The sequence below is a fragment of the Coptis chinensis genome, chromosome 1 (genome assembly GCF_015680905.1).
Source record: "Coptis chinensis isolate HL-2020 chromosome 1, ASM1568090v1, whole genome shotgun sequence".
NCBI lineage: Eukaryota > Viridiplantae > Streptophyta > Magnoliopsida > Ranunculales > Ranunculaceae > Coptis > Coptis chinensis.
In genome coordinates this window covers 80,004,535-80,076,623 of record NC_141456.1, presented here as the reverse complement: position 1 = coordinate 80,076,623, position 72,089 = coordinate 80,004,535, and the positions used below count along the sequence as shown (strand labels likewise).

The following is a 72,089-nucleotide window of genomic DNA, read 5'->3' as shown; positions in this document are numbered from 1 at the left end:
AAATTCCCACCCCTATAATGTAGTATGAATTTTATATTTAAACTAAATAATATAATTTTATTTATATGGGTGGGTTCCTTGCATAGTACTACACAAAAAAATAATAAAATAAATAAAAAATGATATACATAATCGGGTATGTGGGTTTTAAGCTATCTATCTGAACCTGAACCCAATCGGGTTAGTAAAATTACACTGAACCCAAAATCCGAATTCAAAATTTAAATATCCGACCCGAGTCACTCCATTATATGTAAAAGGGTCTCATTGGAAATTTATTTGTAGTGGATATAAAAGTAAATATGTTAAATTTGTAAAGTAAAAAAAACATAAATTTTGAATTTTAGAATATATCAAAATTTCATCTGGAATTTCGGTTTCGAATTGTTGAAATTTCGGATTGATTTATAAAGGACAAAACAGTAAATATGTAAATTAATTGGTAGAATTATTTATTTATCCTCACCTTAATTTCAAATTAATTAGGGCATCTCCAATGGGTGTGTAAACAGTATAAAGTGTAAAATTTACACTTTAAATGCTAAAAAACTCCTTCCAATGGGGGTTGTATATCGTAGGTAATAATAAGTTATTAGTCAATAGATGGGGTGGGGAATTTCCCATTCCGCTATTAGCTAATAAAAAAACCCGGACGTCACTTATAGTAACGTCTGTTGAACTTTTAAAAACTCGGACGTCACTTCAACTCACGTTTGAAGCTTTTTTTTTCTGTTTGCGGCGGTCTACATCCATCGCTCAGTGATTTACAACTATTACAAAACAGGGACGTTACTTTGAACAACGTATGAAAGTGGACTACTATTTGTTTTAAGCTTTTGCGACGGAGCAAACCCATCATTTTTCATTATTTTGAATGGGCTGTGACAGTTTAAGTCCGTTGTTATCTATTTTTACAAATTTGCCTCCACCTACCATTGGAATAGCCACAAATAGTAAATATACACTTTATGTATTTTGGATTTAGATAGAGTGTATAATCCTAATGGCACCTATGTAGAGGTGGATTTTTACACTCTCCATTGGAGATGCCCTTAGTAGGTTGACTTTGAGTGGATAAATGAATAGGGGTACAATTGGAAAACATAATAGTAGAAAAGAAATTTTTTTATGTTACTTTTCCAACACGTGGGCCACATGTCGGGACGTGTTTATAGAAAAATAAATTGGAATCAAATGACATTTTTACCCTTTTTGTTAATTCAAATTTATTGATATCATATATTGACATAATTTAGATGTTATAATTATGATACACTTGGAAAAAAAAAAAAAAATTATCCAACTTGGTAATATGGGCATTTGAATAGAGATGTTAAGAAGTAAAAAAATACAATTACATATACACCCTTATATCAATTTTAATTTACTTGAATTTTGTTTTTTGTCTATTGTAATTTATTGGAAAGCAAGAGGGTAAAATTGGAAAACTGAAATGTCCATTGAGTTGAAGTGGCGATTGTAGGTCACCCAATTTTGTTTATCACTGTTAAATAGATTCGTTCATAAATGGGTAAATTTTAGTAATGGAAAGGAAAAGAAATAAAATGGGTAGTCCACTATGGAATGGAAAAGAAATAATTTTAAAATGGTGTTTGGTAAACTGGGGAAAGAAAAGTAAAGTAAAAACTTAGGAAATGAATAATCATGTTTGTTTGCAAAAGCTATGGAAATGAATAATTGTATTATTAGGCGTGCTAGTATAGAGTCCCTAGCTATCCATTTCTTTTCCTTTCCTCAAAATTTTCAGGGATTAGCTAAGGACACAAAACCTTTTCCATTTCCATGATTTTGTTTCCTTATAGAAAAGCCCATTTCCTTTCGAAGGATAAACAAACACCTTAAAAACTATCTATAAACTATCTATGGAAAAAATAGACCACTCTTATTTTCCTTTCCTTTCCTTCTGATAGTGTTGCCATCGTAACAAACACAGCCTTAAAGCAGCCCCTCCTCTATGGTAGATTGTAGAACTCACTTTGGGCCGCTTTATAACTTAAAAGTGACCAGTGTCCAGTGTGCTTGCTCTATATAACTCAATCATGCTAGTTTGATTAGCAGCAATAATAACGTTTTGCATTAATTCATGATTGCACGTGCAATAGACAATCTCTTATCAATAAAACGAAACAGAAAACAGTGGAAAAAGAAAGCCAAAAAAAAGAGAACCAATCAAAACTTATCCGTAAAAATTGAAGAGAGTGAACTGAACTGACCAGTAAGACCGGCAAAAGAGAGAGACTGTTCGATCATACGAATCTGAGCAGATCGATGGTCAGAAATCGAAGCTGGCACATCGGGATCATAAAAACCATGGTGCATATGGTCACCCCATATGTCTTCCCATATCCCCGAGGATTCGTCGTAAAACTCTGCTATCCCCTTCTGAAGACTCCCTTTGCCCACTGTGGTCGACATCGCACGTGTGACGATTCGACGATGTTGGTGATACCCCTTGACGCTTCTGCTTCTGCTGCTTTTGTGTCCTGGGTTAAGCAGAAACCGCTTGCTGCTATTAAGTTGTTGTAGTTGAAGACATGGGGTGCTGCTGATGGTGTGGGAGTGAAGAGTGTTCATCATCATCATGTGATAATATGCCAGTGCTGTCTATTTTTTTAAATATTTTACTACTAATGGTAATCTAATCATGGATGGTGCCACAACCAAGAAAGTACAGTAATTAGAATAATGTTTCCACAAAAAACAAAGTACCATAAAAAATAATTGGTAGGTGGAGGAATTAGGAGAATAATAGGTCAAATCGAACAAAATTGGATATTTTTGTTCACTAAAGGTATGTATTAAATATGGGGCGCTTTTTGTTCACTAAAAGTATGTATTAAATATGGGGATTGTCACTCATTTTCAAAAAAATAAAACAATAATAGTTATTCTTTATATTTCATTTAAACTCAATATATCCGATAATTCTACGGCATCCAGTTGGTACGAAATTTCATATTCCACGGCAATCAACAGCATTAGGTTGCCGTGAGATCCCATATCCCACGGCAGATCTCACGGCAGGCAGTTGTCGCAGATCATTTTTTTTGTGTTTTTTGTTTTTTTTCACTTTAAATTTTGCATATTGAACACACACGACATATAGATACCTTATTTTCTTCTTTAAAACTTATTTATACACTCCAAAAGCAACACCAAAACCATAACAAAAAAAATGTGCAATCAAAGCGTAATTTTGCTATCTCACGGCAAATATTTTCAAATGTTATAAGAAAAATTTGTGATCAAATTAATGAAGAAGAGTTTTAATAATTAACACAATCAAAGACTCTATTTTAGTGAACACAACTATCTCGCGGCAACTAATTTTTTTACGGTGGCTATTAAAAAAAAATAAAGAAAAAAAGACCTACGGCAACTACTTTCCGTGGGATATGAGATCTCACGACAGCTTCTTGCCATGGATTGGGCGATTTCGCGGCAGATTCTTGTCGTGAATGTTTTTTATGTAATTAATGGAGAGGTGTCAGTACCTTTGAATTGGTCAAAGAGGTGTCAATTCTAAAAAGTGGGTGTCAATACCATGACCCTTAAATATTAACATTAAGTTACCAAAAAAAGGTATTGACAATGGTTTGCTCAATTTAGGGTGTTTTGGTCCACTTCATATTAGGACTCCCCACGTCGGCAGTATCATATTGTAGTCGTGTAACTTTTACTTTGGATACAAATATGCAATATAGTTGGTAAGGATGTTGCATCCCTGTAGTCGGAAATTTTTTTTTGAACGGTTAGTCGGAAAATTTGGCATGCTTTACGTTTTGTGTTTAGAGTTCCTATGGACTATGGTTTGTCCAAGGTGGGTGGGGAGCTTGCTTGGTTCCTGAGGACTTTGGAACTTTCACTTAGGCTGTGTTTGTTTAGTGGCAAATCTCTAGTGGGAAAATATTAGATTTGCCAGCATTTTCCCACTAGAGTTTTGCCAGGCTAATTTGTAGTGGGAAAATTTTAGTTTGCCAGTGTTTGTTTGCAAAAATTCATAGTGAGAAATTATAAGATTTTTGCCGGTTTGCGGCGTTTGTTTACATGGTTTTATTTTTTTTCCGTGGCAAATGATTTTTTAACTTTTAGAAATATTATTTTTTGGTTTCCAAACTCAATGAAGTATAAAAATAGAAAGAACATTGAATTCCAACTTCATTGAACTTTCCAAGTATGGCGGGTGAACAAACACCTCCATTGGAGAAACAAAATCAAATTCAATATCCCGACCTGCTCAATAAACATCATCACACCACTAACATACTACAATATTTCTACAACACCATTTCATTAACTCATCATCTTGATACATCACCAAGGATCATCAACTATTGCAAAGATGGAACTACCAAATTAAGCAAGTAAATTGGACAATTCAAAACCTAGTCCAACATAAGAATTTTAAAACCAAACATCCCATTAAATTAAATGCTTGAAACCTCTACTCACATATATGCAAAACATGGAATACCAAACTGAAAAAGAGTTCCTCGCAGCAAAGACGTAACACCCAACGCCTTTGCGGCAAGACCAAATAGCGGCAAAGAATAAAGACCAGCACCCAAACCACCACACAACAAAGACTTCACCACCCAAAGATAGAAAGACATGGTAGAGTACACACCCCAATACAGCATAATAATAGCAGCGAAGCACTCCCAAAGACGCAAAGACAAAGAAGCGGCAGCAAGTAGCACCCAAAGACGTTAAAGACTCCAAAGAAAGCAGAAGACGCTAAAGACCCAACACACATCAACCAAGCGGCCCGTAATAATAACACCCCAAAGACCCGCCATAACACCCCAACACCTTGCGAAAGCAACAACAACACCCGGCACCTTCCACTAGCACCCCAAAGACGCAAAAGAACCCCCAAAGACCTTTTGTCACACACTCACACACACCACACTCGCACACACTCACCACACTCACACGCGCACTCACCACACACACACACACTCACACACACAAACACACTCGACACTCAAGAACTTTATCGGTTGCATCAACTCACAACACACAACACCAATTCCAAACCTCACAACATTCGGTGTAGAGATGATACTTCTAATGAATCGCCATGGAGAATGTTCCTTCTCTTGTCATGGCGGACATTGACATTGAGTCCATAGACGAGTTAAGTACTGGGGGTTATTACGGATGTTTGGAGAGCTTCACAATGTGACCGTGTCGTTAAAGTTATCTGCTCGGCTCGTTGAGGTATGTTCCGATGCTCATGTTTTACAATGATGGAATTGGCAATTACTTTTCCCGGTTAAGGCTTATTGTTGTGATCGATAGTCCGATCTTTCTTTTATAGTAAGTTGAATTCATGTCTTCGTTTTAGTTCATTCCGTAGAAGACACGTAAAATAGATCTTCCCTTCTTGTTTTGCTTAAGCTTAAAATTTTGCTTTGCATCCGGGGCAAATGCAAAATTTCCTTCTTGGAAGTATGAGACGACAAGCAAAATATAGGCTCTGTTACATATGGCGACTTCCAACCGTGATTTAACACATATAGTCCGCCATCCCCTATCTATTGCAAGAAGTTAAACAATGAGGTCTGCTTTTTGTGTGCACCAATTGATTACACGAAGCCATGGTGCTTGTTTTGCGATCCACATAATTAGAGTGGGCTTATATATATATATATGCATATTAATTTTGCCTATTGAGTGCATAGCTCTTTTAAATTGGTTTGAAGGAGAAATCTTATAGACTGTGTGGATGTTACAATGTTTTGGTTGGTAAACCGACACTTTGCTTTTCTGAAGTCATGCACGGGTGGTGACTAACAAGTCAAATGCAATAGACTCCCATTTCAAAAAACGGATGTCAAATGGCGAGCCAAGATGCCCGAGAACTATCACTTTTCATATCCATTGTTAGAGATCTCACTTCAAAGACTATAATATTAAATGGGAAGAACAAAACTTCACCTTGACCTTATGCTAAAAATCTTCAATACTTGGCCCTACACATACTTGGGTATTGTCCTGCTTTGTAAAGAGGGGAATATACAATGTGGGTTACATCGAAACCAACGGGGTAGTGTTTATATAATAGACTTTCCGCAAAATATTGAAGAAAAATAGCACACTTTTCATCCATCCGCGGAACCTATAGTAGGTTATATCGGTACTTCCCATCTATTCACCCATGAAGGTCTCCCTAGATCACCTAACTCATTGTTTTTCATTGTCGCCCGGACTTAGCGGCTTAATTTGTGCGCAACAATATTTTTATGCACACAACACACACTCACCACCCAAAGACACACACACACACACACCACACTCGCAAGACACATAACACCACACTCACACGACACTCACCACACACACGAGACACTTTCACACTCGACACAACACCACGGTCACACACACACACACACACGCACGGCCAAAGACACAACACCACAGTCCACACACACACACTCACCACCCAAAGACTCACCACCACCCAAAGACCAAAGACACAACACCACACACACACACACATCCACCACACAAACACTCACCACCCAAAGACTCCAAAGACACAACACCACCCACCACACACACACACTCACCACCCAAAGACACACACACACACACCACCACACTCGCACACACACACTCTCACAACACCACGATCACACACACACACACACACACACCACCACCACCACCACCACCACACACACTCACCACACTCATCATCACACTACCACCACCACCAAAGACAACACACACTCATTACACACACACACACACACTCATCGTCATAATATCGAATAGTTCAACCAAATCTACAAGCCTTGTTCAACATACACTATTTTGAGTAAAATCAAAATCAAAACCAAACCAAACCAAACCAAATAATACCAATTATAGTGAGAACGAAATCAAAACCCCAAAAGAAATCAAACCCAAAATCATACCCGATGTAGAGCTAGAGAGAGATTACATTAAGAGCGACCAAAATTTTGAGAAAATGAGAGAGAGATGCGAGAATGTAAAATTTACAACAAAACATGTCAAATTTTAAACTGTTGGTCGATTCAAAACAGATTGAATTGATTAAAGAGATTGTTGTTTGAGTTATTTGAGTTAGAAATTGAGTGAAGTGAGAGATGAGAGAGATTACTTGTCGAGAAGATGCAAGCGAGAGAAGGAGATGAGTCGCGATAGATTGATGGTGGCAAATATTTTGGTCATAGTGGGAAAATTTGAGTGATTTTCATCTCCGGCAAAAGAGTTTGGGGAGGTGGATTCTATTTTCCCACTTCTAGTGGGAAAATTTTGTTTGGACAAATAGAGAATAGTGTTTGTCCAAACAGCGGCTAATGGTGCATCTAGTGGGAAAATAAAATTTGCCACCCCTATTTGCCACTAAACAAACACAGCCTTAGTGTTATGGAGTCTCCTGCCTTTAACGATTTCGCGGAGTTTAAGGCTCAAGTGTATATAGCTAGATACCAAGCACATGATGGTATGATACTTCTTAGTTCAATAGTTCATACAAAAGCCATCACCACTTGACCACACCCTTACTGCCTTACATAGTTAAGTAGATTTAGAAATGGGTTTCTTACTGTAGCAACAGTTTCAAGTACGTATTTAAAGTGACATTATTATTTTATTTTATTTTTTGTAAATTAAGCACAATGCGTTGGTTTTTCCTTTTGGAACAGGAAAACATCGCTACAAAACTTGGAAGTGTCTCCAACTTACAAAGTTACAATGAGTTATAAGTTTTAATATGATTCGTTGCCCACTTCATATAATCTCGTAATGCATACGGCCTTGATTGCATTTAGAATTTTAATGAGAAGCCCACTCTGATTAGACAGAGCTAAAAAAACCCGTAATCTGTGAGGCCCGGCCCAATTTCCATTCCCAAATCACTGTTACAAACTTACAATACGTATCCTTTCCTTCCCAAGTTCCCAGTAGTTTTATGTCGGTTCAGATTCAATTGGCATAATATCTAATATCTCTTGATTTCACAAGCCATTCTAGTTGTCTTTGATTTCTTGAATTCATGTATTTTTTTGAACCAGTTCATTTGTTTGGCATATATATGATTTATGCGTGCTAGGTTACTAGTTGTTGTATTTAGTAGTTAGTACTCCCTTAGCTACTTTTAGAGACTAAGTTCAAACTGGTCATTTACAATAGCAAAATGTTAAAAATCATAATGATATCTCGCACTTCCATTTTATTGATACAACACACGTGGCTATTGGCTTAAGCAAAGCCATCGTAGCCATTATTACACACATTAGAGCATCTCTAGGTGGTGGTAGCATACTCTTCAAATTTGAAGAATGCGACCCTGTAGGCGACATTATTATTAAATCTTAGATGTAGCAAGATCACATTTGTCGTAGCGATATTACCATAAGCCCCAAATTCAAAAAACTCACGCGACATTCCCACATTAAACCAAATTGAAAAAAAAAAAAAAAACTTGTGCGACATTAGTAGTGGCGCGCGCCAATACTACTGGCGCGTGGTGTTGGTCAAAATCAAAAAAAAAAACTTGGGGCGACATTAGTACTGGCGCGCGACATTACTATTGTCGCTCCACATCCGCATCCAAATCTCTAGATTTGCGAACAAGAATGCGAACAGACAGGTTATGCGACTATGAATGAGGCCACCTAGAGATGGAATTCCGAGAAATTCCGAATTTTTTCTTCAAATATGAAGGATTTGACAGGTTATACTACCACCTAGAGATGCTCTTATTACATATTTACAGAGAAAGAGAAAGCAAAAAAGACCTGCTTAAACAAAGAAGATGTGAGAAATCTACACTGATCATACTTCAAGCATCAAGTATCATTGCTGCATCTATTCAATGCCTTGCAAGAAGGCTACTGACTACATAGACTCATGGGATGCAGGTGGAAACAACGCATGCAATTCCTTCGAGAAGGCAACCAACGAAGCAGGTAAGAAAAGTAATGAGGCTACCGGTTTTACACACGGTTATACATCTCCCCATAGTTGTTTCGCATTTACCAACACAAACCAAGAGCTCTGGAACTTGTGCATAAGTAGTAGTAATACTGCCTGATGCTAAAACAACCAGAAAAATCATCAAAAGTGCCAGAGTTCTGGACTTGATGATAGCCATTGCTTGACAGTACACTTGGTTATATTTGGAAAGAAGTGCTAGCTAGAAGCGAATGATGAAGAAATTTCCAACTTAATTGGCCGAGTGATGAGGAAGCATTGGAGATGTGGTGTTTATATTTAGGGGAAAAGAGAAGTGTTTATATATGCAGGTTATTCAATCCATGATCATTAGATAATGCTGCTGTGACAAGCTGTGGGAAAAACTTTTTAACTCCACCTTATCCAGCAATGATAAATCACCCTTGGGGGGAGAGGGTATAGATCGATTTCACTTTCACACCAAGAAATTACTCATGAGGGCGTGCATAAACTTTCTTACCAGGTGCATGCATGCCACTTCATGTGTTGCCAGCTGCTCCAAGCTGCTAATACACCACACAAGAGCCAAGGACTTGCCCAAAAGTAAAGTGGAGGTTGCACTGAATCCTTAAGGAGCTCGCACTGCGCGTATATAAATGACTTGGAGTTCACTTTCAAATGATGGAGATCAAGAAAAGATTTAGTTGATCGATAAACTTTTACCTTTTCGGTTTGCATAAACTGGAGTAATCTGCTGTATGTATTAGTAATTACATTCTAAATAATACTAAGTACTCTGTACAATTATAATTACCTAAACTAATTAGTTCAAAGCTCGATCACACACCAAGTGGTTTCTTATGTCGATGAGCATGATCTTCTCACGGTGTACAAGTTGCTATATATAACAGGAAAATGGGATAAAGTCTACTACCCTGCCCAAAATGACAAAAAAAAACAGGGGATGTTAGAACTTAGAAGTTGATGAATGATGATAGACTTCCATTTCCTTGAATTTTTTTTAATATTTAAAGCTGAAAAAGATAAATGAGATGATAAAACTAAAGTTTTATATTTGCACTAAATAGGCATAATATACAATGTACTATACTTTTTTTTTGCACTTTGGCTACTACATTGTACTATCAAATAGTTTTCAGGTTGCGACCATAGCCAATTTTTCCGACCAAAATGTGTTGACGCGGCCAAATTTGGTCATGCCTTATGCTTGCATGGAGACATAATATTTTTCAAGAAAAAAAAAAAAAAAAACAATCTTTACCTCACATCTTCGAATTGCATAATCTAGAAATTGTATTTCTTCAAAATTATAATGATGACTTCCTTATTCTTTTCTTAATTTTCGACATTAAACATTTATTTGACAACTGTTGAATTTTATCTTAGTGGTGATGCTAGGAGAGTTGTGACATTGATATATTAAAGAAACCAAGAAGAAGAACAGAGAAGACTAGAGATTGATTAGAGTTAGAGAGTTCTTATATTTGAGATTGCGTTCTCTACCCAGAGTTACATACTTATACTAAAACTAAAACATGATAATAGAAACTACTAGATATGGATATCCACACTTATAGAAACATTGGACTTTCCATATTGGACATATTCTAATACTGACATATTCTAACACTCCCTCTCAAGCTGTAATTACGCAAACTATGCAAATTACAGCGTGGATTACAAAAAAACAAAAGATAAGAATACTGCTCTCCCTTTCGCATAGAACTGTCTTTAGTTGAAGAACTTGAACAATTGTTGAGACGTTCTGGAAGTGAAACTGTCGGTGTAGGCAATGACCTAACCTGAATACTGAAGGTGTACCTCAGTCACAAACTGAAATCATAATACTAGTTTAGTGGCGTGCTGCTTGGCTACTACTCACTCCATTCACTGTTATGGCTGTCATAATATAAATTGAAAACAATAACACTGACTTGATGTGCGCTTCTTGGCTGCTACTATCAATATCACTGTTAATGTTAACAAAATACTATTATGGGTACTCCTGAATACTGGTGCAGTTATAACTTGACTGCTACCTTAATCCTGATAAGTACAGTTAGGCTTGACTGCTACCTGAAACATACTTGCATTTTAGGCTGGACTACTACCTGAAACATACTTGCAGTTAATTAGGATTGACTGCTACCTGAAACATACTTGCAGTTTAGGCGTAACTGCTACCTCTAACATACTTGCAGTTTAGGCTTGATTGCTACCTGAATACTAAATACTGCAGTTTAGGCTTGACTGCTACCTGAATACTGAAGAATGAATAATGGATATGCCTTGTCATGAAGAGTTCGTCAATGCATGCCAGAATATGGAGACATGAGTACTCTTTCTCATACGTCTCCATATTCTCCTTCCCTTATATAGTACTGAATGTCTTCATATCTCCCTATTCTCCCTCTCAAGTTGGAATATACAAGGCTGAGTAGGAACATACAAAGACTTGTCTATTTCGACTTGAACTTGAAACAGAGAAAACCAAATACTAACTTATACAACCAACCAATGCCCACTTCAAAAAACAATATTTCATACTCCAATACACAAAAAAAATTCTAACAGAACATGCATCAAACACTACTCGCTATAGAGGGTGGAGGGTCGCGCCTTTTTATGACTGCGAACTTCTGGAACAGTAGAAGATGGAAAGAATAATTCCTTGTGAGATAGAGATCATGTGCCCCTATAATACTTCAAACAAACAACTTGATCATGTTCTAGAAACTAAGACAGAAGACGACATCAATACCAACTGTGCGGAAGCTAAAAACTCAAACATCCATAACGACATACAAACAATACTACCCCTCCAATCCTAGATGAGAGTGCAAACTACCTTCCAAAGGCTTGATACTTCAAAAATCTCGAAAACTGATGTGTAGAGGTATGGGCGTGGGGGTGCTCTTGGCAAGACAAATTTCGAGCACACGCGCGCCCTTAGTACTGTTATTTCCCGAAAGTTTTTTTTTTCTTCCTTTCACGGCATGGGCTCGTGCGCCCTTTAGGCCTGGCTATACTTGAGCACGTGCGTGTCCTCTTCACTAGAAAAACGAATCAGTACATCGAAAACTTACTTCTTTTTCACGGCATGGGCGCATAGCAGAAGGCTTAGACTTCGCGTGTGTGCATCTCGTCCAATACTAACTTCAGAGACTGCGAGATACAGAGAGGTTGTGCCCTTTTTACAATCCTAAGACAGAGAGATTCTGGAATAAGGAGACTGCGGAAGCGAAACAATACTAAGAAACCAATACTGAGAAACTTCGGATCTCTCTCTTAGCTTTATTCAAACAAACTTTAAACACCAGCGGAATCTTGAAAACTTACTTCGAACCATAGAGAATAATGAGATGAGAGATTTTGAAACTTAGAATACTTAAACATGTCGATGAACAGTACTGTGAACAGTGTCAATGAACAGTACCTATGAATAGTACTGGTGAATAGTGTCGGTGAACAGTAAATCCTTCCAGAGAAAGATTGAAACTTGAATTGAGATATAAGAACTTTTTCTTGTAAGAAATCCTTATTCTTCTTGAAACTTGACTTGAATACTATACTTAAAAACTTAAATAAACTTGATTTTTTTTTCTTAGTGAGGCATTCCTCTCCTAGCATACCACTGAACCTCGCTCTGATACCATGTTGAATTCTATGTTAGTGGTGATGCTAGGAGAGTTGTGACATTGATATATTAGAGAAACCAAGAAGATGAACAGAGAAAACTAGAGATTGATTAGGGTTAGAGAGTTCTTGTATTTGAGATTGTGTTCTCTACCCAGAGTTACATACTTATACTAAAACTAAAACATGATAATAGAAACTACTAGATATGGATGTCCACACTTATAGAAACATTGGACTTTCCATATTGGACATATTCTAATACTAACATATTCTAACAACAACCTATTTCAAGAATCTAGTTTCAGACAGCCCAAAATTGATTTATTTAATTTCCCTTCTAATCCATTTCAACAATCCATCTTCTCATGATTCTTGAACCCAAAAATAGCAAACACAAACGAACTCAAACCACCATTATTAGGCTATTTCCAAAACTCTTTATCTTCTTCAATTGAATTTCTTCATCAGCTAACACAAATGACATGTCTGATCTCCAAACTTTAAATCATACATAACGTCAATTTAATCAATATATTTTCCAACCAATCCTTCTTATTATTTCAAGATCGATAAAGAATCTTTAATCCACCTTAAAACCCAATTAAAGAAATCCAACCAAGAAAATGTAATATTGTGTCACTTACACACTCTGTGTCCTTTTCCAGTTAGTGAATAACTTTTTAGCCATGAAAGAGCCCATCGTTGCTACCTCTGCCGGTACAGCCACTGATGCTATGGCTACCGGTGAGCTAATATGGGCACAAGATGCTATTGAGAAGATAACTGAGGAGCTGCAGATCCAGGTTGACCAGCTCTTGGCGAAGAGAAAAAATCTGATACTAGCTTCAAGAATATGAGAGACACTATCTCCAACCTCCGTAGCTCTCTAGAAAAAGCCCAAAAAAGAGATGTTGATGCTGCCACTTGGGAAGTGAAGTTCTTGGAACTGCGCTCCCACTTCACCACCCTGTAAGCAAAGCATGACCAGGTCCAAGGGGAACTTCACCATAGGAACACCGAGATGAGAACCCTTGGCCAGGCCATTGCCCATGCAAATGAGGTCATGTCAGGCTATGAGAGGGCTCTAAAAGAAAAATGTCTTCGCTCTGATAAGAAGGCTGGTGACCTCTGAGTTCTATTCTTAAGTGGTGAAGGAGGTGAAGAAGAGGTCAGCTAAAAATGTCATTCGCTTTGCTCTGAGAGTGCTTGATATTTCTGAAGAGTCCTTCAATGCAACCAAACAAGTTAAGTTTGAGGAGGCTATTGAGGCTACTGGGTATGTTTCTCAGTTGGATGATCAGGGGTGCATGACCAACCCTTTCGTCTTGTTTCCTAATCTAGACACCAGTATCTCAGCTATCCAGGATGAACTTATGCCTGATGCCTCCTCATCTTTTGAAGAAGACACCAATGACGACATGCCTCCCGTTCAGCTTCCTTTTTTGCCAGTTCCAGCTTCAGGTCAGTGTTCTATCCAGCCTTCAACCATTCCAGCTAATCTAACCACACAGTCTGTTCTTGAGAATGAAACAAGAGTTCTTGACGATGGTGCAGCAGCAAGCACTGATGGTGAACCAAAGTTTGATTCTACCCCTGCTTCATAAGCCTTTCAATTGATGATTCACATAAACAATTATTTTTAGACAATTATTCTATGGGTCTATAATATTGAGCTATGTAGCTTACATACTATTTACTTACTGAGCTCTGTAACTCTTCTAGTTTATGCATGCATACTACTTACTTACTGAACTCTGCAGCTCTTCTAGTTTATGCATACATTTAAAGCATTTTATGTTATATGACATGTATTACTCTGCATACTATACCCCTGATGCCCCCAAAGTTCATTTGGAACAACAATAGGTGACCCTAGCAGGCTAAACAGATTAAAATGAGGCATAACCAGAATTTGATCAGGATATCATGGAAGCCATTCAAGTTAACTATAACTGAGAGTTTGATCGTAATAGAGACATATGTCTTTGCGAAAGTAACACAACACTATGTTTAATAACGACAGGTCCTATTTATTTAAAAAATGAATAGGTTATCGCCAGAACAACAATGGGGGAGTCTTCCTCAGCACTATCATGTCGATATAGTTCCATGCCAATGATTGCGTACTAAGATCTGGATCCAACCCAGATCTTCCCAACAACCCCTAGGTTTGATGTTTTGAGAGCTCCAGGAACTAGCATATAGTTTAGGCTTTCAAGAACACTATCTCTGTTCTAAGTCAAACTAGCATACATTTTACTGAATAGTTAGTGTGGTCCAATTCCCTAAAGGCTTACCTCATCGAGGATAATCGCAGTTTGGAAGAACTAGCGTACAGTTCTAGCTGCATGGGAATGAGAAAGGATCTGGGATACAGTTCAACTTTCCCATACTCAATATCACTGGTTCTAAAGCAAATTGGCATACAATATTCTTGAACAGATAGTGAGAAGATAATTCCCTAAAGACTTAGTCCATTATGAATCATAAATAAAGAACTGATGTAAAGAATAAATTCGATGGCAATGTGGAGAACTTTATTGATGACTTGGAAAGGAGTGAACAATGCATAAAGAAGCATAGAATAACAATTTACTAATAGTATTTATGAAGGTGTTGTGCATTACATGGTTTGACAAGAACGTCCCCTTCAACAATGCGTAGGTAGTAAAAACCAGTTCGACCAACCTTGTCGACGATGTATGGTCATTCCCAGTTGGGCCCAAGCTTGCCGTTGGGCTCTAGGATCTTGCACAGAACCAGATCTCAAGATTTGAAAGATCGAATCCGGACTCTCTTGTCGTATGATCTCTTCAGAATATGCTAGTTAGCGGCTAAGCGAAGTGCGGCACCTTCTTGTTTTTCATCTAGGAGATCCATTTCTCTACATAACAATTCCTTATTGTCCAGAGTTTGCACAATGTCTGACTTCTGAGTGGGAGCTACCAGTTCAGGAGGTACGACAGCCTCAGTTCCGTATGTCAGTGAGAATGGGGACTTACTAGTTGATCGTCTGGGTGTTGTTCGGTATGCCCATAGGACCTTAGGTAGTTCCTTGACCCATAATCCTTTTGCGTCATCTAATTTACACTTCATGTTATCCAAAATGACCTTATTAGAGGCTTCAGCCTGGCCATTGCCTTGTGGATACTTTGGAGTTGAAAATAGATAGGTAATGTGAAACTCCTCACAGAGTTCAGCGACCATTCCTCCAGCGAACTGTTGCCTATTATCTAAGATGATAACCTTGGGTATGCCAAACCTACAGACAATGTTGTTCCAAATGAACTTTCTGGCGTCCTGTTCTCGAATGAAGACAAGGGGAACTGCTTCTATCCACTTAGTGAAGTAATCCGTTACGACCAGTAAGAATATGATATTGCCAGGAGCGGGTGGTAGAGGTCCTACAGTGTCAGTTCCCCACTGTGCAAATGGCCATGGGCTGGCCAATGGGTGCAGCTCTGTTGCTGGAGCATGGATAAGCGGCGCATATCTTTGATACTTTTCACATTTGTGGGCAAAAACCTCTGCATCGCTTTACATGTAAGGCCAAAAGTATCCTTGCCTTAAGATCTTGAGAGCTAGTGTTCTGCCCCCAGCGTGGTTGCCACAAATTCCTTCATGAATCTCTCGCATAACCTGTTCATTAAGGTCTGGGGAGAGACATCTGAGATGAGGTCCCAAAAATGACTTCTTGTACATATCATCTTCAAGGAGGGTGAATCTGTGTATCTTTGCAAGCAGACGCCTGACTATATTCTTATCCTTAGGGAGTGTCCCATCTTTGAGGTAGGACTTGTATGGATCCATCCAACTTGGAGTGGTGGCTGGAATAACACAAATTATTGTAATTGTGAGTGCTTGGATACTAGATTTCTCTTGGAACTCTATAGGGATGGAGCGAGACTCGCTGTTGCCAAACATCGAGGCAACATACGCCAAAGCGTCCACATGTCGATTTTCGGATCGAGGCAGCTGATAAAATTGAATGTTCTAAAACTTGCCCTGAAGACCCCTCACCAGTTCTAGATATTTGGCCATTCATTCGTCCCTGGCCTCATATCCTCCATCAAATTGGAACACAACCAGCTGTGAGTCACTAAAAACTATGAGGTGTGTTAGGCCTAAGTCGAGAGCCATTGTGAGGCCAGCAAGTGTCGCCTCATACTCTGCCTCATTATTAGAGGCGTTCCAACCTAATCGGATGGACTTCTCCAGTCGCATGTTGTCAGGAGTAACTAACACAACTCCCACTTCAGCGCCTCTGTCTTTTGAAGATCCATCCACAAACAACCGCCACCTGGAACTCGACTCCCATGGGTCTGGACGGGTATTTGGAGATTCAGGCAGGATGCCATCATCTGAACCGGGGGTGGTTAAGTCGTACCCAGTGTAGGTCATTGGGAAATCTCCCAAGAATTTTGCTAGTGCCTGACCCTTCTCTGAGATTCGTGGGACGTAGATAATGTCATATTCTGATAGTTGCTCGGACCATTTAACTAACCTCCCTGACCTATTCGGCCTTTCCAGAACTGATTATAACTGGTATTCCGTGATTACCCGAATAGTGTGGGACTGGAAGTATGGTCGTAACTTCTCTGCTGCAAAAACAAGGGCTAAAGCGACTATTTCGAGTTTAGGATATCTTGTTTCTGCAGGGAGGAGCATTCGGCTCAAGAAATAGACAGGTTTTTCAACCTTCTTTTCATCCACACATATCAATACAGAATTAATACCGTAGTCAGATGAACAAAGATAAAGACCCAAAACTTCTCCCTCAACTGGTTTGGAAAGGATTGGTGGTGCCCCCAGGTATGTTTTGAGTTGATCGAATGCTTTTTGGCATTCTTCTGTCCATAAAAATGAGGTATATATTCTTTTGTAGTAACTTAAACAGAGGTTTGCACTTATCTGAACTCTTAGAGATGAACCTATTTAGGGCTGCTAGCATGCCTGTGACTTTTTGAACCTCTTTCATGTTTTTAGGTGAAGGCATTTCTATGAGCGCCCGGATCTGATATGGGTTTGGCTCGATTCCTCCCTTAGTAACTAGATACCCTAAAAACTTCCCTGATGAGACCGCGAAATCACATTTCGCAGGGTTGAGTTTCATGTGATACCCTCGGAGAACGTCAAATGCACGTTTCAAGTGGGAGAGATGATCTCCCCGTTTCAGGCTCTTGATCAAGAGATCATCTACATACACCTCCACAATGCCACCTATCAATCTTTCAAACATTTTGTTCACCAAACGCTAGTACATGGCCCCCGTATTTTTCAGTCCGAACAGCATGACCTGATAACAATACAGGCCATCCTCGGTTGTGAAACTTTCTTGCTTGTGGTCTTTCTTATGCAATGGGATCTGGTTGTAGCCAAATGATCCATCTGTGAAAGATAACAGTTCATGTCCAGCCGTTACATCTACCAATTTGTCAATCCGCGGTAGAGGGTAATTGTCTTTTGGACATGCGCGGTTTAGATCCGTGAAGTCAATACATATTCTCCATAACCCATTCTTTTTATGTACTGGGACAATATTAGAAATCCAGGTGGAGAAATTGATCTCCCTGACAAAGATAGTTGCCTTTAGTTTTTCAACTTTGGCTTTTACTGCTTTGGATATGTCAGCACCTATCCTTTTGGATTTCTGCTTGACCACTACTACATCACTGCAGACATTGAGCCGGTGACATGCCACATGGGGGTCAATCTCTGGCATTTCTTTGAACGACCAAGCAAACACGCCTTTGTGTTCTCGAAAGAAGTGTATTAGAGCCTGACGCTCTTTAGAACTTAACAAGGTGCCGATGAAAGTGGTTTTTGACGAGCTGCCTCCCACAATTTCCACTTCCTCTAACGGCTCTAGTGAGGGGGGACCCTCCTTCTCTCTTGGAACCAAGTCTGGGAGAGGGGGATCTAACTATAATTGCTATTTGGCGGGTTGCCCCACCTCCATTGGTTCAAAAGGAAGTGGGGACTGCTTTGTCGCTAGTGCGTAGCCTGGTTTGGCAGCCACCTTATCCCCTTTGATTGTCTCAATTGTTCTGTTATATGAGAACTTCAGATATTAGTGATAGGTGTTGGAAATAGCTCGGAGTCTATGCAGCCAGGTCCTGCCCAAGATCATGTGATAGGGTGTGTTAGCTTTTATCACAACAAAATTTATGATGAGAGTTACCGGACCAGTAGCAACGGGTAGTTGGATCTCCCCAACTATTAGAGCTTTGTCCCTGTTGAATCCATATAGGTTGGAGTTTGTGGCGATCATCTCAGAATAAGGAATCTGTAACTTTTTGAATGCGTCGTAGTATAACACATCTGCTGAGCTACCTAGATCAACCAATATACGATGCAAATCATAACCTCCAAAAGGAAGTGTTAGAACAAGTGCATCCTCATGTGAGCTCTGGATGCTACGATAGTCAGTCTCAGTGAAGGGGATAAGCAAATCTTTGTAGGGTACCGCGTTGACCTGTGCGTTTGTAGTCAGTTCGCTATTTATGATCCTCATTTGCTTGGTGATGCGCATCTGATATATCGCACCCTTTTCAATGATCTTCCCACTTCGTTTGCTTGCCTTTCCGAAAATCATATTTATCTAGAGGCGGCCATTGAGCATTCCAGTTCTTGGGGATCTTGAACTGACGTGCTGATCTCCTCAGGTTGTACTGTGTTTGCCTGTTCATGTGCTACAAACTATTTCAAATACCCCCTTTCAATCAGATCCTGTAGTTTATTTTTCAGAGTCATGCAAGCTCTGGTGCTGTGACCCTTACTCTTATGGAACTTGCAGTAGGTCCTTTGGTCTCTGGTACCCAGGGGAGCTGGCCATTTGAGGCAACTCTGATTCTTGATCAAGTCCAGAACCTCATCTGGCATTTTGTTCAAAGGGGCGAATTTTCTATCCATCGAGGGAAGAGCTTCTTCAGCTCCTTCCACACGTGGTTTCTTTTATGGTTTTCCATCTGCACTACTGGTTACATTCTGGTACTGTCCTCTGGGCATCCGTCCCTTTGATGGGGATTCAACCTTTTGGCGGCCACAATGATGGTCTCTCTTCGATTTTTTAGGGGAAGAGTTCCCTTCTCGAGAGGCCACAGGAGCTGTCCGACTAGCCTTTTTTGCTTTCTGACGTCTATTCAGGACATCCTCCTCCCACCCAACATGAGTCTCAACCCTGTCTAGGAGTTCCTCTAAATCACGGGGTGGTTTCCTGGAGAGGGATCCGAATAAGGCGTTGTTTTCATCCAACCCTTGTTTGAAAGCTATTATAGTAGTCTGTTCGTCGCAAGACTCTATCTGGATTGAAATTTCCATGAATCGTTGCATGTAGGACCTCAATGCTTCTCCGTCCTTTTTCTTGATGTTGAACAATGCGTCGATCCGCTTTGATTGGTGCTTGTTGTATGAATACCTGTCTATGAAGGTCCTAAACATTTCTTCTGGGGACCTAATCTGCCGCTCAGGTAACCTGTGGTACCACTGGAGCGTAATCCAGACAGGAAAGCTTTGAACTCTTGACACATGATGTGGTCATGACTTTCATATTGTCCCATGGTTGCTCGATATCGGAACAAGTGATCCACTGGATCTGACTTGCCATTGAAGACACTAAACTTCAGTTGTCGGTAACCTCGGGGGTAAGGCTTTCTCATTATTTGAGATGCGAAAGGAGATCTCCCCCATTATGGCTGATTGAACAAGGGAGTCTTGCATTTTTCTCCCCTTGCCTGTCATCCAATGCATCTGACGGATCAGGTCATTCTTATCAGTTTCTCATGTAGTTTCTTTGGTAGAATGCTTCTTGGTCTGAGTTCTTTTCCTATGTCGAGGGTCGACGTCATGATCCTAGTCAGTTGACTCTGGTTCGGATGCTGTATCCGAGTCCTCATCTGAGTTGCTATATTCCGACTCAGATGTCTCGCATTGAGTTGGACATGCCTTGGGTTCCTTGCACGACCACCTTCTGGAAGGTCGTCATCATCGAGATCAATGAGTGAATGAGTGGCTCCTTCCCTGTGTTAGATTGATACAAATGCCTCAACAACTATACTTCTTGTTCAAGATTGTTTCTTTGCTGTTCTAGAGCCTGTACTGCCTGACTTGCCTGAACAGACTCTGGGTTGGTGAGGACAACATTCTCACCATCTTGTCGCTCCTCTTGAGCGTTATTCCTGAGGCCTGCACCGGGATCTGCTAGTCCATCGGTGCTGGTCATAGGTCTTTAGAGGGGATTACTCGCATCATGGTGACCGACAATCTCCCCCCGTATATCTCGAGCTTTTTTTCTTCTTCTCTCACAAATCACGTGGTTCGCCACCCTTTGCTTTTTTTGCTCCTGCTATCACAATTGATGTAGGAGTAATGTAGTGTTAGCTCTCAAACAATCTGAATACCTCTCCTTTAACCAAGAAAATATAGTAAATAATCACTCCTTAACCAAGAGTTTATTGGACAAAGATTAATAATCCAAAAAATGACTCCCAAAACCCTACAATTAGCCTTATATAGGCAACCTAAACTGACGCGAAGTAAGGCCCAAACAAAGGCCCAAAACTAATTAAAGAAATAACACGTAACAAAACCAACTAGAGGGCACTCGCCCCTTATGGGAACTGAGAATGAGGGCGCACGCCCCTTCTCCCTTTATTCCCTATCATTCTCCCCGTCTTGGAGGACATTTGTCCTCGAATGTTACTAGCGCAAAGACAGATTATGAACAACAAAACAGGCGGAAGTCGTCCTCGAACTTTGCCACGATATGGACTAACGTGCATAGCTTGACGAAAAAAACTCGTGGTCACAACAATGCACACAGACAAATATCTTCTGAAAAGAGAGAAATGATTCTTCCCCGTTAATAAATCTTCATAGTCTTCGAGGAACAAATCTGTGAAACCTTCAAACAACCGCGCAAAACCAACACAACTAGAGCTTTCCTCCAAATTAGACAAACTCGGATCCACAAAAGACAAAATAGACAATTCTTCATTGTCAGGATAAACATCATAAACTGGTGGTAAATCCCAGTCGATAAACTCCTTGTTATCACCAACTTGATAACATAGCCTCTCGTCCATAGACTCCTCATCAAACACAGGGGTTAAATCCCAATCAACAATATGCAATTTTTCCTCAACCTCAAAATTAAAAATTAAATTGAATTTTTTTCAACCACATCAACAAAGTTCAAAGTTTTAGAACTTTTTACCTTCAATGCGTCTTCCATTGCTGGTGTTTGACGCTCATAAGATAGGTCAAGCTGCCGAGTAAAGGCAGTGGCCTGGCGGGATAGCAATGCTACCTGCCTAGAAAGTTCGGCCATGCGCTCTGTATCATACATATCCAGTTCGTAGCTGATTCTGATACCAACTGATGTAGGAGTAATGCAGCGTTAGCTCTCAAACAATCTGAATACCTCTCCTTTAACCAAGAAAAGATAGTAAATAATCACTCCTTAACCAAGAGTTGATTGAAAAAAGATAAATAATCCAAAAACTGACTCCCAAAACCCTACAATTAGCCTTCTATAGACAACCTAAACTGACGCGAAGCTAAGGCCCAAAACTAATTAATTAAAGAAATAACACGTAACAAAACCAACTAGAGGGCGCTCACCCATTATGGGAACTGAGAATGAGGGCGCACGCCCCTTCTCCCTTTAGTCCCTATCAACAATGGTAAGAGTTTTTAAACTAAATCAGTCGTTTGGAACGAATGTTTACCTAATTTAGTCCCCACAGACGGCGCCAAAGATGTAGGGGAGTTTTCGAGTATCCCCTGATCTTCCTCTGTGCCTTGTGATCTAGAAGCTTTTATTGAGTAGAGAAAAGATGAGATGATTGTGAGTTCAGGGTTGAACCGCCTGGCAGCTGCCTACGTATCTCCTTGTTTATTTAGAATAATCAAACTCTATTTTGCGTAGTTCCTAAGAACGAATCCCTCTAGTTTATATAGGAAGAACTATGAGAGTCCTAGGGTTAGGACTGTCCTCACCGCTTGTGAGTTCCCTTTCATCTTTAAACTCTGCCTTCCTATTAGGATTCCTCTCCTTATGGAAGTCTGAATCTAGACCATATCTTATGAGAGGTAAGTTTCCTTGTTGATCATAATGTCCCATCGTGTATGAGAAGATTATATCTAAAAGATAACTCTTAAGATATGTCATCACGATTCCTTTCTTATCATCAGAGATCGCCATCTTCAGTTTTCTTTTGTTCAGGAACTATCTATATCAGTTCCTAACGACTTGGAGGGCTGTCATACTTAGAGGCGGTCAGCCACGTGCCTAGCACATGTCCACTAAACACTCATGCTAAGCACAAGATCACTTATTCACAGAACTGATCCGATGGTCCTCGTCTCATTCTGGACATCTATAGTCTTAGGTTATTTCCCATACACGTGTCATCTGTTCAATGACAGGAAATCCCCCTTATAGTTTAAAAGAAAGTTTTTTTTTTGTTTAAGGCTAAGTCCAATGGTTTGGTGTAGCAAAACACCAAACCACAATAGCACAGTGGATACCGTTAGTGGGATAGCGAAATCAAACCCAATGGTTTATTTTTTCACCCGCCCGGTGTCGGGGGCGTGTTCTAAAATATTTAATATAATATCGACTTTTGTTACCCGCCATCGCCAGATGGCGGCCAAGAGATAGTTTGACCCCAAGGAAAGCTTTGAACGGGATACTGTTGTGGTTGGCGGTTGGCTCATTGATCATAAAAGTTAGATAAAGCATGATTTCTAGGTTCACTTCATGGCCTCTTGACACGTAAAGCGTATAAGTCCAATTTGATACCCTTGTATGTAAAATTGATGCCTTCATAGTTCGTACATACAAAATAAGATTGAACTACGTGATGATCTGTAATATCGACTTTTGTTACCCGCCATCAAATATGGCGGCCAAGAGATTAAAAAAAAAAACAAATTTTTTTGTACGCCACTCCCACAGGCGTGTAGCTAATTATCTCCCCATTTTACCCTTTCAGTAAAAAAAACACCCAAAAAAAAAAAAAAAAAAAAAAGTATGATAGAATGGTAATTGCATAAATTAAGTTATTAAAAAAACAAAAAAATATAGAATTCAATGCTAACCGCCAGTGGGAGTGGCGGGTGGAAATATTGATTGAATGGTAACCGCCAGTGGGAGTGGCGTGCAGAGTTATTTGAAAATGAAAATAAATTTCTAACCGCCACTCGCTATGGCGTGTAGAGTTATTTCTCTTTTTTTTGGCTGGCCGCCACTGGCTCTGGCGTACAGAGCATACGCTATCGCGTTAAAAGTGACTGAATAAATAGAGAAGTTTATAAAGATAGCGTTGGCGGTATAACGTTTTAACGTACCATTGGATCACATTTTACGTGAAATTTAGTGTTTTGCCGCACCATTGGACTTAGCCTAATGGTGTTGGAAGTCTTATGACAGAGAGTAGGGTTTATACATTGATAAAGAATCTGTAAGAGTGTTAGAATTTTTCTAACTTGGAATCTTGATAGTTTTTACTTTGGAAGTACAGTTGGTTTTCATATCTGCAAGTGATATTTAACTCCATAATAGGAAGGGAAATAACAAATATAGCCACATACCTAATCCGTTATGTTAAATTTGTTTACTTACTTGCCCCTGCTAAGTCTGTATTCTTGTATAACATTGTTGCAAAGTTCTCTAAAGCTGCCAAGTTCTCTGTAGTGATGGCTGTTTCAGCATCCTTCCTGTTTGGTATTATTTTCTCAGGTTCAGTATTAGCCACCAAGAGTCAATTTCCTAAAATTTCCACAGAGAATCCCGAAGTTGTTAGAGAAACTTCGGAGCTTGGATATGTGTTAGTGGCTACTGTTTTCCTTGGGGTTCAGGTAAGATCCTTAAATAACTTCCATTTCCAGATATTTTCATCAAAAACTCAAAATAGATAGCCTGATTAAACTCCAAACGTGTACAGGGGATCTGATCAGGAATGTTAACAGGTGTCCTGATGCAAACAATCATTCTGTTGGTGAGCTTGTATCGAACTAACTGGCGAAAAGAGGTAGCGTAAATAATCATTCGTTCCAGACTTAATAAATGCTATTTTTATGTGTATGTTGTATTGGTGTTATGTTCCATGTGTAAGCTTTCCTTCACCTTAGGATGTAAGTGAGAATTGAGAATGGCATTGGTATTTTCATGTGTCTAGCATAAGATTATTACCACCCAGTTTTCAGTTCCCTTTAATGTAAACATTGAACGCTCCAGTTTTCAGTTCCTTTCTTTATGATTGTGAGAATGGTTATCGGGATTTTATGGAGAGGGGGGTTGTTGAGAATGTGGAAATAAATGGATTTAAGGGGAAAGAGTTGAATGACTTTGAGAAAAGGGATACTCCTATGCGGGTTGTTAAGACAGTAGAGGAATTTAAAGACAGAGTCGAACAACATTGAGAAAGGGGATACTTGTAATGACATGGAATCTGATGGAAATGGCAAGTTGTTCGAGGCATATACTGGGCTTGAAACTACTCCTATCCACGAGAAAATTAAGGATTGCTTTGTTGGGGAAGTAGATGCTGAGCTTGCTAATGCTTCAACCTCTCACCAGAATCCAAGTGGCAACAAGTCAATCCTGGTAGAAAGCTTGTTATTTTTGTTTTTCTGTTTGGTTGAAATGTATGTTTCTTTTATCTCCTTTACATTGTTGAATATGGTTTTCTATGTGATAACTTCCCTTATGTCTTACTTAGGGATTTCCATTCTGCCCCAAACCCGAAACCCGCCTGAAACCCGAAATAAAAACCCGCACCGAATTCTGCCCGAGTCCGACAAAATCCGAACCCGAACCCAGACCGAAATACATAGGGTCGGGTTTGGTCACACTATCTAAACCCGGACCGACCCAAACCCGACCTGATAATTTGGCCCTAAACCCGTTAAAAGGGTTAAAAAGCCCGAAACCATATCCGGACCAAACTCGAACCCAAAACCCGTTATAGAAGGTAAAAATGTTCGACCAAAACCCGAACCCGAACCAGACCATAATTCCCAACAGCTCTATTTTCATTTATTATCTATTTATCTTCAACAAACTTTTAGTCTTTTGCTCATTACTATTTACTTTTGGTCTTCAAGACAAATTACCTTTGACCGTACACTTACTACTCTTCTCCCTCTTCTCTCCAACAACTCCCCAAGGACAAGACAACCCAATCACACGTTCCAGAGATTGGTGGGTTTGATGGTGCTGCTAATTAAGTTTGCATTCACTAAGAAAATTTGCATCACCTCCTCAAATATCTCTTTCTAAATGTGGTCACCAAGGCTGAGCAAATCAACAGACTGGATTCACACTACCACAAGAAGTTCTAAATAAACCCAAAAGCCATCAATCTTATTGTCAAATCAACAGTCGGATTTCACACCACCACAAGAAGTCGAAACTCCAAAAAGCCATCAATCTTATTGAGTTATTGTCTTGGAATTGCTTGTCTTGCTTGGTCTACTTTTGTCTTCTTCTGCTTTTCAAAAAATGTAATCATGTGCGCTTTGAATCTTTGATGACTGTTGGGTAGCTTTACAATGTTAAAGTTAAATAGATCAAATCCAATAAAAGAATATGGCTTTTGATTAATTAGATGAAAAATAGGTTTTTCTTGAGATTTTGAGATCTAATAGCTGAAAATGACGTTCCTGATGAAGAGATCTAATATATTTTTATTTCATATATTTCGGGTTTTATCATACCCAAAATCCGAACCCGACCCGACCGACGGTACCCAAAATATAGGGTTAGGGTAGGATTTGGTCACATGTATCCAACAAATACCCGAACCCGACCCGCAAAGAACAGGGCCGATCCCAGGTAACCCGATACCCGTTCAAAACCCGAAAAATTGGGTTTGGGTCGGGTTGGGTACCCGTTTGGACATCCTACTCTTACTATGCTGCTCTTCAGAGTTCAGAGTACTTAAGCCCATAACCAAATTAGCAATAAAAAAAAGTCCACCATGTTTTTCGTGTCAGTTTGAATTTTTTTTTTTTTTTTTGTATTTTTACTTATTCATTTATTGTTAGATTAATTTCTAAGAAGATTACAAGATGTTTATATAGAGATTACAAGAATCTAAAATAGGAACTAAACTAAAACAGTCGGTGTGGATTTCTAAATAATACGTGAGGCGCGGGGTGCGCTCGGGTTAAGCCTTGGACGAGCGCAGGTTGCGCTATGCATGCGATGTATCTACTGGACTCTTGTCAAGGCACAGGCACAGGTCACGCTCTATCATGCTTTGGCAGAGCGTAGGTCGCGCTCTCCACTATGACGTGAAGAACAACTTCTAAAACTCCCCCTAAAGTTGGAAAATGAATATCAAGAACTCCCAACTTGCGAATTAATCTCAGAAAGGTGTCTTTTCCGAGAGGTTTAATGAAAACGTCAGCCACCTGATCTGAGGATGGAACGAATGTAGGAGATATTAACTTGGCCTGTATCTTGTCACATAAGAAATGACAGTCCAATTCGATGTGCTTCGTTCGTTCATGAAAAACTGGATTTTGAGAGAGATGAAGGGCGGCTTGATTGTCACAGAACATGTTCATCGGAGAAGAATGAAAGATGCCTAAGTCAGAGAGAAGATACTTCAACCATTGAGGTTCACATGCCAAGGTAGCCATGGAACGATATTCGGCTTCAGCAGAAGAACATGATACAGTGCTCTGTTTCTTTGTTTTTCAGGATATAGGGCTAGAACCAAGAAAAGTGCAATAACCACTAGTAGAACGACGAGTGGCGGGGACGACCACCAATCGAGTCATAGAAACCAGAGATATGTAAAGAACTATTAGCGGATAAGAGAATCCCTTTGTTGATCGAACCTTTAAGGTAGCAGAGTATACGATGAGTAGCATCTAGATGTGGAGTCTGTGGGGACTGCATGAAACGGCTGAGATAGTTAACAGAATAAGTGATATCTGGACATATAACTGTGAGATATAAGAGACGCCCAATCAAGCGACGATAGACAATAGGATCCTGAAGTAATGTGCCATCATCGGTATGGAGGTTGATGTTTTGTTCCATAGGGAACTCAGAAATACGACCACCAGTGGTACCACAATCAGACAAAATGTCCAAAAAGCATTTGCGCTGTGTAAGAAATAATCCTTCTTTGGAACGAGCAACCTCAATACCCAAGAAATATTTTAGACGTCCCAAGTCCTTGATATAGAACTTTGCATCTAAAAATTGCTTCAACTTATGAATGAGAGATGGATTGTTGTCTGTGATCAGAATGTCATCCACATACACAAGGACAAATGTAGAGTCAGAACCACAAATATTAGTGAATAGAGAATAATCAGACTTAGACTGAGTGAAGCCGGCAGTGATAAGAGTGGTAGATAGTTTGGCAAACCATTGCCGAGAAGCTTGCTAGAGTCCATATAAGGACTTATTGAGGCGATATCCCTGTTCTCCCCCTGTTTGGCGAATCCAAGAGGTAATGTCATATAAACAGTTTTATCCAAATCGCCTTGGAGAAAGGCATTGTGGACATCCAGCTGATGAAGAGTCCAATGTCTGTTAGTAGTAATGGAGAGAAGTAATCGAATAGTGACTAATTTAGCAACGAGTGCAAAAGTGTCATGATAGTCTGAATGATATTTAATCTTGAAAATCCATTTACAACCAATAGGCTTATGATGAGAGGATGACGGAACAAGAGTCCATATGTTATTTTGTTCCAAGGCTGCAATTTCAGCAGCCATAGCAACTCTCCATTCTGGAATTTTGACAGCTTGAGAAAAAGATGTAGGAACAACTGAAGAAGACACTTTAGACAAAAAGGCTTTATGACAAGTAGAAAAGTTAGTGTCAGAAACATATAAAGCCATATGATATAAGGTGGAAGACCGTGTTACCTTAGAGTCCAAGTGGATGAGGTTAGCCGAATGAAGAACTGTAGTAGGACAGTGATAATCTTTGATGAGAAGTGGTGGGGGATTTTGCACTCTAGTAGATCGAGGTGAGGTAGGAGGGTTGGGTTGTGGTGGCTGAGGGAGTTCCAAAATTGCAGGTGCCGAATCTGGCTGAGTTGGAAGAGTGTCAGTAGGGAAGGCGTGGGTGTGCTCGATTTGTGGAGTTACATGAGATGATTGAAGGTCGAATGTCTCATTGTCAGGGATGGGTAAGGGATAAACTGGCAGATGAGATGGTGGGTAAGATAAATTTTGATAGGGGAAGGCATTCTCATGGAAAATCACATCACGGGAAGTATAAATTTTCTTGGAAGATAAATCATAAATGCGATAGCCTTTCTGAGCATAAGGATAACTAATGAAGATGTCAGATTTCCCGCGGTGATCAAACTTATTTTTAATGGAAGTGTTGTGAGCAAAACATAAACAACCAAAAACACGAAGGTGGGCAAGAGTGGGAGGTGTTGTAAATAAAAGCTCATGAGGTAATTTGTCATTTAACAAGGTGCTAGGAGTTTTGTTAATGAGATAGCCTGCGGTGAGAATGCATTCACCCTAGAAGGATAATAGGAGATGAGCTTGAAAACGTAACGCTCGTGCAACGTTGAGTAAGTGACGATGTTTTCTTTCAACAACAACGTTTTATTGGGGAGTAGCAACGCAACTACGTTGGTGGATAACCCAATGTTTTGAGAAAAATTGTTGCATGTTATGGGATATAAATTCGGATCCATTGTCGGATCGAAGGACTTGGATTTCATGAAAATGGTCATCAATGTTACTATGGCCAGATATGATTGAATGTATTGTAGAATGAAATTGAGTATAAACCATAGCAAAAAAAGATTGTAAATGCATGACAGTTTCAGATTTGACAGTCATAAGATAAATCCATGTAGCACGACTAAAATCATCGATAATAGTTAAGAAAAAACGAGCATTGGAATAGGAAGGTAAATAAAAAGGACCCCAAATGTCACAATGAATCATTTGGAAAGGTCTAATAGTTTTTATTGAACTATGAGAAAAAGATAAGCGTGTTTGCTTAGCTTGCGGACATATAATGCAAGTAGTATTATTGGAACTAGAAATGAAAGGAAACTACTTAGCTAAAATCTGCAAAGGCGTGGAAGAGAGATGTCCTAAGCGATAATGTCATAAATTATTGGTGGTGGAGTTGTGGGAGGAGCAAACGGAAGCTAGTTGGAGATGGTAGAGTCCCCCATTAAGCCGTCCCAATCCAATCTTCTTCTTCGTTAACTGGTCCTGAAAAAGGCAAGAATCATTAGTGAACGTGACAGAGATAGGGTGAGATTTGAATAGTTCACTAATGGAAAGCAAGTTGAAATGAAAGGTGGGAACAAACAAAACATTGTCAAGACGCAATAGAGGAGATAGAATAACACTACCAACATGAGTAATTAAATGGTCTGTTCCATCCGAAAGTTTAAGAGTGGAATGTGTTAAACAAGTATGATAATGAAAAAACAGATGTAATGATGAACAGACATGATTGGTAGCACCAGAGTCAATGATCGATATGGACTTAGAAAAACACGAGAGAGATATACCTATCAGGTTTGCTTGTGAAGGGGTACTACCTGAATCAAGCAAACTGAGAAGTTGGTTGTATTGTTCTGTAGAGAAAACAGGAGAATTGGAGTCTGTAGCAACCAAATTGACTTGAGCAGGCCTGGGTGGATAAACGTGCAGTTTGTAACATGTACCAATATGATGTCCAACCCAGTTACAATGATTGCAGAATGGACAAGCACGGGGGCGCTCAGGTGGCCTTGTATATGAGGGTGCGCGCGCTCTGAACTGAGGCAAACCAATGTTGTGCTGCGGAGGCTTAGATGGGCCTAATTTCGAAGACAAAGCCTAGTTGGTCTTTTGAAAGTGAGTACTCAGGGCAGCAGTGTCTGGAGCAGAAGGAAAAGAGAGTGCATGAATCTCTTGTTGCTTTTCTTCCTGTCGGATTAAGGAATAAATCTTGGACATATGAGGAAAAGGGTCCATTAAGAGAATTTGACTGTGAATGGATTGAAAACGAGCATCTAGTCCTTGCATGAATTTCATAGAATGACTGTCTTCAACCTCTTTGACGAAAATAGATGTATGACCACAAGTACAAGCAGGCATAGTAGATAAAGAACTTAATTCATCCCATAAAGATTTAAGCAAAGTGAAATAAACAGATATCGGACGATTGTCTTGCTTGAGAAGAGTGACGGAATCCTTCAGTTGAAAAACCTTGGGTGCATTAGTTTGCGAAAAACGATCACCTAGATCTTTCCAGATTTCGGATGCAGAGTCAGCATAGACGATGCTTCCACGGATATCTGGAGTAACAGAATTGAAAATCCATGAAGCAACGAGGTCATCACATCGTGACCACTTGGATTTTTCTTTGGGAGCGATGGGAGGTGTGATAGAGCCATCGACAAAACCAAACTTATTCTTTGCTAGAAGGGCTCGAGAGATTGTCCGTAACCAAGTCGGATAATTGTCACCGGATAATAGAGGAGATACGAGAATAGCCGTGGGGCTATCTGAGTGGTGTACAAAGAAAGGATCATCGGAACCTGGAAGAGAGTCATTATTGGTGTTTGAAGCGTCGGCCATTGAGAATCGAGAGGAGGCGGAAGCTTATAGTGGTTAGGGTTAGGGTTTGGATCGAAATTAGGCTGATACCATGATAAATTAGAGAGAGAGAGAGATTGATTTGAGAGAATATTTATTTGATTAATTTCTAAGAAGATTACAAGATGTTTATATAGAGATTACAAGAATCTAAATATGAACTAAACTAAAACTTGATCGGTGTGGATTTTTTAAATATCTGTAGGCGAGGTGCTTCGGGTTAAGCCTAGACGGCCAGTCGCGACTCTGCATGCGTTGTATCTATTGGACTCTCGTCAAGGCACAGGTGCAGGTCGCGCTCTATCATGCTTTGGCAGAGCGCAGGTCGCGCTCTCCACTGTGACGTGAAGAACAACTTCTAATAGTTATCGTGTATCATAAATATCATTTTATATGTAATCATGTAATGTATCTATATGAGCAATACAATACATTGGGAACTTTTGTCTTACAAGTTGCATTACAACACATTTGTAATCATCCATTGTATCTATTGTGTGGGATTGAAGTCTTTATGCCAAGCCAGCTATTTAAAAAAGAGAACAAAATAACTGTGGGGTTTAGCTTTTTACTATGTTATTGGAATGTAATATGCTAATGTAATTACGATCATAATAGATGTAACAGAATATTTAGGATTGCTCTTTCTATTATAAGTTTTGTGGATACCAAAGTATAGAAAGAAGGTGGGTAAAAGTCTTACTCTAGAAATACTCTTTCATGAATGTTTACCTAAATAACTGCTTGAGTGTTGAATATTACCTAAATACTTTCAATTGACATTGACCTCTAACAAGTCAAGTGAATGATGACCCTGCAGGAAATTGACCTTAGAATTGGTGCCTCTTTCACAAGGTTCCAGACGTTGCTGCTGAGAGATAAGTTCGTGCTTCATGGTGAAGTTCGTGCTTATGAAGTTCGTGCTGAGAGACGTTGCTTCACAAGGTTCCAGACGTTGTATTTTATTAGTTTTTTTTTCCCATTTATATTATGATTTCTTTGTAAAATGGTATGAAAATGCATTATGTACAGGATAAATTTAGCTTAAATAAAAATTTATGATTTCTGTATATGGTGCAAGAGGACCATTTATTTTTTAGGTTTAGCTAGTCGCTACAAAATATGAGAAATTATTTTTTTTATCAACAACCCATCAGCAACGGTTCATAACCGTTACAAACGAATAGGTGTGAACAAGCTGATTTTTTTTAAAAATTAGCTAACAACTTTGCAACGATTAAAGACCGTTGGTAATATTTTTAACAAATTACCAATGCTTACCAAGCGTTTGTAAAATCAAAAAACCATTGCAAAGGTTTTAAATTTATGTATGAAATAAGTATAAAAAGCGTTTACAAATCATTATTGCAACGGTTAATAAGCGTTGGAAATTTCTGTTTGCAATGCTTTTTAACCGTTGCAAACATTTCCAACACTTTACCCACACTATATTTGCAACCCATTTTAAGCGTTGCGAAAATTATTCGTAACGGTTTTTTGCCGTTAGTAATAGCCTGTTATGGTGTAGTATATAGAAGCCGAGTATATTGCAGTCATTGAGTGTTGCAAAGAGATGTTATGGATGAAGATGTTCTTCAATGAACTAGGGCTAAAGCAGAAACAGTTTGTAGTTCTGTGTGACAGTTATAGCGCCATCCATTTGAGCAAGAATTCGAGTTTTTATTCTAGATTCAAACACATACATGTGCGTTATCATTGGATTAGAGAAGTTCTCGAAGAGAAATAATTGTGTATATAGAACATCTATACCGACAAGAATGGGTCGGATATGATGACCAAGGTTTTGCCCAAGGGCAAGTTCGATGCTTGTTGTACTACTGCCGGATTGGTGGCACGCACCTCCCACTGATTTAGGAATGCGTGGAAGTATTCCCCCTCATGGTTCGGGAGGGGGAGATTGTTGGGTCCCTCACCTCGTAAAGTATTGAAAACTGGTTTCGTTTTGGAAACCAATTGGAGTTGCCTATTGCACTTGAGTTTCAAATTCTTTTAGGAAACCAAATTGGAACTTGGGAGTCTATAAATACTCTCGTATGTTAGTATAACACAAAAAAAATGAGAGAAAACCAATTTTGAGAGCAACCAAAATTGAGATAAAATCTTTGCAAAGATATAAGACTTGTAAGGAGAGAGATTTGTAGAAAAGAGATCTAGTAAGTGTTGGAGAGACTTGTGAGGAGTGATTATAATCTTTTTTCCCAATCTTATAAAGAATTTGCTCTTGTGGATTAAGTATCATTGGTCGAACCACGTTACATCTTGTGTTGTGGTATGTTTTACTTTCTTTGTATTATTATTATTTGTTTGTGATAGTTGTTGATTGCTTAGAGAGTTGGGCTTGCTAGGTTGGTTGTAGTTAAATTTCAGATTTTTCGATTGGCGTATAGAGTGTTAATTCAAGCTATCTTAGAGAGTATCGATTGGTATTGTTTTCCCCAACAAACAAACCCTATACATTGCTAATAGTAAGTAAATCATCATTTTGGTATAACAACCCTATTCTAACAAAGTAGTATCAAATGTAAATTCATAAACCACATAAAGAACTGAGTTGTGACACAAAAAGAACCAAGAAGCATCGTCAACCATTCTCGCTATATATGAAACATTGAATTACATCCACCACACAAGTGGGACACGGATCGCTAGTACATGATCACTGCAAATTTTACGCTCTTTTCAAATAACAGCTAATCAGAGATACAAATAACAAAAATAAAATACAACCCGTAAGTAAGAAATATACCATCATCATATGATACATATATTGAATTACATCCACACTACAAATACCAAATACAAGAATCGCTAATACATGACCACTGAAAATTTTATGGTCTGCTATGAATAACAGCTAATTAGAGATGCAAATAACAATACATAAGGGAAAGAATACCGTCATTACCAAAGAAATGCCTACTGTAGGGGAGCGATATCTTATTATGCACACGTGCAACGTAAGCGAACTCAGGACGCCGACCCTCAAGACCAAGCTGTGAGGAGCTCCCTCAGGAACACCCAGGTACAGCGACCTCCAAGAGCGACCTACGAGAAAGGAGGACGAAGTTATTTCAGTACGAGCACATGGCAGAACGCCTCGTGTAATGATAACCATCAGGGGTAATCACTCCGACCTCCAAGAGCGACCTACGAGAAAGGAGGACGAAGTTATTTCAGTACGAGCACATGGCGAAGCATACCGTGTAATGATAACCATCAGGGGTAATCATTACCCATCTCCGGAAAATAGGGATAACCTCATCAGCACCCAATGAGTGCATGACTTATAATATAATCAGCTCGACACTCATTCACGATCTCGACCTTACACGTGTATCATAAACACACGTGTCTTCTAGATTGGTCCTTCCCTAAGCCTATAAATACCACCTGATTGAACTACGTCGGGCCTGATTCCTCTCTCCCAAAAAAGAAATAAAAGGAGAAAAACTAAGAAGAGGATACGTAGGCAGTTCGCTCAGAAGCGAACTCGGTCCCAACAAGAAATCCAAAACACCCCTTTACATTGGCGCCGTCTGTGGTTTCGATTACTTGAGAGCCACTTTAGATCAGTTCATCCATCTCTAACTCTCAAGCCCACGAAGCATGGTTAGCATAGAAGATCAAGTCCAGCACCTTGCCCACCAGTTGGGAATAACGAATGAGAGCATTTCCTTGCTCAGGGAAGAAAATGCTACTTTACGTGCTCAGGTGGATAGTTACCAGCAACAACAAGTCGGCAACGGAGCAGAGAACAGCATCAATGACGTTAATCAGCAGATTAATGAGTTATCCCAAAGGATCGGCGTAACGCCGCAAAGAAGGATTCGACACCGCAGTTGTGCACAAGATGCTTAAGGCGTATCGCGATCTCCGTTCACCGCAGAGGTCCTCAATAAAGCCTATCCACAAGACTTTATCCAGCCACGCTTTCCCATGTATGCGACGGCAAAGACGCGTGCCGGGTCGACATGTGGCTCGATATATTCGAGTTTGGCACTTTTATACTCACCGAGTTTGATCATCTCCACTGCAGATTATTTCCGCCAGCCTCAAGGGATGGCGCCTCGATTGGTTCTTTCAATGGAATCGATTCTATAAAACCTTCGAGCAATTTTATCGATTTGTTACCGCCCGGCCCAAGACGTCCACAACAGGCGGAAGAAGGCAGATCTTGATTCCTTGTTTCAGTTATCATTCAAGGAGGACGAAACTATTTGTGAATTCCTAGGACGGTTCAAGGCCGAACTGTTGTGCATGGAAAGTGGCTTGAAAGAGTCTTTCGCCACACTGGCCTTTTCCAAAGCTTGCCGAGTGCAAAACACCGACCTCGCTAGGTCGTTGATGAAGGAACGCCCAGAGACATTGTCCGAGCTCTACGCTCGCGTGGACAAGTACATCAAGTTGCGAGAAACTTTAAAACTCCACGGCCCAGCGAGAACCACGAGGTCGCGCAGCAGATCTCGGATCGTACATCACGGGCAAAGAAGCGCTTAGGTCGCTTTGCACCAAAGGCCGACACCCGCTCGAGAAAAGCGGTAGAGAGTTAAGCCATCCCGACGGCTCCCCGGCTACATGCGGGTAAAATTAAAGCGAGCCCCATTCTTAGGCCCGGTGAAGGGGACCGATGGAGATCATACTAATAAGCCATTTTGCGCATTTCACAATGCCAAATGCCATGAGACTGATGAGTGCTGGGGGCTTAAACACTATCTCCAGGATCTAGTGGAAGCCGGCCCCATCAAACAGTACACTCGCATTCCTAACGGCGATCTGCGACACAAACTGATGGCTCGTCGAGTCCGTAGTCGATCTCCATCTCGCCGCCACTCCCAAGAGTTTCAAGGTCGTCCACGCAGCAGAGGACGTCCACGATCGATCGTTAGCGCGCCGAGCCGGCAACTTCATCCGATCGTGACAATGATCGAACCATTCACGTGATTACTTTTCCGGATGATTCCGTCACCTCATCCAGAGAGAAAAGACGTCGTGTCGGCGCTCTTCAGGAAGTCTATCATTTCACCTCCCAGGCAGCTCACGCCCCGCGTGGTTCAGTCGCAGCTCCAGCGATATCACTTTTACGGAGGCCGATTTAAGCAAAGTCTGCCTTCCTCATAATGATGCATTGGTTGTCCATGTCAAAATTAGCGACTGGACAGTCAAGCGCGAACTGATCGACCCCGGCAGTTCCTGTGACATCTTGTTCTACCACACCATGCAAGAGATGAGCCTTCCCAAGTCCGTCCTCGTCGACCCGATCGCCCCCCTTTATGGTTTCAATGGATCCAGGGCCGATCCCATTGGTGATATTATACTTCCAGTGTCGGTGGGCTCTAGAGAGGACAAGATCACCTGCAATACACGGTTCTGCGTTCTAGACAGCAAGTCGCCATACAATGCCATCCTCGGACGACGCTGGATTCATCAGATGCAGGCGGTACCGTCCACTTTACATCAAGTTCTCCGTTTCCCAGGACCTCGAGGCATGATGGAACTTAGAAGCAATCAACTTGAAGCGTACCATTGTAACCAGGTCAAATCAACAGATGAGACCGCTCGTGAATTGCTTCCCACCATACAGGAACCCTCCAGCTACACAATGGCACGTGACTTAGTCGCAGAAGTCCAACCCGAATCGCCAAGCAAAATCTTGGGGCTCTTACAAGCGAAGTTCTCTCCATGCCGATACCGCTTTTCGCTCCCGAAGTCCTCAATGCGCCAGCAAAGACCTCTAACATTGATCCAATGACAGTAGCTTCGTCAGTTAAAGTTTCAGAGATCGTCCCAGCTCATGTCAGGCCGCCACAGTCAACAGCAGCAGCCGCACCATCAATGTGCTTGCAGCCAGGTCCCACTCTCCAGGTCGTGGATACCCCGGCGTATTTGCCAAACAAGTCGCGCTCCACCCTCAGCCGGTCGGTCAGTCCCACCAGGTGTTCAGACCTTCTCCGATAGCGAGTCGCCAAAAGCGATTAGGTGTTTTCGCCATCGTGGTAAAACCCCAAATGCGAAAAAAGAAAAAGTGAATCTTGGCACCGAAGACGACCCCAAGTTTGTATATGTAGGGGCTAACCTAGACCCCACACTCAGATCTCACCTTGTAAATTTCTTATCCATGAATAAAGATGTTTTTGCTTGGTCGTATATCGATGTGCCTGGGATAGATCCCGCAGTCGCTTGCCATAAATTAAATGTTAATCCCCATGCTAGACCAGTCCGCCAACGACCCCGCCGACTATCCCTGTGTTTTCAAAAAGCCATCAATGACGAGGTCGACAAACTCAAGCAAGTCGGTTTTATCCGAAAAGTAGACTATCCGGAGTGGATCGCTAACATCGTGGCCGTACCCAAAAAGAACGGAACGGTTAAGCCTATCGTCGATTTTCTTAATGTAAATCGGGCCACCTCAAAAAGACGGTTTTCCCTACCTCGCGATTGACCGACTTGTCGACCGGACTGTGGTCATGAGCTTCTCTCCTTCATGGACGCCGATCGATGGGTACAACCAAATCCCACTCGCAGAGGAGGATCAAGAGAAGACCTCTTTCATAACGAGAGCAAGGGATCTATTGCTAACGTTCTCCGCTTCGGCTTAAAAACGCCGGAGCAACATATCAACGCCTGGTCACCGACATGTTCCAAGACATGTTAGGCGACACCATGGAGGTCTACGTCGATGATATGGTCGTCAAGAGTAAGAAAGCGGTGATCACCTCACCCACCTTGAGCAAGCATTCTCGATTCGCCCGTGACGGGCATGAAACTCAATCCAGAGAAATGCCTTTTTGGAGCGCCCTCCGCAAGTTTTAGGGTATCAAGTGTCTCGGCCGAGGGATCGGGCGAATCCGCACAGATCCGGCGTTCTTAGACATGCCCGATCCGCGCACGAAGAAACAAATACAGAAATTGTCAGGCATGGTCGCTGCACTCAACCGATTCATATCAAGGGCATCCGATAAGTGTAGACCGTTCTTGCAACTCCTTAAAAAGGCGAGCAATTCTCATGGAGCGATCAGTGTCATCAAGCATTCGCCACTCTCAAAGAGTACCTCACCCGCCCGCCTTAGCTAAACCTGTAGATGGAGAGACTCGGGGCTCTATCCGGCAAGATATCGATTTCGCCATCACTCGGTTCTCTTCAAAGAGGAAAATAATTCAGAAAAACCGATCTACTTCACAAGCAAGGCGCTCACGACAGGAAAAGAATTACTCTCCTTCCGGAAAGAGCGATTTGCTTTGTTGTATTCGCACGGAAATTCAGGCCTTACTTTCGGTAGATCAAATCAAAGTTCTTACCGACCTCCCATTGAAGAAAATTCTCCACAAAGAAAACAAAACTACTTGAATGGCAGTTTGGGCTGAAGAACTCGGCGAACACCACCTGGAATTCATACCACGAATTTCCCAGAAGGGACAGGTCGTTACCAATTTTTTAGCGGATTTCCCTGTTGATGACCCCAATTGGGAACAAGAGACCGACCTCCCAGATTTGAAGGAGCACATCAAATCCACCTGGTCTCTCTTTGTAGATGGTTCTAGTAATCCCGGCGGCAGCGGCATCGGGGTTGTCTTAGTTTCACCCGATGGAACGGTGATGGAAAAGTCCGTTCGCATCGACTTTGCCACTTCGAACAATGAGGCGGAGTACGAGGTGCTGATCGGGGGACTTCAGTATGGGCCGGCTTCGGCGTCGAAGAGATCCAAGTCTTTAGTGACTTCGCGAACCGATCGTTCGCAAAGTTGCAAAAAGAGTACACTACCCATGAAGGTAACCTTTCCAAGTATCTTCGTGTCGTTCATCGGCTTATTGCCTTCTTTTAAGCGGTACACATACATCATTTCTTGCGTGAGGAGAACCGCCACGCAGACAGGTTTAGCTTACTTGGCTACCCGGACCGAAATGCGTTCCCGACAAATTCTCATAGAAGTCGCCGATCGACCGGCATACCAAGTCGACTACACCTTGATGATAAGCGACTTATTTCCTCTCTCTGCCACTCAGTTGAGTCAAGCATGGATGCAACCCATCATTGATTATATCCAGCACGGCACGCTCCCTGAGGAGCGTACCAAGGCTAAGCGGATCCCCTACCAAGCCCGACGTTATTGTTTGGTTCATAACAAATTGTTCAGAAAATCCGCTGGAGGCCCGCACTTACGGTGCATTACCCCAGAACAGGGTCAGTTGATTTTTGCAGAAATCCACGAAGGAGAATGTGGAAATCACGCGGTGGTCGCTCGTTAGCCCACAAGGCCATCTCTCAAGGATATTTTTGGCCTCGGATGCAGATCGATGCCAAAGCATATGTCCTCAAATGTCTCAAATGCCAAACGTTTGGCCACAATATCATCCAACCTGCTCGCGAACTGATCAGCATAGCGAGCCCGTGGCCATTCCACATGTGGGGCATGGACATTATGGGCCCATTCATCCCACAGAAGAGTACTGGCTTTCGCTTTGTCCTAGCTGCAACCGACTACTTCACCAAGTGGGTCGAGGCTATTCCTTTAGCACACGTCAAAGAGTCACATGTCCGAAACTTCATTTGGACCTACATCATCACCAGATTTGGCTTGCCACACACACTAGTCATGGATAATGGGCCCCAGTTTAAAGGCAGAACGGTCAAAGAGTTTCTAGCCAAGTGGAAGATCATTCACGCATTTTCTACTCCACGAAGACGCTTTCGAGTAATGGTCGCGAGAAAAGAACAAAGCAATCTTGGAAAACTTGAAGAAAAAGATTGAAAAGAATAAGAGCCAATGGCCAAATCAATTAGAGAATATTCTCTGGGCTCACCGCACCACAGCTAGATCCAGTACCGGCGAATCACCATTCTCCTTATGCTATGGCACAGAAGCCGTAATTCCCACCGAGCTAACAGTTACTACGACTCGATCAGAACTGGTCGAGTCAGGACATAACGACTCCGTGTTAGCACGAGAAGTCGACCTGTTGGAAGAAAAGCGGGACTTAGCTGCCATCAGAGTCGCATCTTATCAGCAAACTCTGAAGAACTCCTACAACAAGCGAGTTCATCCTAGGTCTTTTCAACCTGGAGACCTAGTGCTCAAAAAGACGCAAGACGATTCCAAGTTATCACCCACATGGGAAGGCCCCTACATCGTGGAACGCGTCGTCGGCAATGGAGCATACTGGCTAAGAACCCAAGAGGGGAAGATATTGCCTCGCCCTTGGAATACTTACCTATTGAAATTTTTTACCAGTAGCGATATTCACGTTGTATAGCTTTATGTTCACATTAATGAAATTTACGTTTCTTGGGTTAGCTAGTAAGGTATAATCTACTTACTTGTAGTGACAAGTCAACCAGTTTACACAGCATAGATAAACAACACGCCATCGGGTCCACCATTTCAACCAACCAGCCTCATTGCCGTCGCGACACGAAGAACGCCTCTCATGAGCGCATGACTCTCGGAGCTTGCAGGCTCTACAGCCTTTCCAAGTCTTGTTACGTCGAGGACCTATATTTCTAGGATCGACTACACGAGAACGGCTCTCCATGACTGACTCTCTACCGGAGCTTACAGAGCTCTGACCTTTCCAAGTCTTGTTACGCCGAGGACCTATATTTCTAGGATCGACTACACGAGAACGCCTCTCCGCGAGCATACAACTCTCCGAGCTTACAGGCTCTGACCTTTCCAAGTCTTGTTACGCCGAGGACCTATATTTCTAGGATCGACTACACGAAGAACTCTCGCGAAAGCATCTGACTCGGAGCTTACAGGCTCTACAGCCTTTACAGTGTCTTGTTATCGATGACTTATATGTCTACGATTGATTGACGTAACGGCTCCCCACGAAAGCAGATCGCTCCTCGAGCCCGCATGATCCATTGACCCCTCCAATCCCTGTCACGTCGACGACCTATACTTCTAGGGTGTCCACAAGACAGGACGCATATTACTAGATTCCTAAGCAGAGCGCTAATTACACACCAGTCCACGGCAATATACATACGGAACTTCTCCAATCAGATTATATAACCATGCATCATAATAGCTACATCCACCGATCTGCTGGGATTACCCAGGAAATCCAGATCGATGATCATTACAAAAATTAACCAAGTGTGGAACTGCCACTTTCGTGGAAACCAGTTCCTTGAATAAAAATGGCGAACCGCTTTCCAGCAAGCCCGAAAACACGACTCTATTGTTGACTCGTGATAAGTATAAGAGAGAAAATGTGAACTAAACTTACAACTCAAGACCGGTAGAGTCAAATGAAGATCACCTTATCGATTCTCGATGACATGCTTATCTTCCGGCTGCGCTTAGTCGAAGTAAAGATGCCGAGCTAACCTCAAAGATCACACGATCTCATTCCCTCCTTCATCGCCAAAGAACCGCTTTTCCTCGGGTGTCATACTTTTCGTCCAAAGCGGCATAGGCGTATACAGCTTCAAGATGCCGGCTTCGCTAGCGCCACCTTCCCGACATTTTTCACATAAGCGGTCACCACGGCTAGTTCCCCTCTAACTCTGTCACGCAGTCACTAACGGCATTCTCGCGGTGGCGCCTCGATACTTGGTCGTCATCAAATCCGGCTTTCTCTTGTTCCGCCCCACGCAGCTTCGCGATACATCCTAGCTCGACGCGTGAGGGTTACCATTCATCTCCGGCGTTTTTGTACAACATCTTTCAGCTTTGTCATATCCTCGCAAAAACCGCATGAAGCAAGTTAACAAATCAGTTCGCCCTAGTAACTGACATAACAACTCAGTAGGTCTCGAGTTTACCAAACAAGCGGCCATATCCATCATCCCCAGTAGAGTGTCCATGTCCTCATCCTTCACCTCTGGCTTGTCACCATCCAGTACGATCCCCTTCAGAACACTGGTCGCTATGGGTGCCGAGTGGAAGCTACAGACCGAGTGTTTCACCATACGCTTCTTCCCAGTCCTCCCCACGTAGTAGAACTCGCTCCCCACATCACCCACGTCGCGGACGAGCTCACCACCGACGATCGGCGGCCTTTGCCCTGTGTCGCTACACTCTCCGGCAGTGGCGACCCACTGCTGTCGCCACCGTTCGCGGCGACCTAAAGACAATGCCGCCAGTGGGACGCCCAGCCCTCCTAGAACGCTTATGACTCTTCGCCTCTATAAATCAGTTTTTTCCTCTTCCCGCGATCACCATGCACGCGTCGGCGGTTGAAACTCCATCTCTTCCATTATCGAGAAGTTTCCCTCATGCTATTCCTTCCCTCGCGATAATGGACGACATCTCGCCATGATAACAACCTAGAGCACAAACGTATTGTCACACGAGCTATAGTTTTTTACCCCCACCTTTTATCAACAAGAGAATCCTCACAGAAGAGAATAAACGTACCTGGATAAGCGGCAATGGAGGAGAGGCACAGCAAATGAGCAGAGCAAGTAGGCAGACTGAAGCTTTGGGAAGAAGGCAAGCAAATACTTGTCTTGGTCTGTGATAAGCCGCTTTTATTCAAAAGAAAACGTCTTTTCCTAAGCGCCTCTTAATTACCTTGAGACGCCAAACGCCATCTGCCTGCCATCATTACGTTCCTTGAACCGTTTGTATCCCTCCACGTGTCAGGCACGCGAGGGAACACTGCTGTTAGCGGCACTGAACACGAAGCGTTTCGACTTGCATCACAGAGCTGAAGCCAGCGATCTGATCCCCACGTTACGACGCTCATGCAAGCATCTCAGCCAGACGTTGAAGTTGTCATTACAACATACCTACCATTCTCCGCCACATGCACCATCACCACACACAATTATAGTTGAGCAAGCAGTAATATAGCAATAAGCAACAATCATGGCATACGTACAAGCACCGATTTATATTAGCAAGATAGCAAAATAATACGTTAACCGGGTTGCTGAGATTACTCAGGAAATCCAACCCGGCTAAATAACCTTCGTTACCACCTGAGTACCCCCGCACAGAACGGAGCACCAGGTCGTTCTTCGTACTTAAGCATACAGGTAACAAGACGAACTCGCCTGTGTTACCCTGTGAAACCAAATTTATTGTATCACGCCTTATAAGCCGACAAAGACTAAAAAGCAACATTACAAATCGCCATCTCTGGGCTCCATAATTAGTTCTCCTGGCTGAAGCGATTCATCAATCTCAGCATCCGTACCAGTCACTATCACAGATACTCCATCCAGCTCTAAACTCATCAATGCATCGAGTAACGCGAGCATCGGTTCGCGATATCACGGTCGCGGGCAAAACCTCCTCAAGTAACGGGGAGCACTATTAATTCCTCCCGCACCCGCTTCTACCCCTCGAGGTAAGGCGTGCGGCGTGCATGATCCGTCTTCAAAGCGTTGTAGTCGGCCTCCGGTTCCACGAAATCTGCATCCGTAACATCATAGGCTTTGGTAGCCCCGAAAGCAACCTTCTTGCGATTGTAAGGCATAATCGTTCAACCTACCAATCTCCACAGTCGCTGCCAGGACGTTCTCTTCAGCTCCCTGTAGTTTTTGCCTCAGCTCTTCAGCTTCTGTGTCCTTCAACATCTTGGCCAGACTCAGCTCTTGATGAGTTTTCTTCAGACCTTCCAGTTCCTCGCGTTCCATCTTCGAGGCCTCCTGGACGTTCTTCAGCTCATCAGACAGCTTCACCACCGTCTCTCTATCTGCCTCCGCGAACTGCGCAATCTCCTTCAATTTTTGAAACCCACTTACCAGCTGCAAATACATACGTATGGTTAATAGCCACAACACAATAGCGTCTATACGGAGACAGTTACATCAAACAAAGATAGACACGCATACCAAACATTGGGCAATTTCCATTCGCCTCAGATTATCGGCCAGCCCTTTATCATCCAGCTCCCTGCGATTGCCATCCAGAGCTATCTGTTCTAGTAGGCAACCCGATATCTTACTTGATCGGAAGTTCTGATCCGCCACTTCGCTTCACGATTTGCACCCCATTCTCATCCAGAACACGAATCGCCCTAAGTCGTCACTCACCATAACAGCTTTTCCACTTGCCTTTACGTGGAGCTTTAGCGCCATTTGGGATCGGATTCACGCCTTTCGTCGGGCGCATAGACCCGCCCGAAAGTGGCCAAGTCCATGACCTGCTCAGGTCGTGCTCCACTCCGGCGAGAAACCATAGCCCCAGTTGGGCCACCATCAGAACCGCCCACGGCGCTAGAGCTCTCTCCAAGAGCGTGCCGCGCTACTTTCGTAGTTCGGGCAGCGTCTTGCTCCGAGGCGTCGCGCGGCCTCTTCTCCGACCTGCTCCTCGCTCGAGGATTGAAAGCCACCGTTTCCAACTCCACAGGGGTATCGATCGAACCTCCTTCAGGGCGGAAGCTCGATCCTCCGGAGGGACCACCTCTAGCAGGTCGCCTCGCACCGCCATGCACCCGATGCCTCTCTTCTGGCGTTACTAAGTCACTCGCTCGCCTCCATCAGCCTCTTCCCTTATTTGACCTCGAAGCTCGGTCTTTTTGCCTTCCTTTTTTTTCCGGATCGCAGGCCCACCCTTTTCCACAAAAAGTCGCAACTTCAGCAAATTTTCGCTTGCTTTTCTTCACGAAGTCAACCGCGCGAACCTCTCTATTTCCCCACGATCGGTTCGCTTCTTCACGTAAAACTCTCATGGACAAAGTAAAACAAGGTCTGTTAGAGTAACTATCAAACGTTCGACAAGAAACAACGGATAAATGTCCTACCCACCGGATATGTTACAAATCCTAGTTTGCAAGTATACACCCTTTCACACAAGAGTTGCCAACTAGCAACAACGCCTCTTAGTCCAGCCTCATTGCTTACTCCATCGATCACGCAGCCCGAAAGCGCCGCCATGGTCCGCAAGCTAAAGTTCATGTTCCCCGATCGCATACCACATAGTGTTCCACTATGTTAGATATTTTATGTCATATTCCCACTCGCATTCAAGAAGGTCGAACACCTTAAATAATCGCCAGTGTGTTACCTACGAACCGACAGGAGACTTCCAACAAAGCACCAAGAAGTCGCGATACCGCCGGTTTGAACGGTATATGCATACGCTCTCACCGCCCTCTCACAGATTATTATTCCACCATTCGGGCGGGTTGTACTCCTCACTACTTAACATTTTCACTCAATCGTGGTTCATATATTTCGTGTCGGGACGGTAATCCTATATATCCCTCGGTTCGGGAACGAAGTTAGCAAAGACGACGGTTTACACTTCTAGGGGGCACATCGCTTGATGACGACATATCCCTCGACCGACGTGATCGGGCTACGCCACCTCGACCTAGATCGGGCATTACCTCACCTATCCTATCCTCTTCTTCCAAATCGACCTCCGCCAACACTCACCGCTTCTTCATCCCGTGACTCTCCACAACTCAAGGATATCTCGGACCTCCTCCGATCGAGTGTCATCGAGTCGACATTATGGCAAGTTTTTTTTTCTACCAATTACTCGAGCTGAAACCCTATACCTTTATGGTGACCTACCTATTTAGCAAAACGCACTGACAAGGAGGAAAGCAAATTGAAAATGGAAAGATAACAGCAGCAGAAACACTCACCTGAGGAACCCTAGCTTGCGTTTTTGTGGAAGAAGAAAACACGCAATGCCTTTTCAAAGTCCCAAATTCGATTTTGTATAAACCGCCTGTTCAGTTACCAAAAAAGTTATGATTACAGCCTAGGCTATAGCCCACACACGTGTTCCAAGGTACTGTCTTTTCAACAGTTCCGAATAATGCGGCGACACGTTTCTCTCTCAACTACTACGATTCTGTCACGTGCATGCTACGACATAACTTCCCTTTCCCGCCAAAACATCGGCGATGCGTGAATTCGAAAAGTCATGTCGCCCTAGTCGAAGTCGTCCACCATTACGCCGCTTCACGCGTTCCACGCGTTCTTTTCTCAAAGATAATGTTTCCTATGACATAAACACTATAATCGAGGGGGGGTCAATGGGGAGCGATATCTTATTATGCACACGTGCAACGTAAGCGAACTCAGGACGCCGACCCTCAAGACCTTATGTGAGGAGCTCCTCGGGAACACCTGTGCAGTGCGACCTCCAAGAGCGACCTACGAGAAAGGAGGACGAAGTTATTTCAGTACGAGCACATGGCAGAACGCCTCGTGTAATGATAACCATCAGGGGTAATCACTCCGACCTCCAAGAGCGACCTACGAGAAAGGAGGACGAAGTTATTTCAGTACGAGCACATGGCAGAACGCCTCGTGTAATGATAACCATCAGGGGTAATCATTACCCATCTCCGGAAAATAGGGATAACCTCATCAGCACCCAATGAGTGCATGACTTATAATATAATCAGCTCGACACTCATTCACGATCTCGACCTTACACGTGTATCATAAACACACGTGTCTTCTAGATTGGCCCTTCCCTAAGCCTATAAATACCACCTGATTGAACTACGTCGGGCCTAATTCCTCTCTCCCAAAAAAGAAATAAAAGGAGAAAAACTAAGAAGAGGATACGTAGGCAGTTCGCTCAGAAGCGAACTCGGTCCCAACAAGAAATCCAAAACACCCCTTTACACCTACCGCTACCGGTTACAATTAAACCACGCTCTATCGTTTATTGTTTTTCAAATCTTTCTTGTACTCTTCCATTTCCTTTATCCACAAATCAGCAAAATCACAATTCTTCGAAGCATCAAACCAAGGACCACCGGTAGTATAATGTATAGCTTTAGGAATTGTTGCCTTCAAATCATTTTCATCAACCTTATTGTGCCCAACAAGAAAATTCCAAACAAACGGAACGAACCAATATCATAATCCTCAAGCCAAGAAAATCTATGAAGAACGTTAACCAATTCCGGCGTCAATATCTTATTCTTCTAATGTCCACAATTATAAAGCACCATAGATGACCAATTCTTTCTAGGATAAACAGTTTGCACTACACCATCCATCTTAGTACTCTCTTTAGGTGTATAATCATGTTGAACAGACATAATCGCGTAGTTTTCATCTATAAGGTGAGTTAATTCCTTAATGTCTGAAAGGTAAAGAAAATCGCAGTCGACAGACATTGCCCATCCATCAAAGTTATAAAGATATGGTGTTAAAAAACAAGTGAAAGAAAATTCAGTGCTCTCAGTTGGACCTCTTTCCCTATAGTATAAACCAGATGCTCTAAGCTAGATCTGACTGCTTTATTGGTATGACCTCAACCGGTATAGATGCACGTTTCAAGATTGAGTAACGACATACCTAGTATGCTAAATTTTCACGTGGGTCGTAACCAATGAAAATCTTGAACACCTTTTTGGTACCAGCAGCTCCATTGCTGCTCATTTTCTTGGGTGTTGGGGCTGACATTTTTTCAGCTTCCAGATCTACGCCAAAATTAGTTGAAAAAAACAAATGGAGATCTAGGAATATAGTTTTGGGACGATTTTTATTTCTTTAAGCGTACGTGTGTTTATTATTGAAAAGGAAAGACGCACAAATCATTGAATGATTGCCCTTTAAAGGAAAGGACGGTGTGAAGAATATCATTGGCTTAAACGAGATTTTAGTACAAGGCTATATAACTTAGGCCTTAGGGAGTTATTTCCCGCGTTGGAAACATTCTATCGGTTTTTGTTGATTACCGACACTGTACTTGAGCGATACTGCCAGAATTATGAAAGAGCAAAAACGTACCAATAAGGGCGTGCTTGATAAATTTTCCCACTTGAGGGGGCAAATATGTAATGGGAAAATATTTTCCCACTTTAAATTTTGCCGGCAAACTACTAGCAGGAAAATAGAGTTTTGCCGCTGCTTGTTTCATCACCAGGCAAATGTTGGCAAATCTCATTTGCCAGGTTTGGCGGTGCTTGATAACACAATTTTTGCCATTGGCAAATTCGCAAATATTTCAACCCTAGTTTTGATCATTCGCTTCTCTCACCTTTGGATGTTAAGCTGTCTTCTGTTCCTTTGAAGGTTCCCCTTCCACCCAAAAGTGAGTGATTAAGTTTTTTTTTTATCATACTGTCATAATATTTATGCCTATATTATTAGTTATGAAACGGTTTGTGATGTTGCAATGTTTAACAAAATTGGGGTTCTTGGATTGTTATATTTGTTTTCTATTTGTGTAGAAAGGAATGAAATTACTTTTTGGGAAATGTATATGGAATGTGGTCCTCACTAATATGAAATACTTTTGAATGTTTCCTTTAGGGGTTTATAAGAACAATGGTTACCTAATGGTTTCGTGTAATGGAGGGCTTAATCAAATCGCGTAACGGGCGAAAGTGGTTAGCTATTTTAGGTCAAATTTATTCCTTACGCAATCAATCCCGGTTAGTGTCCGCTTTTGTTACTATTGATCAATGTGAAATAACTTTTTGGTCCGCTTTGATGATTTGTGACATGGTTGCCATTGCGAGATATTTGAATGTTACGCTAGTAGTCCCCTAACTGGATAAAACATCTTTTGGGCTGATCCCAGGTGGGTCAATAATCTTTTCTAACTTATTCGCAAGTTATTATATTTCTCGAAAGTTATTTCATTGAGTACCGAATGTTTCAATGATTGAGAAGTTGGAGCATATGGTCATTTTCGGAGTTGTTTACATTAGCTTTTACTTGGATATTGCGGTGAGTTTTGGGACATTTTTATGCGGACCATTTTATTACATCCTTGAGAGATGAAACCGGATATTGAAGAAGCTACCTCCCGGGCTAAAGAGAAGAGTGGAAAGAGGAAATGTCTACTCCATGCCCCCATTAGTTGGTCCGACATTTCTTATTACCATAAACGAGGTAACTTTTGTTAAGTATCATTGGTGCAATATCCAATTCTTCATGATTTATACTCTTACTCATGGGATGGAGTTAAGCTATCTTATTTTTATTCATCTATTGTAAGCAGATATTGCCATTGATACAAAAGTACAAGATTGTGCATTTGAACAAGACTGATGCTAGGCTTGCTAACAATGGCCTACCTTCAGATATTTAGAAATTAAGATGTCGAGTAAATTTCAGCGCTCTGAGATTTACTCCTCAGATAGAGGAGTTGGGTAGACGGGTTATTAGGATTCTAAGGAAAAATGCTCCTTTCTTAGTTTTGCATCTGAGATATGAAATGGAAATGTTGGCATTCTCTTGGTGCACTCAAGGCTGCAAGGAAGAGGAAGTGGAAGAGTTGACAAGAATGAGGTAAGGCTTATCCGTCTCTTCGACTTACCAATGTCTTGTCTAAGAGTTTGATATATTGCACTTTATTTAGGTAACGTTGACACTTCTTTTCAGATATGCTTACCCATGGTGAAAAGAAAAAGTAATTAATTCGACCTTAAGAGGAAAGATGGTCTGCCCATTGACACTGAAGAAATAGCTCTTACATTGAGGGCTTTAGACATAGATAGTAATATACAAATATATATTGCTCTTTGGAGAAATAGATGGTGGAGAAAGGAGAATGGCAAGTATGGCTGCTGCTTATCCGAACTTGGTAAGTAGATGGAATGTGAAGTTACACCTAGGATATAATTGGGTTTAATTGTTTGTTTTTTGAGAGCAATGTGCTAAACTTTTACATTAGGCAATATCGTTGTGTTTCAAGATAATGAGTGGATTATATGGTGGTGTTACGTTATTTGTTCTTAGTTATTTGCATAAAGTAAGTTCCTATTATATATTCCTGGAAGGCCTGTTGGTATCCTTGGTGTATAATTCTACTAGTGTGTTGCTTCTTCTTTGCTGAACTCGCACTTTGACTTTTTACATTTTGACTTCATGAATGAACAATAGAGAGATTTTGAAACCAACAGAATCGGTGTATATAAAAATGTGTTCCAGGTGAAATAGACTACTCCTGTTATCTAAGTTCACATGACATAATTCTACTTAATTGCAACTTCATATAAGTTAATCATTTTTCTAAGGCGGCTTTAGTATATTTCCCCCCCTATCTATTAATATTCTCCATGGTGATGGTTCTTGTTCTGAGTTCTGACAGACTGTTTAAATTTGAAAAACAGGTCAGAAAAGAGACGCTATTAGGACCTTCTGATCTTATGTTTTTCCGAACCACTCCTCTCGGATGGCAAAGACTGGATTATCTGGTCTCACTCGAGAGTGATATCTTTGTTCCTACGTATGATGGAAACATGGCCAAAGTTGTTGAAGGCCATCGTAGTGATAACTTCTTTTGTAATTAAACAAATGCAGACCAAAGGATTGTGGCACGCTTCGATGATCCCTCTATTGTTTTTCACCGCCATGTTGGTCTTAGTCGACCGACAATCTGAGTTTTCAGCAACGTTTCCACGAAAAATACCCTTACAAAGATTTGGATTAAGAAAAATGTGAAATCACCACCAAGCTGCCATAGCACTTTGAGTGGTTGAAATCTGCCTTTTCGTTGGAGTTTGAAGCTTATATTGACTCACTAAACTGTAGCCTTACAAAAATATGCGGAATATAAAGACTCGAAGAAGTGTTTTAAAAGATGGAGCAGTCTTCGCATCATGTACACTTACAAAACAGGAACACGCATATTCCAATCAAAAGCAGTTTATTTTTCTGCTCCTTTACCTTTAAGTGCAGCCTGTTGAGAACAACCTTTACTTGAACAAAAAACACTTGATAGAAAAAGAGACAATCTCTATAAATCAGATTAATTGCATTATGTACAAAGCCAAATCCTTCAAATATTCATTTTCAAACACATCCTATGTTCAAACTAAAAAGTAAAGCATCAATCTATAACACCATATATCACCAACAGTCTATAACTACTTGCAAACTAATGAATGAAAGTAAATTTATTTACAGTCCAGCTGCAGATTCAGAAAATGTGTCATTACCACTCCCTTGTTCTGATTCTTCATCTTCAGTTGTCTCTACCAAAACATCCAACGCCTTCATCAATTCGTTGTTACCACCGAAGAATCCCCCTCTTCAGCCTTCTTCTTCTTGTTGGGTGATTCTCTTTCTCCATACGAGACTGCTTTGCCGTGTCATAAGATGCATGGAGGCCAAAGAAGAAATAATACATCAAAAGTATTACTGTCCATAGCGCAAACCGACAAAAGACTCATATCCAGCTAAAAGGGCATGAAAGATGACACCAAAGCACTCCAGATATCCACCTTTTTGAATACTTTCCGGCTAAAACTTCGGGGCAAGATATTTGGGGTACCAGTTTTACTAGACAATCTTTGACCGGGGGTGATCCTCGCAGATATTCGAAGTCCGCAAGCTTTATCTTTCGACAAAGTGAGCAAGGCGTTCGAGAAAGAACAAGACTTGTATAACAATAAATCTATTAAATACGAAGCAAAGAACAAGACTTGGTTCAAATGTCTTTAAAATTACAACGCATGAACAAAGACGAATACGACGTCAAATATCCTTACATGAACAAAGATGAAAATCTATAAGTACATCCTTACATGAACAAAGATAACTTAATACTTGGTTCAAATGTCTTTAACGATAACTATAAAACATCACATTCTATAAAAAATTTGGCAGAATCTCTTTTGTATTTTTGACATTTCATATGCATGTCAAACTGATTGACCTTGACCCCATCAAGAAGCTACAATCTTCTCTAACCTGATTTTGTTAAGCCTAGAATAATACATATTAACAAGCTCAGAAAGTATATTTTTTTTCCAATGTTTTGTGTCCCTCCTCCTCAGATCGAGGGCTAATTTGAGCGAAGAAACCAATTTGCAGCCTGGCCAACTTAAAAAAGCTGGAACATATGGATGGGATCCCCAATCAACATGGAGGCCACCTTACAGATGGGGAGCGCATTGCTGCCCCCTAACTTGGTCCAAGAGTCATCACCAATCTTTCTTTTCAGAGCTAATGGAACCTCTTTTGCTTGTTTCTTTCTATAAGCTATCACCGAATTGTGCGGGGACTATTCCATTTGATACGTGTGTCGGGCGCATGTCACTAACTATAATCTATACTCACTAGTAGAAAAAAGGCTTTTTGTGACTGTTTTAAAATGGTATTTGTGACTGTTCTGTTCGAAACGGTCACAAATGGCATAAAAGGGTTTTTGTGACTGTTTTATAAAGTTTTTAGTGACGTGCGTTTTCGAAACGGTCACAAATGGTTTTTTCTAAAAAAGGTGTATATGTGTGGAGAACTATTTGTGACTATTTCACTAAAAACAAAAAAACACGAGTGACCGTTTGACCCATTATATGACCTAGGTAGTTTTTTGTCTAAGACCACAGCTCCACTAAAAACAAAAAAACACGACACACCCACGTAACCACGTTCGCTCATCAACTCCCGCTTTAGTTGAAACTCTTCAAATTCTGTAATCATACAAACACGAAAAACAGAAACACTTTCGCGAGCTTCGTTCCTTCAAACTCAAAGTCTAAACACACTTCGCGACTCTATCTTCAATTCACTCTCTCAACCTAAATCAATTCCTCACGACTCTCTCTTCACTCATTCTCCATCTAAAATTTATTACCTCTCCAAAATTCAGTTCGGTAATTGAAGACAGACAAGGTTAGTTCTTTATCTCTATTCGATACCAATATTTTTTGAATTTGTTGCGGTTAAAAGTTTTGGTTTTGAGTTGTATACCAATATTTTATTTGGAACAGGGGAATTTCAATTGATTGTGATTAGGATTTCTACGTGTTCACAACTCTCTCGAACAACAATATCCAGTTAAATCAAGTAAGGTATGGGTTTTCATTTGATTTGGATTTTTTTTACAATTTGTGCTTTATTCGATTTGAGGTGGTCGTTAGTGTTTTATTTTTTATTGGGAATCCTTGAAGAACTTGTATTGGGTTTGGAGGAGAAGTAAGGTCTTTTTACTTATGTAGGAATTCTCTCAGATATGTAAGCTTCGGGTTGAAAGCATAGAGAGATGTGGTAGGAAGTGCATACAATAGAGTAGGATTTAGTTTTTATTGGGAATCCTTGAAGAACTTGTACAGAAGTTCACGTCTCAACGTCATCGGGTTTGGAGGGAGAAGTAAGGTCTTTTTAAAGGTCTACTTATGTAGGAATTCTCTGTAAAATTTGTGAATGAAAACATGAAATCAATGGAAAAAATATATTCAGACGCCGGTGAAGATATCACTCCATGCCGGTGTTTGGATCTGAATTGGGGTATAATTTTGTTTTTGTGACAAGTCCGTCTGCCATTGAGATCCTTGCTGTTGAATCTTGTTTTTTTAAGAAATAAAATAGAATTACTTCACTTTGAAATTTTACACAGCATAAATACATAATGAACAGAAACTGCAATAACCTAATATTTAAGCTTTATGTTTAAGTTAACTCTGTAGATCGAAAAAATTAACTGGAAAAATTGATATAACGTCTAAGTTTGTTTACTTTTAACTAAGATACATAATTATACGAAATTGATTTGCTGTCTCATACTACTCTCATTCCGAGACAATCACTACATGTCTACATGGATCAATGGATGGGGAAATAAGAGAACTTCAATTTTCATTTATAATTAAGCGCAAGGTACAACGAAGGTACAAAATTATTCTGTTGTCCCATGCTTTTGTGAAGTTGCTGAGTTTTACATAGTTCCGTCAACCCTTTCCAAATGGGTGCTTTCTTGTTCATTTTTAACTACTATATACAGATAATCTTTCACAAAAATACTAGGCACGGTCCTATATTTTTTCAATAGGAACAATTTTGTATAACAGAGTTCTTTGCATAAATAAGAATATCGATTTTGTACCTAGCTAAGTATAAGAATGACTACTGCATGGCACGATCTTTCCAACTACAAGAAAGGGAATAAGTCTCAAACTACCATTGCTTTTCCCGTTCCCTACCTGGATCAGTCAATGAGTATATGAAAAAAAATGAGTATATGATGTCTTCTAAAAAATGTAAAAGTAATGTAAAAGTAAGGTATGGGTTTTCATTTGATTTGGATTTTTTTTTACAATTTGTGCTTTATTCCTGATTTGAGGTGGTCGTTAGTGTTTTATTTTTTTGGTTTATGAAACGAAGGTTTACTTTAGGGGCTATAAACGAAGGTTTACTTTAGGGGCTATAAACGAAGGTTTACTTTAGGGGCTATAAACGAAGGTTTCACAAATGGTTATCTAACATGATTTTTTGTTTTTTAATTTTAAACTAGACTATATTTTTCAGTTAACTCTATTTTCGTATTTGCTTGTTTTGTCTAATGATAAGGACTTATCGATTTTGTTTTGGTAGCCCGAGATGGACAAGTCATGGATGTCGAGAGATATATTTTCTACTGAATATGTAGAAGGCGTTAATCAGTTTCTTACATTTGCTTTTGATAATGCAAAACGAAGAATTGTATACCCCGGTCCATGCATTGAATGTGGGAATATGTACCTAATTTGATATAGTGGAGGTGGGACGTCATCCGAGAACGAAAAGGATTGAACAAACGTATTGCACATGGGTGTGGCATGGGGAAGATGCTCCAAAAGGAGTCAGATCGAAAGTAGGGAGTCGAGGAAGGTTTTGATGAGGGTGGACTAGATGAGGCCGCAAACATCGCAAAAATGTTTGAGGCCACTTCGGGGAGACTTTCATGGGGAACCCCCGAAAAACTTTGTGAACTGATTGAAGAAGCTGATTTACCTTTGTACGACGGGTGTAAAAAATACACCAAGTTATCATCTCTGGTTAAGCTTTTCAATGTGAAGGCAATGAGTGGGTGGTCTGATAAAAGCTTCTCTATGGTGTTGGCTCTGTTTAAGGATATGCTCCCAGATTGCAATGAGTGCCTTTGACCATGAGAGAGAAGGAAAAACTTTGTCTGTTTTTGGAATAAAGCATGAGAAGATTCACGCATGTCCCAATGATTGTATTCTCTATAGAGGTTTAATAAACAAGGATAGAACTACTTGTCCTACATGTGGAGCGTCAAGGTATAAGGTGAAAAAGAATAATCCTGACCAAAATTATAGTGTTCCAGCAAAAGTACTATGGTATTTCCCAATAATCCCTAGACTTAAAAAAAAAAATGTTTCAATCTGTTGAAACGGCGGTGAAGAATTTGGTATGGCATGCGCGAATGAAAGAGAGGTAGTTGATGGTCAAATGAGTCACCCCACCTGATTCCCAAGCATGGAGACACGCCGATCAATCTTGGCCGAGTTTGCGGTGATTCGAGAAGTCTTCGGTTTGCACTTTCAACCGATGGCTTTAATCCACACGATTCTCTTAGCAGCAGACACATAGTTGTTGGCCCGTTATATTGGCGAATTTACAACCCGCCACCATGGCTGTGCATGAAGAGAAAGTTCTTAATGTTAACATTGTTGATATCAGTCCGCACTAACCCGGTAACAACATTGATGTTTATCTTGCACCTTTGATTGAAGATCTTCAGTTGTTATGGCAGCCGGTGTTGAGGTATATGATGCCTATAAGCAAGAATCCTTTATACTTAGGGCTGTGCTATTGTGGACAATCAGTGATTTTCCCGCCTTTGGAAACTTAGCTGGTTGTACTGTCAAGGGGTATCTTGCTTGTCCAGTATGCGGGGAAAATACAGATTCTATTAGATTGAAACACGGCAAGAAGAATGTATACCAGGCACACAGGAGATGGCTTCCAGAAAACCATCCGTACCGAAAGGAGAAAAGACCATTTAATGGTAAGCAAGAGCTGCGATCAAGTCCAGAATCATTGAATGGGGTGCAAATCTTCACAAAAGTTGAGCATTTCAAAAACTCATGGGGAAAGCCACCCAGAAAGTGCTAGAAAGTCAAAAAAATCAAAGAAGGAGAAGGCTAATTAGGTCCAAAGGTTCAAAGAAAAAAAAAAGGGGAAAGGAGCAAATAAGTTCTAAGGATCTGAAAAACACCAAAGCGGAGGAAAACTGATGGTGTACACAAAAATCATGAGGAAGGTCATTTGGAAAAAGAGATCTATATTTTTGAGTTGCCTTTACCGAGACATTTGCTTTTGAGACATAACTGGATGTCATGCATATTGAGAAAAATGTGTGTGATAGCATCATTGGGACTTTGCTTAATATTCCATTGAAAACAAAGGATTCACTTCAAAGCCGACTTGACCTTGTAGAGATGCACTTAAGGGAAGAACTAGCACCAGAGAAGAGAGGGACAAGATTCTACCTACCGCCAGCATGTTATACATTATCTAGAGAAGAGAAAGAGGAAGTTTGCAACAATAATCGCTTGAACTGAAGGTCCCAGATGGATATTGTTCTAATTTCAAATCTTGTGTTTCAATGAAAGATTTGAAATTATATGGTCTTAAATCTCATGATTGCCACCGACTAATGCAACAACTTCTTCCTGTGGCGATACGATCGGTGTTGCCAAAGCATGTGAGGTATACCATTATTCGGTTATGCTTCTTCTTTAATGCTCTTTGCACAAAAATAGTGGATGTGTCGAAATTGGATAATATTCAGAAAGATTTGGTGGTAACTTTGTGTTTGTTAGAAAAGTTTTTCCCACCATCATTCTTCGACATCATGGTGCATTTGACAGTTCATCTTGTAAGGGAGGTCGAGCTATGTGGTCCAGTTTTTTTCCGATGGATGTATCCCTTTGAGAGGTAAGTGAATGATTTTTTTAATTTATTTATTAAATGTCTCACAATGCACGTATCAAAGGTTTAAAGCTTTAAAAAACTTTCTAGGTACATGATGGTGTTAAAGGGATATGTTAGGAATCTAAAACCGCCCGTAAGGATGGATGTATGGAGAATTATATTGCGAGAAGAAGCCGTTGAGTTTTGTGCTGAATTCTTGAGTGAAGTAGATGCAATTGGAGTTCCTTCCACAAGAAACATGACAGACAATGATTTGGAAGATGGAGATACAATTTGCAGTGGAAGACCCGATTGGGGTTCGCATGTTGTTGAAGTTGATGAGAAGTCCGGCAACAAGCACATCTTTATGTGTTGGAAAACATGAAAGAAGTTCACCTTATATCAAGTAAGTAGATAAACGCACAATAGTTCAATTTAACTAGATGTTTATCTCCAACGTTTTCTATAAGGGAGCTGGTAGTTAATACTTGTATTCTTTTAATTATTAACATAAAAGGGAGCATATGGACTACCTAAGGCTTCAAAATCATCGCAAAAGGGTGTAAAATGGATAAAAGCCGAGCATAATCGCACCTTTATTAATTGGCTTCGCCAAAAGGTATGTTTTGTTAACACTCTATTGTTACTTAAAAATTAAAAACAACTGTTCTTAATATTGTTTGAGAACCAGGTTGAGGAAGAGCAAGACATACCAAATAACAAAGTCTCCAAACGTTGCAGTTTTTGGCCATGGGACCTAGTCTAGATGTGCTAAAATATTCGGATATGAAGTTAAGGGTTTTCGCTATCACACAAAGGACCGAGAAGCTAAACTAGTCAACCAAAACAGTGGAGTCAAGTGTAGTGGGCTCAAGAAGAATGATTTCTAGTGCCAAGGACAAGAATCCTGTAATTTCGGATATGTGCTTTTTATGGTGTGCTACCGGAAGTATGGGTGTTGGATTACTTGACCTTCGAGAGATTCCTATTTTCAAGTGTGATTGGGTTGACAGCAAAGAGAGGCATTAAGGTTGATGAATTGGGTTTCACATCCGCCAACTTGGTAAAGTTGGCCACAAGTTCGACCCTTTTATTTTAGCGCCCCAAGCCAAGCAAGTTTTTATGTGAGTGACCAACTAAATATGGGATGAGTGGGTTGTCCTTGCAACTCCTGAAAGAGACTATCATAATAAGAACGATGATCTTTGGGTTCGATGATGATTCCATTACGAGACAAAGGCCGCCAACTATTGACTCCTTTGATTTAGCTAATGAATTGCCATTGCCTTATGCTCGTGAAAATTGTGAAGGGATTTGGGTCGAGCCGAATGAGTTTTTCTTTAAGTTAAATAAGACTTCTTACTAGTCATTATGGGACTTTTCTTTTCTTTTTCTTATTTTTTTTGTTGTTTTTTTATCAGGTTTTAAGAATGTTTCAAGTTTTTGTGTTAAACTTACAGCTAAACTGAGATGACTAGTGCTGTTTACATTTGCATGTTTACATTTCTAAACAATTAAAGACCTACTTGGTGGAAGCTTTATATATGGAAGCTATATATATATATATATATATATATATATATATATATATATATATATTGACAAACCTTGCAAAAACAAAATGGTCTTTACAGTACACTCATGGATCCGTAAGAGCATTGAGAATCACAAGAGTATTCAAATTCAAGAGAATTCAGACTCGGAAGATGGCTCAAAAGATCATTCAACTCCAAAGATGGTTCACAAGGGCATTCAAACTCGGAAGATGGCTTTGAAGACCATTCGGACTTCGTGAGAAGCGGTTGGGCTCAAAAGATATGGAAGTTGACGAGGCAAAGTAGCAAAAAGGTTCAAGCAAAAAAGGAAAGTCGGAAGAGCTGGCAAAGTGTGTAAAAATAAAAAATTGAAAAAGGGTGAATATCAAGGAGTTGTTTATAATGAATCGGGCAACCAATTGGTCAAGGTGGAACCGACATCGGTAGTTATGGAGGCTACTTGGTGAGGGGCAAGAGTAAGGATTACAATAACTAATTGGAAAGATGTATCACCAACATTGAAGAAAAATTTGTGGATCTCTTTGAAGGTACATTAATCTAATGCTTTATAAGCTAATTTCATTTTGTTTACATGATTAACTAATATGCTACCTACAAATAGGAAAAATTTAAGTTGGACACAAACGAAAGATCTATTCGCACAAGTGCGATGGGCAGGTTGTGGAAAGCATTCAAGTCTCGTCTTACTAGACGGTACATCTTACCTTTTAAGAATAAACCGAAGAGACTCAAGAAAATACCAAAGTTGTATAGAAAAGTAATCGGTCAAGAAGATTGGGATACTTTTGTAAAAAGTAGACTTACACTGAATTTCTGGTGCATTATTTCTCTTAATTTTATTTTGCTTTTGTTTGTACATGCATGCAAGTTATTGTTTTACCGTCTTAGTTTCTTGAAAGTCCTAAAGAAGCTAGTATCCATGTCTTGGTGGATTCCAAGCAAAGAGGTCGTGCACGGGGAGGTTGGACTTGTGGCGAAGGCCAACTTTAGTTTGAGTGGATTTTGTTGATTTGTGGTTTCCTTTTTTTTTAGATTCCAAGTAGGGTTGATTATACAAGAGAGCTTGCGAGAATTTATCTTGTAAGATTCTAGGTGGATTCCCTTGCATCATCTATTCTTGGTTGCATGTCATCCTTAGCTGTTGTAGTCTCCCTTCCGAAGTTATCGGTTGGCATGACTAAGTGTTTAAACCTGTTATCTCCATATCGCAACAGTAAAAGTCTCGCTTTATCTCTCTATGCTTCTACTTTAGATTTGTCATTTGGTTTGGTTCGTCTTCATTCTTCTGCCGCCGCCCTTTGTATTCCTTGTCGAGTTTTTCTGCTGCCTTGCCTTTGTATTCACGGTCAAGTCCGCCATTGTTTAATCATGCTTACCGAAGTTCAAGGGTCGCTGACTGAAAATTGTGCGAGAATGTGACAAAATGATATTCGATCTAAATTTATAATAACTAAATCTATGTCTAGATGATTAGAATTTCGTGGGAGTTTGTATTCACAACATCGGTGTACCGTCGGTGAACTCGCTTTCGACGCAGAGACGAGGGTACTCTAGATCGACTTGTCTACCCTTTCATTAGTGTTCTCGTTAAGAAGCTTAGGCCTTACTTCTACGCACACACGATCGAATAATTACAAAGTCTTACGGGCTTAACATGGCTCGGGGAGCTCGGCATCTCGAAGTCTAACTGTCTTTGATGACTCTCGGCTCATTGTCAACAAACTTGGGGTAGGATACAATTAATCAAATCTAAAAAGCCTATCAAAAGGTGCTTCCTACTTCTGCAACCAACCATGTAGGTCTGCCATTTGTCCAGGTAGCTTCATTCGGTTGTAGAGATGCTCCTGCCTTAGCCAACTGCTGCTGCTATTGCTTATGGTCTTGATAAGAAGGCTACAAGTGTTGGTGAGAAGAATGTGCTTATCTTTGATCTCGGTGGTGGTACTTTTGATGTCTCTCTTCTTACTATTGAAGAGGGTATTTTTGAGGTTAAGGCAACTGCTGGTGACACCCATCTTGGAGGGGAGGATTTTGACAACAGAATGGTGAATCACTTTGTGCAAGAGTTCAAGAAAAGCACAAGAAAGACATCAGTGGAAATCCTAGAGCTCTTAGGAGGTTGAGGACATCATGTGAGAGGGCAAAGAGGACTCTTTCATCCACTGCTCAAACCACAATTGAAATTGACTCCTTGTTTGAGGGTATCGACTTTTATACCACCATTACCCGAGGCAGATTTGAGGAACTCAACATGGATTTGTTCAGAAAGTGTATGGAGCCTGTTGAGAAGTGCTTGAGAGATGCTAAGATGGACAAGAGTACTGTCCATGATGCTGTACTTGTTGGTGGTTCCACTAGAATTCCCAAAGGTTCAGCCAGCTTTTCTAGGATTTCTTTAATGGAAAGGAGCTCTGCAAAGAGCATCAATCTCGATGAGGTCATTTGCTTATGGTGCCATTGTTCAAGCTGCTATTCTTAGTGGTGAGGGTAACGAGAAGGTCCAAGACCTTTTGCTACTTTCACCACTCCACTTTCCCTTGGGTTTGAAGCTGCCGGAGGTGTCATGACTACCTTGATCCCAAGGGAACACAACCATCCCCACCAAGAAGGAACAGGTCTTTCTACATACTCGACAACCAGCCGGTGTGTTGATCCGTATTCGAGGGTGAGAGAACCAGAACCGGGGACAACAACATCTTTGGGTAAATTTGAGCTTTCGGGGAATCCCCCCGCTCCCGTGGTGTCCCCAGTTCTGTTTGCTTTGACATTGATGCCAATGGTATCTTGAATGTCTCTGCTGAGGACAAGACCACAGGGCAGAAGAATAAGATTACCATCACCAATGACAAGGGTAGGTTGTCCAAGGATGAAATCGAGAAGATGGTCCAGGAGGCAGAGAAATACAAATCTGAGGATGAGGAACACAAGAAGAAGGTTGAGTCGAAAAATGCTTTGGAGAACTATGCTTACAACATGAGGAACACTATCAAGGACGAGAAGATCGGTGCCAAGCTTGACCCAGCTGACCCAAGAAATTTCGATCGGGGAAAGAGTACCAGTACAGGGGAATACTTGAGTATCACATCGTCCCACCCCACTCCAAACCAAAACAATCTAGCTACTAGAAGCAGCCTAGCTACTAGAGGAAGGGAACTCAAAACTAGCTACTAGGGGACGAGAGAGAACAAGAAAGCTATCGTCCGCATTCACGTTAGGCTGTTATGCTTGTTCTCTTTATTTGCTATATACCGCGATTCACGATCTCACTATGCTATTACCTTGAGGTTTTCGGGATGTCTGCTGGATATTGAGGTTTTCTCGAGTGTATAACCTAATGCCATTTTACAATCCCATATCAGTAATTGTTCCTATAGGCGACGAAGTTATCTTCTTGAGTTAATCACTTTAAGGGCATTATAGGAATGTTTTTCTCATTCAAAACTACTTCCGGCTAAAGTATTATTTCAAGAAATGGTTTAAAAAAGCTCTAGTACATAACACGTATTTATTTATTTTTTTTAATTTGTAAGAATCTTAGCGAAGTGCAATCAACGCCGCGAAAAGCAAAAGAAGTTTAACCACCCGAGCAACGGGGATGAGTATTGCTAATCGCGTGGAGAAAAAGGTAAGTAAATGTATATAGCATTCCTCTAATTTGTTATTTGATATGTAATATAGCATTCCTTTAATTTGTTTTTATTTATGTAATATTGCATTCCTCTAATTTGTTATTATTTGATGTGCTATATACTTCAAAACAGAGACAAGAGGAGGGCGCATCATTTATTGGAAAGGACAGGTCTTATGGGTGGCAACTTTCCCTCCAAGGCAAAGATGGTAACTATGCAAATGATGCTACCAAGGAAGTTGCAGAGAGAATAGTACGTTTCAGTCTAGTATACTTCCTAGTATAGTGTGAATGTTATATTAATAGTAATAATAAGGTTACAATATAGAGGCAGTAGAAAGGTGCCACATTGACCAAGGTGATGATTTGCTTCTCTTGTTTTACTTTCTATATTTGATCATGTTGCTTAGCTTATCATACTAAGGGGCAGTTCTTGAATGGTACATGGAAAATTTTAAGAATATAAGTTACCCACTTGCACTCCTTTTCATGCTGCCCCATGCGTGCACAACTAGAATGGATACTGGGGGTGGGGAGGGGTTCAAAATCACTTCAGTAGGGTGTCATAAAACTCCTTTTTTTTTTGAGGGTGATTATTAAGTCCACTGTATAAATCAAAGTTCAAAAGGGTGACAACACTTTTGAGAAACTTTTGATGGGTTGTCGAGATACTTGCTTAGAAACAATAAACAAGGTGTAGATTATGGTTGTGACCAACCCTCTTATTAATTCAAATCTTGCACTCTTTGTTTTCTGCTTTTGTGGTTTTGGGTGACTGATAAGTCTACATCCACACTCATTATCTTGTAGGATGATTATCAAACGCAGTCAAGGAAGGAACTTTAGAGGTTGAGGGTACTAAAGGCGCATCGACTCGGCATTGGGTACTCCGGAACACGGTGGTCGTGTTAGAGGCGTAGGAGATGGAGTCACCCCCACACAGTACTTTCGCCTAATAAAGCGTGGATCTAAGAAACATGTGCGTGCATTGGAGTCGAAAGCTCGCGAGGAAGAGGAAAAAAGAAAAAAGGAAGAACAAAAAAGAAAAAAGGCAGAAGAAAAGGGAAAGGAAGAACGGAAAAAAAGAAAAGAATTGAAGAATAAATACAAGGAGTTAGAAGCAAAATTTAATGATCGTCTCACTTCTCTTGCGTCGGAAAAAATTGCTTCGAATAGCCACAAAAGTGACAATAGAGACCATATCCCCCCTTTAGGTGGTGCACATAGCAAGCGTAAAGTAAGCTTTTAAATATTGTTTACACTACTTTAGAATTGGGTGTTTTTTGTTTCCTATTTCGTTTTTATTTTGTAAATATTCTCTAACATATATAGCCGAAGAACAAGGAAGAGAAGAGTAGATCTTTGGGAAAAAACTCGAACCCTGATTTTTAGGAAGGTACATGCTAAGGGAACAAGTCATTCCCCACTTCCAAATCCTATGCTTCCTCTTGAAAGGTATCGTTGTCACAATCCTTGCAGTATCACATTTTACTTAATATAATAGATAGGTTCTGAATCTGATTAGCACACAGTCTTCTAATCCACTTCGTTATTTTCATATTGTTAATTACTAAAAACTCTGTATACAATTAGGACCTGAGTTGCAGTTTGGCTGTGGGTTCCAAGTCCAATATTGTTGCTAAGGGTAAGGTTTACGTGGAGCTTGGACCAGAGACTAAGTTGCACAATGTTCCCTTAGGGCCAAACAATGCACGCGTATCAGTTGATAAGATTTTGGAAGGTAAATATCATGTTGCTCTTCCTATACCAGTTCGAGATGAGCTGGTAATTTTGAAAGATGCTCTTGGATCACAAGTTGCTTGGCCAAAGCACTTAGTATTGAAAGGCATTGAGGTAATTTCATTAAGTTTTAATTTATTTTGAAGTACTTTAAAATATTTTTTGTGTGTGTCTAGTTTTTTTTTTTTTTTTTTTTTTAGTTCTAAATATTCTCACCTAAAATTTGTTGAAGACCAAAGAGGCTAATTCTCCTATACCACCAAAACTTCTAAAAAGGAAAATGCTGAAGTAACAAAGTCGTTGCACGGTCATTGAAATCATACATGGGATCTTGGAAAGGTGAATACTAGTGCTTGAATCCCTGTTTTATGTTGTATTTGCAATTAACCCATTATGACTTTACAATTCATCTTAGGGCGGAGTTGCAGTTTGGTGTGGATTTCAAATCCAATGTTGTTGCTAAGGGTATAGTCTACGAGGAGCTTGGACCGGAAACTAAGTTGCACAATGTTCCCTTAGGGCAATACAACTCACATGTAGCAGTTGGGAAGATTTTGGAAGGTAAAGAACAAGCTCTTCTTCCTGTACCAGTTGGTGATAAGTTGAAATTTGTGGAAGACGCTATTGGATCACACGTTGCTTGGCCCAGGGAATTAGTGGTGAAAGCCAACCAGGTAAAAAAAAATATCGATGATTGTAAATTTATAAGAATCCCACTTTAGGATCGGACCTCCCTTTTTCTGTCTAGCTCCCTCTATTTATACATTTCTTCCTTCTAATCCACCTCATGATCCTTACACAAGTAAACATTCCACCTCCAATTTGTGTAGATGTGCATCTGGCACTTCCGCTCCACATACACATAGGCCATAACACAGCCCACTGCAGGACACTTCAAGCCAGCGCCGGATACCTCTGAGACCACTTCCAGTCCACGTACACATAGGCCATGTTACGGCCACCCTTGCTAGACATGACATTATAATTTTTTATGCTTATCTTTTATTTTTCGGTTTCTGAATCAGGATAAAATAGGGCAACCGAAAGTAAAAGTAAAAGGCGAAAAAAACTAAGTCGGTAGCCCACAACAAAGGAAGCGATCTATGCACTTCCTTTGGTGCCATGATTGGTACAATTATTCAAAGTGGTCTAACTTAAGTTTCCATATGGACAAGAATTATTCGGAGATAACATAGAGTTTTCATACATAGAGACAAATGGCGTGAAGGATGTTTGTAATCTTGAATCTGTCGAGTCTCCTTGTATGGTTGCATATATGAGGTGATAAAACTTACGTTGTTACTAACTATTTTATTGAATGTTTACTGCGCTTATAAAATGAGTTGTGTTTTCACATTTCAGATGCTTGTATGAGAAATTTGTTTGTTCTAGAGATGGATATTTGTTTGTCAACCCGGCTGTCTTGGTGTTGTGGATTCAAAAGAAAAAACTAAACTTGTTCTTGATAGACTGAGGGAAGCAAACATGAATGAAATTGTTTTCATTCCTTACAACCCAAGGTATGGACATATATTATATTGGTTTTGTTGAACTCATATTTGGTTACAAATACATATTAAATGCTAGTTAATAACTTGTTTGGTTTTAGCTTCCATTGGATTGTGATTGTCATCGACTTGTCTAGTATGGATGTTTATTGGTTGGATTCATTACATGGTAAATGCACCGGTGACATGGAAATCATTATCAACACGTACGTAACTATTTCCATACGCATTTATTGGTATACTTTTTGTATTATATATGTAGACTTTTTTATTTCTTATATTGACATTAATTGCTTAAATTTTTAACTTGTAGTGCGTTGATAGCTTTAAAAGGGATCCAAGTGAATAGAAGTTCTCAAAAACCATGTTGGCACCATATCAAGGTAAATGATTACAGTTACTATTTTTTTTTTATAAGCAAGCGAGGTTGTTTGAGAGGTCCCCTACCCCTTTTCATTAATAATTGTAAAATTGTATTACATCCTAACATACACATTCCCCATAGCATCATCATAGACTATTTTCTTTATATCCACAGAAAATTAGCTTACCAAAATGATGACAAGAGTTCCTGCCTAAAGCGTCAAACCAATATCCGATCAACGACTTTGGCGCTGTGGAATACACCTCTCAAAGCGAGAGGAAACTAATCCATCCGATCTACATTACATAGACCACCGGTCAAAATCGATCGTAGGACCCTTTCCATGTCATCGGGATATTAACAGTTAACATGTCGGAAGATTGTTACCCGACCAACGAAGTGAATTCTCCCTCTATTTTTAAATAGTTGGTCTTTGTTCAAAGTGATGGCAGTTCGTTTTACTAACTGTATGACTAATTCTAAATAATAGATTAGGTCAATTAGGTGATCCGCTCACATCTATGAACAGGATTTTTGTATGTGCTTCGGTCTCTAGTCTGCGTTGGTCCCTCTTATATTGATAATGGGACCTGCAGTTTGAATTTGGATAATGTACTTTCGGATATACCTAGTTCCGCTACTTCACTTGAAAGACATCACCCTTTTACATTAGTGTGTATAATTGATCTCAATGTTGTTGTCTAGAGTGACTTGTTTGGAGGTACTACTCATGATGATTTCCTCAAGAAAAGAGTGACAATAGGATTGGATGCAAAAGTAGCATTCAATTTTTATGGCTGGTATACTTCATAATCCATTGCCACCCGATAAGAAAGCCCGACAAGTCAGCGTTTGAGGTATTAAGAACCGAGTAAGCGTTTGGGTTTTGGAAGGGCTTTACATAGTCTCTACGGGATGATCTATGTTTGTTTGGAAGCAAAAGTGCTCTCTTTCCTTCGTTTGTGGATTTCCCTTCTAGAATGTGCTCTGCTTGTCTTTGTTACGTGTAAAAGGGGAGGAATGCCCCATTTGTCTTTCTTTTTGCCTAAGGTAACCCACAACCGCCTTTCCTCTTTCTTTCTACTTCCTCGAAATGTAGCATCTTCTCTCTGGCGATCCCGCTTACTCCGCCAAGTTAGCTATTGGACTAAGGGATGGCTCATTGATAGTAGCTTGTCGGAATGATGCATCACAGTGCACTTCGGCCGGGAGTAGTAAGATGGATGTTCCATGCGTTACTATATGAGAATCATATTTCCATGGTACCGCATGTGTATTGGTATCTTGAAATGGAGCGGTACTTTTTTTGATCACTCTTTTCGAGGAACATAAGAATAAATTGATGCCGTCTCGGCTGCTCATAGTAACGAATCACCAGCGGCTTTCATTCTATATGATCCTCCTCCCCAATCACATAAACTTATCTCTACTTGGCTGGCGGTGTTTCCCTTCTTTTCTTTTCGGTTACAAATAGGTTGTTTATAATCAATAACAACCTATTATCCGACAAACAAGATCTTATTCTCTTAGAAGGGCTTTATCATATAGAATCTGGGATTACCGCTATGGATGGTGAATAACGCTCTCCGCAATATCCGTTCTTTCGCGAAGCTGCTGTTGAGAATCGTCATTAGGAAAGAAAGGCTGCCCCGTGCTCCCGATCGCATATAACATAGGTAAATGGTATCTTTCTTACGCTTTAATCCGTGCAATCCGGTTTTATCCGGATGGATGGGAAGGGTGGTACCCTCCCGTCCGCTCTAATCGCTTTCTAATATTACTTAGTTAATAAGTATGATTGGGGCATCATACATTGTTGGTGCAAATATGTAAGTGTTTGGCCGATATATGTGTGAAGTTCCACACATAGTAGGAGGAGTTGATTAGCTTCTTCTCTATGACTTAGTTACCACCGAGTGCCTTTCTAGGGTCATCACAAGATGGTGACTCAATGGATGAGTTCTAATAGTATTAATAACCTTGTCGGTCGAACTTTTGTAGCGGTATCCGGTATTGTGGGGGCGTGAGTCGCGAACCCGGGGTGGTCTATAGCAAGTTAGAATGAAGGCTTGTTGTAGATAACAACGATATTTGCTTAGCAGCCGCACCTTTAGGTAAGGTCTTTGGAAGAGATTTACCGCTATTTATCTATCTATCTCGAGTCCTCCCCATTTGTTGATTCCTCTCGCGACTTATTCCTTACTTTCAAGCCGGCTATCTTTGTTCTACTAGCTTTATAGCTTTAATCAAACAAGATTTCAATTAGTTTGCAACGCGGAAATAACCGAAATATGTCTATCAAAGTCAACTCAAGGCAGCCTTAGAAAAGCACTTTACGAGCTATAAGCCCATTTATACTTAGACTTTTCCAACGCGTTTTAGGACTCGGACGATAGTTATCGTCGATGGGATCTCATTTTATGACGATAGAAGCACCAAAAGCAGCAATAGAATCGATGTATTGAGCACGGACTCACGGAGCTTCGTCTTTGCTTAGCTGCCTTCAAGAGTTCGGGCGGGCGATCTCGTACTAGCGACCCGAGCTACGGATACGATTTCTGAAGAAAGAGTGATTTTTCTTTATCGTAACCTACGAAGTAGGTTAATATGGGGTGCCGTATTTGTATTAGTGACAGAAGACTGTTACGCCCATTTCGGAGTAGAAGTAGGCGAGACGACGCTCAATTCCAACGCCTTCTTGTCTCAAGTGGATCCTCAACAAGCTTGATAGGCGGAGCTGATTTACGAAATAAATCAAAGCGGCAGTTGTTTTGGAGGTCACAATTCACCCGGGTGAACAAGAATGAATTGGGGATCGGATGGATTCTAAACAAGCTCCAGCCCCTCCTTGATCTTAAACGCGGCGGTATGGGACGAAGGGATGCACCTTACAACATAGTGGGCTCGAAAGAGAGCGTGGATGAGCCGGACGATCGGAAGGGTAGAGGCGGTAGAATCCCGGATCGACCACCCGCTCTATCTATGGTGCAATCGCCAAAGACAAACCCGCGGACAACTCCCTTTGCCTTTCCAAACCACGGCGATTGCTCTTGGCTTGTGGCCTTAAGCTTTCTTTTGTTGATCGGTCGGTCTTGCTTTCCGCCCTCTGCTTCTTAATCATATCTTTCCTTCTTCCCCGCCTTACTCTCGATCGGACGATAAGGCAGGCGTCTTCGTCACGGGGCTGCTTAAATGACATAATCCGATAGACACTTAAAGTACGACTAGGAGATGGTAAAGAGTTTAGAACGGAACCTATTCAAAAGCTAATGGCGTACCTAGTTTTACAGCGGTGAAGGCGAGAAAGCAACTACGGCGTCCTGCGGGGTCTTTCCCCTTTAAAGTAAGAGTATTGTACGGATGGTAATTCAAGCGGGAAGTACGAATGGTAATTTTAGTATGAGAAACTGTCCCCAAAAAACACACAAAAGCTCAGACAGGAGTGATATCTATAAGATGTAAGCTTTTCTGCTTTAAGCTCCTGGAGATAAAACTACTTGGTAGATTCATTTGGGTATGCAATTAATTACAATATTACATAATTACAATTACTTTTATCAGACTAATTCACTTGCTGGGCAAATTCTATTAAGATTGTTGGGGGCTCAAGAGAGGTTTTAGGAAGGTAATAGATTTGAAAAGAAAAATATTGAGAGGAGTTCTTGATGCTTCACCTGAAGATTTAGCAGGTGTGCGCCACATGTGCCTAATTGTCCCATGTGAGAATGGTTAATCATGCCACAACTAGAATCACACACTCAATCATGGCCACTTCGGCTCCATGTGCATAGGCAATATTATAAAGTCATGCATATGTCATATTATTATAGACTCATGATATGGGTTGGAATATTAGGGAACACCACATTATACAGTATACATACTAAAACACAGGTGCAAAATTTGAGATAATGAGTGTTTCTTATGAGAACATAAATTGATTATTTGTAGTAGGCTAATGTTGAAGGCTGGTTGAGACTAGGGGTAGAAGAGTAGGAATGAGAAAGCAGTCTTAGAGAAGAAGGCTTTCCCACTTGAGAGATCGAATGAGAACCATAAATTCGAAACAAGATCATTCCGCTTCTTTTACAGTATGGTAGAAATGCTCACATGTATTCCAAGAAGTGCTATTTGATTTTTCAGTATAATAGTTTTCCTTGTGAAACTAGACTTTGCTTTGGTATTGATGAAAACATATTTATAGAAAAAGAAGAATAGTATAACGTTTTAGTTCTCCGAATAAGATGATGGGTTTCAATTAAATGTGTAAAAGTGAAACATTGATTCTGTCTTTAAAGAAATAGATTAATCGAAGTAATTACTAAGAGTCAAAAGTAGTAGATGAAAAATGGCATATAATATTTGGTTTTAAATTGGTAACTAATGTCTACTTAATGATATATTCATGCGATGGGCATGTCCTAATTTCTCTATTTGAATACTTCTATATCCTCTTTGTTTTTCCTAAACTAGTTTGATTAGTTTCACCTTTGTTATGAATGTGGGGTGTGGGGATTCAACAGGAGCAGTAGGGTGATGTAGAGAACTGACTAGAACCATTGAAGGAGCAGATGATGGTGTGGGTACAATAGTTGTTCTTGGAGCGAGTTCACTTGTGGTGGTGAAGCCAATGGGGGTGTAGCAGTTGGTGGTTGGACCTTGTGCTATAACAGATCAAGTCAACATTGCAAAGAGCAAGAATAGACCAATGCTAGAAAGCCATCTTGGTGCTTGTGTGTGTTGGCTGGGGTGTGGTGCAGGTGGTGTATCTTTGGTGTCCCCAGTGCTGCAAGTCGTGGTACCTTGTTGGTTTTGTGTGTTGGAAATGGTGATGTTGAAGGTTTGGAGACTTGTTTGGAAGTGAATAGATTGTTTAGTTGTGTTTGTTTAGTTGTAGTGTAACTGTATCAGCCTAATATATGACTACTAATACGATTGGTGTATCGACCTAATATCGCTATAGTTAAGTAGTTTTATTACTTGATGCAACTGTATTGCTAACAATATATTTGGTGCGTAGTCTCTCTGTCATCCGTTCTTTCCGGGGTTAAGTGAAGTGAAGCGGCATCACTCGTTTCTTTTCTTTTACCATTAGCTTTTCCATTTGAATAATTAATGTAACTTTTTGTACTCTGGAAACTAATTTAACAATGTTCCTATCCCTGTGTGGTTATCATTTTAACAATGACAATATTTTGACATCGATCGCGTAGGACCCTAATATACTGATTACAAAACAACTGGTTGATACAGCGCTGCAATTCTTATTGCTCAACCCTTGCCTCCGATTGCATTTTTCTATTTAGAACTAATTTGTTCGAAAATACAATTTTGCCCCTAATAAGTAATTTGCCCCGATTCAATTTGATAATTTGATATTTTTGGGGCCCCTCTGCAACTGACGGTAAACAATGTGGTATTCACTCAATCGCTTTATGCGAGACATAATGAGCGATCCTTCTCCTTTGTCATTGAAAGTAAATAAAATACCTCTCACATTTTAACTTAATTTATGCTTTTGATATCTTTAGCAACCTGTGTTTTTAACTTTTTTTTTTTATTCTCTATTTTGCAAAATATTAAACTTGTTTCTTATATTTCGGATAAAAAATCTTAGCAATAAAAAGGCCTTCACCGACAAGGAAATAAATGAAGTTGAATGGATTTTGTTATGTTCATCCAAGAATGTATTATGAACTATCCTCAAGATGAAGATGGACCATATAAGGTCAAGAGACATATATATGGGTGATCGAATTTGACGAGATTAGATTATTTTTCATTTGGATTTGGATTTGGATTAGGCTGATTATATTTATATGAATTAGATTGGAAATGTGTTATTTATTTCATTACGTTTTACGATTAAGTACAAATATATATTGGTTATCTAATGGGATTGGAATGTTTCAATGAAATTAGCAATATATATGAGTGTTATTTGAAATTTAATGGATCATATTCAGATATGTAGTTTATCAGGTGTGTAGTTTTTATTGCGGGTCCCCAATTTTGGGGGTTTTATATATATTCACGTTTTATTATTATTTTTAATAAAAAAAAAATATATTTATATATACATATCTTTGTTTTACCCAAACAAATCATGACTAATGATACTTTTATGACTGTTAAAAAGATGAATGAATAACTGTTTATTTGAAACTGTCACAAATGATATGATTTGTTGTGACGGTTTTGAGCAGATTGTTACCGCTTTTTTATGATTTTGTGACCGTTAAAAGGATGAATGCATAACCGTTTATTTAAAACCGTCACAAATGATATGATTTGTTGTGACGGTTTTTGAGTAGTTGTTACCGTTTTTTATGGTAGAGAGAGGCTAGTCTGGAACAAATATTTGTGACGGTTTTGGGAAAAAAATAAATGACTCTCACTCCGTCACGGTTTTGGAAAAAAAAAAAAACCGTCACAAAAGACTTTTTGTCACTGTTTTTAACAGTGATATAAAGCCTTTTTTCTTGTAGTGACTTACTAGTATGCTCCTCAACAGGATTGAAGGCACTAGTTAGT

The 72,089-nt window shown here is 40.5% G+C and overlaps 2 protein-coding genes, 3 long non-coding RNA genes and 3 pseudogenes across 6 annotated transcripts in view; 5 read left to right on the top strand and 3 right to left on the bottom strand.

Annotated features, from left to right (window-relative positions):
- Positions 1 to 2,852, bottom strand: part of G-TMT (gamma-tocopherol methyltransferase) — a 15,444-nt gene extending 12,592 nt beyond the window's left edge. The window contains exon 1 of the mRNA XM_086606738.1: positions 2,235 to 2,852. Within this exon, the coding sequence (XP_086462864.1) occupies positions 2,235 to 2,604 (370 nt within the window). The 5' untranslated portion in view covers positions 2,605 to 2,852. The remainder of the gene's footprint in view (positions 1 to 2,234) is intronic.
- Positions 2,853 to 24,230: 21,378 nt separating this feature from the next.
- LOC147525366 (uncharacterized) lies at positions 24,231 to 32,279 on the top strand. Of its 2 annotated transcripts, XR_015198031.1 has the most exons (3): positions 24,243 to 24,474; positions 24,561 to 25,222; positions 32,030 to 32,279. It is a non-coding gene; the product is annotated as an uncharacterized LOC147525366 (long non-coding RNA). The 2 variants fall into 2 exon arrangements; XR_015198030.1 differs by lacking the exon at positions 32,030 to 32,279 and having other exon boundaries at positions 24,231 to 24,474; positions 24,561 to 25,332.
- Positions 32,280 to 43,610: 11,331 nt separating this feature from the next.
- LOC147525365 (uncharacterized) lies at positions 43,611 to 44,108 on the bottom strand. Its single transcript, XM_086579222.1, has 2 exons — positions 44,019 to 44,108; positions 43,611 to 43,931 (listed from the first exon to the last, which is right to left on the bottom strand). Exons 1-2 carry the CDS (start codon positions 44,037 to 44,039, stop codon positions 43,611 to 43,613), a joined length of 342 nt encoding a protein of 113 aa, XP_086435348.1. The 5' UTR covers positions 44,040 to 44,108.
- Positions 44,109 to 46,811: 2,703 nt separating this feature from the next.
- LOC147525364 (protein CDI pseudogene) lies at positions 46,812 to 47,698 on the bottom strand (annotated as a pseudogene).
- A 176-nt stretch (positions 47,699 to 47,874) lies between these two features.
- Positions 47,875 to 50,407, top strand: LOC147525363 (rhamnogalacturonan I rhamnosyltransferase 1-like; annotated as a pseudogene).
- Positions 50,408 to 58,380: 7,973 nt separating this feature from the next.
- LOC147525362 (heat shock 70 kDa protein 1 pseudogene) lies at positions 58,381 to 61,486 on the top strand (annotated as a pseudogene).
- Positions 61,487 to 61,908: 422 nt separating this feature from the next.
- Positions 61,909 to 62,771, top strand: LOC147525361 (uncharacterized). Its single transcript, XR_015198029.1, has 3 exons — positions 61,909 to 61,940; positions 62,077 to 62,196; positions 62,754 to 62,771. It is a non-coding gene; the product is annotated as an uncharacterized LOC147525361 (long non-coding RNA).
- Positions 62,772 to 65,109: 2,338 nt separating this feature from the next.
- LOC147525360 (uncharacterized) lies at positions 65,110 to 65,575 on the top strand. Its single transcript, XR_015198028.1, has 3 exons — positions 65,110 to 65,203; positions 65,293 to 65,397; positions 65,505 to 65,575. It is a non-coding gene; the product is annotated as an uncharacterized LOC147525360 (long non-coding RNA).
- Positions 65,576 to 72,089: the final 6,514 nt, after the last annotated feature.

What these genes read in the sequence shown, in the direction of transcription:
- LOC147525365 (XM_086579222.1), bottom strand. Translation starts at nt 44,039, where the DNA reads ATGGAAATTGCCCAATGTTTG. An exon ending in TGGAAATTGCCCAATGTTTG is followed by an intron (nt 43,932 to 44,018) that starts GTATGCGTGTCT and finishes ATGTATTTGCAG; the next exon opens with CTGGTAAGTGGGTTTCAAAA.